The sequence below is a fragment of the Pinus tabuliformis genome, chromosome 3_1 (assembly GCF_031772625.1).
Source record: "Pinus tabuliformis cultivar Carrire ecotype Pingquan chromosome 3_1, CPIR1, whole genome shotgun sequence".
Taxonomy (NCBI): Eukaryota; Viridiplantae; Streptophyta; class Pinopsida; order Pinales; family Pinaceae; genus Pinus; species Pinus tabuliformis.
This window is the reverse complement of record NC_142301.1, coordinates 40,937,846-41,009,934: the sequence shown is the minus strand read 5'-3', so window position 1 is coordinate 41,009,934 and position 72,089 is coordinate 40,937,846.

Genomic DNA, 72,089 nt, shown 5'->3' with positions numbered 1-72,089 from the left:
CCGTAACCGTACATTTGGCCATCCTTCTCTGTTACTCATTGAGAGACTGGGTTTTATCTCCAGTAATCGGTGTTTATCAGACGAGGTAATTTCACTTTGTTTTCTGATTATCATATTTAGTGTATTTTTTTCTTTTTAGGTACCTGAGTCCTATCGTTTTTGAGACTTAAAGAATATCACCTTAAAATTTATCTGATAAAATTTACCAGTCATTGTGGCTACATCCGGCCCTCACCGTCAATCTAGACAATTGTTAGGACTTCCTCCACTCACTGTGGAGGATCCGCTGAGATCCACTGACTCGGATTCCTCATCTTCGAGGAATCAGTCTCCTAAATTGCACATGGGATCGTTCTGGACAACCGACGATTCTAGTTTGACGGAGGATTTCTTCACGGAAGGATTTCTTCCTCATTTTAACACTCCGCTTACAAATCTATCGGATCCTATCATTTCTCCCGTGGTACCTGTACTTCACTCTTCAGTGGGAGGAACTCTCCCATCTATTCAGTCGACACCTCAAGGGTTGTGGAATTATAGAGACATTGTGAGTCCTCTACCACTCCCCCAGTCGACGGCCATCACAACACCGGTAATGTGGAACCCCACAATCCCATTCGTCCTAGGTACTGCAACTCACATAACACCCTCTATAAGTGGAACCCAACAGATGCCAGGTTCCACTCCTATGGTGCGCCAAAGCATACCTTCGACTAGTGCCACATATAGTGCTCCATATAACACTTAATGTGGCACTATGGACGCGGTTCTAGTTTACCAACACCAAGGTCGGCCGCCAATGTATGGTTCTAACCCCCAGATTTAGATATCTGGGGCGGTTCCCAATATGGACATGCCGGCATGGAATCTCTCAGTTCCCCTGCTGTTCTCAGGGATGCATGGACAGTCGCTAATTGACATGAGTGTACCCTCTGTCAATCAAAGCCATATGGTTAGTTCTGTGTTGGTTGGGAATTCACAAGGGATCCCCACCCAATCCATGGGGGCACCCTACTCACAAACTCATATGAGTCAAGGGGGCACCGCTTATACTGGGGGCAACTTCATACCCCCGTATCAAAATCCTCATGGGAATCCACTTTACAACACCGTACCGTAAAGCAACTGCTACACCACGCAACCCATGTACACCATGGGGAACCAAACGATGGGAGGAGCGCAGAGCTCCTCAGGTCATCCGTCATCACAATGGTCCGAGTCGGGGGTACCCAACAATTTGCCTTTTTTTGCAACATTGGATATCCCCAACTTAAACAAGTTGACTAACGACCCCATCTACCACAACCTACAATGGCTGCCGATCCCGCATAAAATACTGACAGATATTCCTAAGTTCGACAGAAAACAAGGGGAGGATCTGGGCACTCACATCACCACCTACCATCTATGGTGTGTTTCTAACTCCATGGTGGATGACAGTGTCCGGTTGCGTCTTTTTCCCCGCACCCTCACTGGCAATGCTGCAAAGTGGTATATTGAGTTACCACATGCGTCAGTGAATACCTTTGATGCTTTAGCGATGGAGTTCCTAAAGAACTTTCAATTACCTATCCGTTATGAGACAGGGACGGAGCTCCTTACTTCGTTTCGTCAGGATACCGCCACCCACATCTCCGATCATATCCATGAATGGAGACGTAGGCGGAGGTTAGTCAAAGCTCCCATCCCTGATTTTCTCTTAACATACTGGTTCTATAAGTCATTGCTCCCGCAAATCACTAGAGATGTCGCTCTAGGTGGTGCGGTCACAGAGGACCAATCCATACGTCGTGCCTAGCACTTGGATTTAATCTATTCACAGTTTGGCACTTTGTATGACATTATCCCCTATGATCCCGGTAACCCCAATCCTCCCATCACTCAGTGCCCTGGAGCACATGCCGACGGGATCATTGGCACAACCTCCGCGGGCGCTGTAAAACAACTCAGTGGGTTCGTTGCCAAGCTGGCACTAGACCCCTCTACCAAAATGACTGCTTTTCCTGCAACTGCGATTAACTCTGTGCAATCTACATAGAAATCGAGTAGCAAGAACAAGAAGAAACATAGCCGCTCCTTCTGAGGAGCAGTCATCTAAGCAGCCCAACCCGAAATAGAAGGCTGTTGTGTCTACTGATGCGGAAAAGGATAAAGGCACCAATTATTCGTGCAAACTCTATCTTGAAGATCACGTAACTTGGCGTTGTTCGCGTCTTCAAGAATGCACGAATTACCTTACCAAGAAAGATTCTGGTAAGACACCTGCGGTCCTTAGAAATCCTTTTCCTAATCAACAGTAGCAACATCTCGTTGCCAACCAACCGCCACCCACATCAGGGGGCAGTGACGGTTCGCAACAACCTTCAGCTGGTGAAGGAAGTTCTACCGTTTACACATTTGAAATGGTAGAACTAACCACAAGAGCCAAATCTTATGAAGCTCTTGTCGCTCCGACAGCAGAACCATCCATAGGTCAAAACCCATCGTCGCCCAACGATTTGTGAATCGAAAGGCCAGTTGAGGACTTTGTAATTCGACCCCCCAAGGGGGGCACTTCGACGCACAACACATCTGCACGTGCCGCCCAACACTACAACATCGTAGAGGATTTGGCACAAGCACCGTCGGCCATGTCGGTGCTCAAAGTATTACAAACATGCCCCAGCCAAAGTAAAGCTTTGCTTTTGGCTATCGGGGGTATTGACCCTGCGGATTCCATGCTTGCTATTTTCGACATGGACAAGTGTAAACCTCCCCTTTCCCACCATCTTGCATTTTAGGTGCATGTCACTTCGAAAGGTAAAGGTTTACACCGAACTGTCATAGACGAAGGTGCTTCAACCTGCGTCATGTCGACTTCATGTTGGCTCGCCTTGGGTTCTCCAACCCTCTCCCCACCATCGAACTCCCTTAAATCTTTTGACGGCCACACCTTTGTCCCAAAAGGATACTTAGCCAGTTTCCCATCACTTTGGCTGGGAAAACAGTAACGGTGGATGTAGAAGTCGTAGACCGAAAACTCGACTATAATCTGTTTCTAGGTCACAGTTGGACATATGCCATGACGACCGTCGTATCCACTGTCTTTCGTATCATCCTATTTCCATTGGATGGAAAGGTCATTACAGTGGATCAATTGTCTTTCTGCACCTCTGATTATTCACCATTACCAAACGGCTCCGTACCCCTAGTAGGAGGTGTAACTGACAGTTTTGTCAGTATTGGTACCAGTCTGTTGAAGGCTTCCTCCCTGATGGGTTGTTTTCCTCTACGACCGCCACAGGTTCCACAATCAGTCAACATGCTTTCATCAATTCCTCATGAACTGACCGATCCCTGGATCCCAATGGCACCTTCAAACCTTGACACATTCAGAGACCAGATGTCGTTGTCATTAGTTGAATCAGCCTACCAAGGCATTCAATCTGCATCCACATCTCCGGTCAAGTTGGCTATCACCGACGGTACCACCCGCCTTCCCATAACCTCTCTTCCTTTAGATCCATGCGATCAATTCCCCTCAACGGATGAAGCCGTTAGAGAAATCATGAGTTTTGGAGAGCAACATTGGGAGGATTGGCATATTTGGGGTCCGACATCTGATTCAGACATGATGCCTCTTCAAGTCTTGTCCTCTGACACAAACGAAATCATTTCTCCACGCTATACAAGCATCCAAAATTTTGGGTTGGAAGAAAATATGGACGACACTTCCAGGTCAATGCCCATAGATATTTCAGTCACAACAGGCGCCATGGAAGATACCCAAATGAGCACAGATTGCAGTCCTGAGGAAATTGCAAGCTCCACTTGCCTACATGAGGAATTCCATGAAGATTTTTTTTGGTCTCAGGAGGAAATGCCCGACTTTAACCTGTCGTTTGTCGCGCACGAGATCCAACTTTACGACGAGGCAAAATAGAATGGGTGGCCACTTCCTTCCCTCGATATAGTAGTTGAACCCATGCTTGGCCCTATGGCCAAATAAGAACACCTACTATACCTCAAACAATTGGATAAAACCCGTAGAGCTTCCGATTTAGCACTCGCAGCTCACAAGGAGCGGGTACAAGCCAAATTTTCATAAGCGGTTAGGTTTTCTTCTTTCCAAGAGGGTGACTTCATATCACTCTATCATCCAAAAGATAATCTCTTGGAGGCATGCATGCTTTGACCCATTTGGCTAGGTCCCTATGTCATAACTAAAGTCCTCCCCTCAAGGGCATATGAACTACAGGACTGGGATGGAAACTGACTCAAGGAGCCCAAATACGGGCTCTATCTGAAAAAGTATTCTGCCTAGTGTCATGCTGGGTAGGTGCTTTGTAATTTTATGTATTCATAAGTTTTGCATCCATTTTTTTGATCTGATTAGATTGTTTTGTTATTTAGTGGAGTACTTGTCTCATGCATTCTGTTCGCAATGCTGATTTCGTCGTTGCCCCTAGCATACGTAGGATACACGGATGGTGCCAGTCATCACACACGGGACATTGCATCAGTTTCTTGGGTCATCTATACACCCGAGTCGGAACTATTTTTCTCTAGAGGGTATTTCTTGGTACTGCCACCAACAATATTGCCGAGTACATGTCCGTGGTTTCGCTTCTCACGAAAGCATCATCAAGGGGCATCTCCAATTTGGTGGTCAGGTTAGACTCCCAGCTAGTCGTTATGCAATTGACCAACCATTATCACGTCCGTAATCCAACCTTGTTACGTAACTATCTAAGGGTATGCCTCTTGGAACTCTGATTTGACACAATCACATATGAGCATGTTCCTCGAGAATTAAATACTGTCACTGACTCGTTAGCTAACTATGTATTAGACTGGCATTTGTCTCATTTGTTATAGCAGCATGCATGAGAAGTAAAAACATTTACTAAAGTTAAAATTTTTTCATAAAAAACATTTTAAAACACATTTACACCACCAACATACCAAAAATATCTGTATATATATATATATAGATCGAAATCCAGTTTTTTACATCAAAAATATTCCAAAACTTGGATGAGTTAAGTACAAAATGGCTCAAAGACCAGCTACAAATGCTCATATGGCTACGCCAGAACACCTTCTAAAATGAGCCTATTGCTCCAGAAAAGCTAAAACAACTCTAGCTACCCTCTGAAGAGGAACCAGAAACCACTCAGGTACACCAACGGTGTGTCGCTGCATATGAGCAAGAATCTCCCTCATAGGAAGGGGGGGGGACACCCATAGTCAAACCCTCTAGGTTCCTCAGAACCTCGCGGAGACTGTCGGCATCACCCCCTCCAACATGTAGTTGGCCACCTCGTCGCACATAGCGAGGTTTGCCTGCAGGTCGTACTGGCGCCACATCTGTGTTAAGCATAAAAGTTTCATGTCAGTTCTTATCTCATCGTTAAAAAACATTACATATACATTCAAAAGTACAAAAATACTTAAGTACTATCACAACTTATTCTCACCTTGAGGACCCCAGTTGGTCCCGGGCAGTAGCATCAAGTTTGGGTCGCTGGTAAAGTCCATGCCTTCATAGGCATAGTCGTCAACAATCACAATCTGGCTGCAAAGCCACTGGAAGAAGTCTTCATCAAAGAAGTTTCAGAGAGGTCCTCCTCCTGTGCAATGATCAAGTGATGACCAAAGACCCTGCCTCAGCTCCCTCGGATCAAAGGGACCTAAGCTCACCCGTGGGCCCATGATAGGTACCCTCTCAAGGAAAAATGAGACTATGATAGTACCGTACCCAAAACTGTGTTGGGTACGGGTCTTGCATGCTGTCAATTCTTTCTTCAACTGGCGAAGCACTGCTTCACACCAATTGAACATCTGAGGCTGGACACGGTCAATGGCAAGCAATAGTTGGGCCTTTGTTTCTACGTGGGGACTTTTTGACCCCGCCAATCGCACAATCAACCATAAAACCACCCTCATAGACCGAGATCGAATCCTCTCTAACGGGACTCTGTTGCTGACTAGTCCACTCCTAGGGATGTAGTAGATATCTACCAGCTCTGAAGTAGATCGTGGATCTGACCTGCCACCGGTAAGGTTTGCATGTGCCCCATGGCACGACAAACTAGTCAAAAAGTAAATGTCATCTCGGTCAATTGCCAACTCTTGATCTCCAATCCTGAACACTTACTCGTGTTCATCCCAGCGCTGTATGATCCATCTCAGTAGCTCCTCCTATCCTTTCATCAGCTCTAGCCTTGCATATTTCAACAAACCGCAGTGGCGCAATGAAAGTATGCAAGCTGGATCATTTAACATTAACAATTCCTCATTCTCATGGGCCTGTTCTCTACATAGGTGAGTCATTTCAGCTCAAAAACTGCACAAAATAACCCTAAAACCAGTTAAAATGGGGCAAAATCACTTAAGGAATCTATCCATGAGGGTTTCAAATGCGCCCTACTACCCTAACGCCCCTCCCAGTGCTGCACAGGGAGGATTAACGCCCTCCAATGGCTCATACAGAGAGTTTAATGCTCCCTACTGGCCTGCTGGAGGGCGTTAGTGCGCAAACATGGCTCTAGGGCACCTCAGATCTGCAAATTTCCACCCACAAAACTGATAAAAAAAGGTTTAATAAAGCATAGAGCAAGGTTTTAGCTCTCACTTGGGACTGACGACACGTCGAATGGTTGCCCGGATCTCCTGCAATGGTCCACAGAAAATCTGCTCCTCTTTAGCTCCAACTAGCTCTCACAAACTTCAAAATAGTGAAAATGATGCATGTGAAAGCTCAAAGCTTTTCTTTATATAACTTTGAGAGACATGACTTTTGGAAAATCATTAAAGAGGAAATAGTCCATTCTACATGATTTTTTATCATGCATGAACCCAGATAATAGGAATTGTTGCTTTTTTACTGCTTTTGATGAAAGTACTTCAGGAATGAAAAGCAGTAAAAGCTGCATGCAAGTGTTTCTAGAGCACTATTAGGGATATTTTATTGCTTTTTAAAAAATATAAACATCCCCGAGCTTTTGTTGATGTGCTCATTAAATCTATGCAACAATAGGTAGAGCACTGTTAGGGATATTTTATTGCTCTTTAAAAAATATAAACATCCCTGAGCTTTTGTCATTGCGCTCGTTAAATCTATGCAACGATAGATAGAGCACTTTTGGAGACATTTTATCGCTCTTTAAAAAATATAAAAATCTCTGAGTTTTTGTAGTAGAGCTCGTTAAACATATATACCACAATCCATAAAGCACTTTTAGGGATATTTTATCGCTCTTTAAACAATATAAACATCCCTGAGTTTTTCATCATTTGCACTCGTTAAATATATGCAAATGATGCTCTGAGCACCTCTTTTTTGATCTTGTTCCAGCTCATAAACTGAAAAAGACCAACGGAGCATCCTTTTTAGGCACTTTTTTCTTGCTCTTTAAATTGAAAAAATCTCGAGCTGTGTCTTGCTGCTCGTTAAACATGCTAAATATGACCCGAGCATTCTTTTAGGTACTTTTTTCAAGCTCGTTAAAAAATGAAAATTCCGGAGTTTTTGTTACTGAGCTTGTTAAAAAATGAAAAATCCCGAGTTTTTGTTACTGAACTTGTTAAAAAATGAAAAATCCCGAGTTTTTGTTACTGAGCTTGTTAAAAAATGAAAAATCCCGAGTTTTTGTTACTGAGCTCATTAAAGTGTCACGAAAAAACACGAGTTTAGTCCGCCACCTTGTACTCATAACAAAATGAGGTCGACATCTATTGGAAAAAGGTTTCTCTTTATCCAGGTCCAATAGATTAAATACAGAAAAGTAACCGATACAGGTATACCATTAACCTTTTGTCGCACCCAGTTAACAACTATGACAAAGGGACCACCATGGAATCTCTCTTTACGATCTTTTCAGACTCTCTAAAGATGAAAAGATCACCGAGTTGTCTAGTCTCTTTAAATACATAGACAAGATATAGAGTCATTCTTTTTACGATACTTTTCAGACTCTTTAAAGATGAAAAAATCGACGAGTTGGCCTGTTTGGACTTATTAAACTAATCAGATAGGGAAAATAGTCGTTCTTTTTGCGCTCCTTTTTCGGACTCTTTAAACATGAAAAGATCGATGAGTTTACCCATTTGGACTCATTAAAAATCAGATGGGGAAAGTGGAAATACAACCGTATCCTGAAGCGTGGTTTGGCAGCAAAAGTTCCCTTGAACATGGCACTCCCTCAGATAAACCGTCATTTTGATAGCCTCTCAATATGAACCCTACCAACCTATGAGTTTTTAGCCTATATACCCTAATGCCATTGCATCTCCGTATCTTAAACACTCTGTAGTGTTCATGAGTCTAGTGCTGTCTGGTTAAAACTGTTGTCGTGCCTTCTATTGTTCAAGGGTCCCTACTTGTTTCCTCGATCAACTGACCCTACATATCCTTTCATCATGCCCTCCATTGTTTAGACCCAAAAGCTCAAAAGATTCTTCAAAAACAAAATCATCCTTGTCCAGTTTCGTGTTGACTGATGTAGGACACGTCATTGCCTACCTTTCGACAGGTTCCTTCCTATCGACTTCAACACTCTATCTAGGAAGGTAACCCAGAAACACATTCAGTGCCTTGGTGCTTGCAGACATTAGTGGTAGGTTACCTTGTGCTTGATCATGGGTTTTCATTATTGGCTCCTGGTTAAGTGATTCTACGAGTGTTCGACGACAAAAAATCTTTCACACTTGCTAGTTTGCACTGTGCATCTTGGAGACCATCACCATTATCGGTGGCCTTCCTCGCATCTATTAATAGTGTCCATTATTGGCTGGTAATCAGATGATTTCATGCATGTTCGAAGTCGACTCATTTTATCACATGTACCGATCTATGCTGTTCGGTGAAGCGGGAATCAAGACCTTGGGTCATTCAACCTTGTTTCCTCTCCCAAGCTGCGATATTGTTCTTTGAAGACAACCATTTCAGGATAATCTATTATGACACTGGATCCGCCCTGTGCCATATTGGTGGCTAGCATTGTTATATATTTGAGGAGAAAGTTACTCTAACATAGCTACTGAGCATGGGAATTCCTGACTCAGGACATGATTTTAGTAGTTCATATATATGTAATTTTGTTGTATCAGGTTTTCCTTACCGCCCGAAACTTCTCTCTCTCTCTACAAAGATTTTGACGGGAAACTATAGTATTTTCATAAAGTATTTCGGCCATCATCTCTGCCTTTGATCTCATACTTTAGGGGGCATCTGTTATAGGAAAAATTGACCTCCTAATCAACTCAGAGGAGAAAGACAAGATGACTGAAAGAATGACCACAATTGCAGGCCCAGAGTCCACACTAACGCTCTCTGTACACTGACAACCTGCTTTATAAAGCTTGTTTACAAGCACAAAGGAGCGTTAGTCAACCTGCTAAATCTTGTAGTTAGACCAGGGGGAGCGTTAGTGAACTTAAGTGATGTTCAAGTGGTTATGCCAACGAATCTGCCATTAAATATCTAGATATTATTTCTGTAAATTTGTGCAAGAAAAGCAGGGAAACTCCAAAAATCAAGATATTTGGAGAAATTCTATTTTGAGAACAGAGGCAAATGGGAAAATGCTGGTAAACAAGGAAGGTTCATGGTTTTTACCCAAATGAACTACAGGTGGAGCTGGGTAGCCCTAAATCGATTACTATATAAGCAACGAGAGGGCCATTGCAAAAGGGTCAGAGCATTTAGAAGGATAGTACATGGTGTTGTTGTGATATTGTCATATTCTTGAAGGAGCTAGCTGAAAGAAGGAGAGAGAGAGAGGAAGAAGGGATAAGGAAGGCTGATACAACAGGGTTGTTGTAATCACTCTTCTATTCTGAATATAGGACTGCGGTTGTGTTCCCTACTTGAAGTGTCGGTGATATTGTGCATTTATTTGTTCATTCTGATGCTTGTTGTGTTGAGTAGATAAGTTACACATTTATACATGTTTGTTACGGATTCTTACATTAATTGTCAGAAGTATATGCTGTGATTGGTTTGCTTCGTTCTTTTGTGCAGGAATCGTCTTGGAGCCGGTCAGGAGGAGTTCTTCTTACCGCATAGAGATCCCCAAGCGAATCTAGAAAGAACCAAAGGTGATCCTTTCTCCATATCCTGTCAATATATGTCAGATAGATGAACATGTGTGTAACAGGTACCTTTTGCAGATAACCTTACGGTCTGTCGGAAGTCCTGGGAAGACTTTCGAGGGTAGTTTTCATCCCGTGCATTTTACCCCATAGCACCTTGGCTGTCGGATAACCTCGCGATCCACTCATACAATTCAGAAGATAATGATGCGAAGAAGATCTCGTGGATTTCCGTATATACGTAGCCATCCAACCACCTCTTCTCGTATATTTGTGTAGTTTTGTTTTCCTGTGTCACGAACTCGTGAAGCTTCTTGTCCAACCACTCTTCAATTTCTTTCTTTTTAGGGTTCCAATGGCACGACATCATACATCCCTTAGGCAAATCCCAGTCCCAGCAACAGAACCATTTGTTGGCTACTTGGGGCCTGACCCAGGTTTAGCAATGAGTTTAGCCAAGCAAATCTCGGTACTACCGGCCCTTTTGGCAACAGTCCGTGGTGCATGGACTGAGGTCTCACCCGAGGTAGTATGGGAGGGTGCTGGAACCAGGTTTTCGCACCCTAGGGATGTCTAGATGAAGTCTGGGAAGTTCACGAACCGATCTTGCGCACTGGTGTTGTTCCGTGCAGCCGTCTGTCCTTCACGACTTATGCCACTGCTTCCGTGTAGCTCTGCAAAGGGCGTGAAGAGATGCGTTCTAGATCCTTTATCCTTACTGTGCCTTTATTATAGATCTTAACTTAATTATGTGGGCCTAATATTCTTATTAATCATTCAACATTTATAACCAGTGCGCGCAATCATAAACTGTAAAGAGATGCATAAATATCACAGAAATAATAAACACATAGTATTCTAGAATCAACTTATCTTTTATTAATCTTCTGCTCAAGTACAATCCCAACTCCGCCCTGCGCACTCAGCTGCAGGGGTCCGCGTACATAGCTGTGGACTCTACCAGGCCTCTGCACACTCAGCTACAGAGCCTCTTACTACTACTACAACTCAAGACTCAGACTTACAGACTCAGAGCAAATTCCTTATTCAAAAACCCATAATAATTTCTCAAAGCTAAAACTAAGACTCTCTTTCCACTTAGAGCCTCACTCTATTTATACAATCCCATGGTCCGTGGACCATGGGTAGGCCGACTCATTCTCTATTAATTTACATTATTTTAGGGCAGACAACCCTAGACTCTCGCGCTCCGCGTCCACATTTTGCGGGGTCTTTACATTACATTGACCAAAACTTGGGCTTTAAGCCCCAAAACTTGCTGTGGGGGGATCCGCTGCCCAACACTTCCGTGCATTGAATAAGATTATGGTAAAGAACTGTTTCCCACTGCCTAGAATAGATTATTTACTTGCTCAATTGAAAGATGCAAAGTATTTTACTAAGTTGGACTTAACAAGTTGCTACCATCAAATTATAATTACTAACGGAGACATTTGGAAGACAACATTCAAAACAAAACAAGGTTTGTTTGAATGGCTAGTTATGCCTTTTGATTTATGTAATGCTCCTGCTACCTTCATGAGTGTGATGAATGATGTGTTGAGGCCATTTCTTGATGAGTTTGATATAGTCCACTAAGATGACATCTTAATTTTAAGTAAATCTCATGATGAACACCTCATGCTTGTGAGAAAAGTACTTGATGTCTTAAAGAAATAACAATTGTATCAAAAGATGTCAAAGTGTGAAAAAACTTCTTTAGTTTACTTGGGTCATATTGTTGGAGGAGGTGAGTTGAAAATAGATCCCTCCAAGGTTTATGTCATTTTGAAATGGCCTAGGCCCAAGACAGTTACCGAGGTAAGAAGCGTTTTAGGAGCAGCTCAATATTGGAGGAAATTCATTGCTAACTTTTTTTCTATATCAACTCCTTTGCATGCATTGACAAGTGTTAAAAAGGCCTTTGATGTATTGAAGGAAAAGATTAGTTCAACTCCAGTACCTGCACTTTCAGACTTGAGACAGTCATTGAGATACATACTGATGCTAGTGACTACGCCATGGGTGCAATTCTCATGCAACATGGTAAGGCTATCTGTTTTCATTCGTAAACTTTCAATGGTGCAATGATTAATTATCCTGCTTATGACAAGGAATTGTATGCATTGGTGCAAATTGTGAAAAAGTGGAAACACTATTTGATGGGTAAGGAAACAATCATTCACACTGATCATCAACCATTGCAATACTTGCAATCTCAATCTAAGTTGCAACAATCAAGGCACTTCCCCAACAAACATCTATTCATTCCCCAGTGGAGTCGCCAATTTGTTTATGGGAAAACTAGTATTCCTAAATAATGCTAGCCCTCTAGGTTTGGCAGCTACCCTAGAAACAACAGTTTAAAGCAATTCAATGATTTCTTCTATGTGTAACAGATAAGAGAAAAATAATGGAACCAACCTGGAACTTCCGCTTAATCCCTTGCTTGATCTCTCTCCCCTTTGACAGATCCTGCAACTCCTCCCCGTACTTAACATGCTTGGAGAGTACCTACACAAGTACAGCAACAAAGAACCGTCAAAGCATCGTGATCTATTACAACATAAACATTATAGAATCAGATATATAATGAACAAATGATAGCATTCACAAATGATAACATTCACAATTGCACAATCATATGGGAGAAAATTTGAAGAGCTTTATTAATAGAAAGGAGAATTACAACTCAGTTGTCTGATCCAGCATCCTCCTCGTAGCTTCAATCCTTCTTCACCTTATGAAATAGCAAGATCATTCCAACAAGAATACAATGCTCTCTCCTCAATTACAAACTATCAACACTTGCAATTTACCACTTTTCAACCTGAGATCTCTTGGATGAGGGATCCATTTATAGATGTGTGCAAGGGTGTGAGTCATCCATGGGGTTTGATTAGTGTCATTCGACTTGTTACAATTGATTCCACAAGAGAAGTGATTGGATATTTCTTAGATCCCTTATTCATCCTTGGGCGAATTTAGAGAGGCAAGTGGCAGAGGAGAAGTTTCTAGAAGATTCCATGAGCAACCACTTAGCAAACTGTCTCGGACATTTGTCCATCCTTGCCCATCGCACCCTGTAGAAGGCCTAAATAGTATGCATCTCACCCTGGTAGCGTACTGTTACACTAAAATTTTTCACCATGACTATTTGCAGTCAGTATGGCTCCATCAATAACCATACTGTCCTCCTTGGCAAGTCTTATACCTCTGCTCCTCATGTCAAACTCCAAAAAGAGAGAAAGCCTTTAAAAATCAATATAACTCTGGTTCCGCACTTTCTCTTACTCTTACCCGCGTGTACGCACCTCAAGTTCATAATACCTGCGTACTTGTACGCTCTGTCTGTAAAGGGGTGGGTGCGTACCCCTGTAAAAGTCAAAAGGCGCAAGTTTTACTTCAAAAGACTTACTTGTGGTCGATTCTAGAGCATTCTAGAAGATGGTTTGATGTGGATTGAGCGCCTCCAGATGGTTCATGCATCCCAATGAAAGAGGAACTTATACCATGAAGAGGGGAGCTATCCCTTTGAAAGAGGGGCTTATCCCATTGATGGTGGACCTGTTTAACTTCCTCCAAAGCATTATAAATACATGCATTGGGCCAGAGGGAGAGGAGGTTGAAAGCTGAACATTCCTAAGAGTAGATGCTGCTGAAATTAGGACTCCCTTATAGAGCTTGAGGGGAGAGATTCCAATCCTTTCTTAGCTTCATTTGGAAGTGGGTGAGCTGATCAAAGTAGAGGAGAACTCTTGCTGGACCCTGGGAGGGACCTGCACAACACCAAAGCACTGGTTGTAATGGTTTCTTTTGTTTCCAATTAATACAATTAAGTTCATTTTTCTCAACAAGTTGTTATATAATTTGTTTCATAAACTCCTTGGTCTTTATGATGAATATGTTTTATTATATGAGTTATTCAGGTGCTATGTAATCATTTGCTTGTTAGTGAATGCGGGCTTCAAGGAGAAGGAGCTCATCTGGATTGAAGAGGCTTGGCTGCTACAAACAAGCGTTGGACTAAAGGTAATGTTATATACCTAGGGGGGATAATATGGGGTACCAAGGGAGGTACCCAAGGTAATAATGTAATAATGGGATGGGCCATAGTAATAAATAAGGTGGTTAACCCATGTCATGTAAGGGACCACAAGTAGTTAATAATAATGTAATGGGCCCATAGTATTAGTTGATGGTATGAGGAAACCATGGTAATGATGCATGGTATTGTATGTATGAGGCCTATATAGAGGCTAGAGACTCCACATGGAGAGATATGAAGTGAAGTATTATTGTATGAACAGGCATATGGCTTGTGGAGTGTTCTCCTTCCTTAAGGAGTGAATGTATGGTGTTGCCCTACCATAAGGGTTTTGATAATAAAGAAGAATTTCTATCTATTTTGATCTTGTTATTATTGGGTTATTCTCTATTCTCATATATCTTTTGGATTAGATCTACAACAATTGGTGTCAGAGCTCTTTCTTGGGCAAACCGTGGAGAATGTTTTTTTTTTTCATTTTTGCACGGTTTCTGGGGTGGCGAATTTGCAGATCAGATCTGTACGTTTTGGTGCAAGATCTGTAGAATCTAATTGCAGATCTGTATTCCTTGTGAAAAAATAGCCGATTTCAAAAAAAAAATCGGTTGAATCGGAGTCCGGATGAAGGAGATATCGCTGATCTAAAAATCAGTGGGGTTGCAGAGAATTTTTAGGGCCAGCGAATTTGCGGCGCAGATCTGGACGTCCTGGTGCCAGATCTGTAAGATCTAATTATAGATCTGGAATCCTTGTGACAAAACACCTGATTTCAAAAAAAAAAATCAGGCGAATCGGAGTCCGGATGAGGAAGATATCGCTGATTTAAAATCAACTCTTTTTTCAGAAATTTTGGGTGACGGCGGGAAAGTTGCAGCGCAGATCTGGAATTCTAGTGCCTGGATCAAAATTTCTATCACATGGACAGATGCAGAAGGGTTGTTCCATTTCCAAAAACAGGTCATAATAAGAATTCTGAGCAATATTGACTAAATTACAACAATTTCAACTTTTCGCCAAGTAAGTGAAATTTTTCAAAACTCTTCATGGCTTCTAGCAAGGATCTATATTTTACAGGAAAAGATGATGGTCCTACTATTGAAGAATTCATACAAAGAATAAAGTCCAAATATTGGATATGTTGGAAAGGTATGGTACGGCTTAATTTGACAGAAGAGGCTGACAGATGGTGGAGATCACTTGGCATCAAACAGTCCGACGACTTGTCGGATAAAGAATTTGAAAAATTACTTTTAGACAGATGGTCTCATGCCAGAAAACAAGATAAGGAGAAACATGTGGGTCTATTTCCTACTGGTATATCCTTATTGCAGGTTCATGGATTGATTCAGAAAGAGAAGATCATTGTTTCTATCAATCCTAGTTGTAAACATAATTTTATCAGTGTTAAGTTGGCAAAAAAATTGCAAGTTCCTGCCAAAAACATTAAAAACACACAGGTGGAGGATGAGGATGTTCAAGTGTATAAGGATTTGAAGATTTCTATGGATAAGTATGTGTTGCATGGTGATTTTTATACTTCAGAGATGGATAATATGGATGTTGTTTTGGGATATCCTTGGATGGAATCCGTGGGTACTATTAATATTAATGTGCAGAAGAAATTCCTGAAGCTCTGGTATAAAAAGAAGAAAATTACAGTGCATGATATTTCCATTAAGACCCAAGCAGAGACTATGGAGGCAGAAGCACAAAGCTCTAATGACACTTACACATCTGATGATGAGCCAGTGATGATCGACAATCAAACACAAACAGAGGCGGAAGCAGAAAAGGTAACAGGTGCTGACACATCTGATAAGGGTTCAGTAGTTGAAGTCATATTGAAAAATAAGACACCACAACAGGCACCACAGCAGGGTGAAGTCAAGCAAAAGCCATCGTGGGTTAAAACTTCAACATATCATCACCCACATCACCCCGCAAGACAACCATCATGGAAACCAAGTAGTCACATGATGGATAGAAAGGAGAGACAATCCACCTACTACACATCAACACAGAAGAGCTGCCACGGTCAACTTCCATCTCAAGCGAGCGAGGCACTAGCGAGATCTAGGGTTCACCTTTCTCTTGGATGGCTAGATGCACGTGCATGGTATCAGTGGACTACTCTTTTGAGTAGATCTTATTATTTGTGTTCTTCCCATGTTTCGGGGACGAAACATGCTTAGGGGGGTGGAATGTTATATACCTAGGGGGGATAATATGGGGTACCAAGGGAGGTACCCAAGGTAATAATGTAATAATGGGATGGGCCATAGTAATAAATAAGGTGGTTAACCCATGTCATGTAAGGGACCACAAGTAGTTAATAATAATGTAATGGGCCCATGGTATTAGTTGATGGTATGAGGAAACCATGGTAATGATGCATGGTATTGTATGTATGAGGCCTATATAGAGGCTAGAGACTCCACATGGAGAGATATGAAGTGAAGTATTATTGTATGAACAGGCATATGGCTTGTGGAGTGTTCTCCTTCCTTAAGGAGTGAATGTATGGTGTTGCCCTACCATAAGGGTTTTGATAATAAAGAAGAATTTCTATCTATTTTGATCTTGTTATTATTGGGTTATTCTCTATTCTCATTATTATTGGGTTATTCTCTATTCTCAAAATAGATAGAAATTCTTCTTTATTATCAAAACCCTTATGGTAGGGCAACACCATACATTCACTCCTTAAGGAAGGAGAACACTCCACAAGCCATATGCCTGTTCATACAATAATACTTCACTTCATATCTCTCCATGTGGAGTCTCTAGCCTTTATATAGGCCTCATACATACAATACCATGCATCATTACCATGGTTTCCTCATACCATCAACAAATACCATGGGCCCATTACATTATTATTAACTACTTGTGGTCCCTTACATGACATGGGTTAACCACCTTATTTATTACTATGGCCCATCCCATTATTACATTATTACCTTGGGTACCTCCCTTGGTACCCCATATTATCCCCCCTAGGTATATAACAGGTAAGCCTTAAACACCTGGTTGCTTTTATTTTAATGCATATTTAGGGAAAGATAGTGCTTGATTGTTTTGTTTGTCACTAGAAAAGCCTTGTTTTCTAGGGAGGTCGGTTTTGTCCACAAAATTGACTCTTTCCGTATGACAAAATGGCGACTCCACTGGGGAATCCATGGATTTGATTGATTTCTCTTTTGATTGATACTTTGATTTGAGAAACGTTGATTTCTTTCTAGTTTTTGACTGATTGACTGTGAATTTGGGTGGAATAGCTTAAGATTGAGTTAGTTTTTTTTATTTTTCTTGTTTTTAAGAGCAGTACGCACCCTCTGCGTTAAGCACAATGCGTACATGTACGCACCCTCTGCGTTAAGCACAGTGCGTACATGTACGCACTTCTGCTTTGTACACAGAGCGTGGCCGCACCTGTGCAAACAGGCTGCCTGCGTACCCTGTCAAAACTTTAGAAAATTTCAATTTTTTCTTTTTTACCTATTAGATCTTGTTTATAGTTTGTTTATTGCTGCCCAGATCCACTGGTTACCTGTCAGAAGTTCTCATCTAGGCTTGTTTCATTAGCATCAAGGGTTTTAGTGAAGTTCATAGAAATTCTAGCCCTAGGTCTGATTTTTGTATTGGTCTTGTAGTGACTCTGGCTTTAGAAGTTCTAAAAACTTTGGATATCCCTGGTCTTTTCAGTCTTCTTAGGAGTTAGACCATTCGTAAAATCCACCTTCGTATGAGAAACCTACCGTTGTGTTGTCTCTTTGCGGAATTTCGAGAAGGCTTGTTTGTAAGCTGTGAATTTCATTCTTAAGAAAAAGAACAAGAGTTTTTATTTTTGTTTTTGACTGATTTATGATTCTGCGTGAATTAGTCCTTGGTTGAATTGTAACTGAGTAAAACAACCTGGAATTATATTTTGTAGGCTTTTACCTCATTAGATTTGCTTTTAGGTAAATTTATCTTAGATTTGCTTTTAGGTAAATTTCTCTTAGATTTTCATAGATCTTAAAATTGATTTTTGTTAAGTAGTTTTACATGCTTTGTTAAAATAGGAAAAATACAAAATCTCTTTTGAAGAAAGTTTGTTTTAGTAGCGTTTGAAGTCTTTGAAAAGAGAAAGGAAGTTTTCGTGAAATAATTAGTGGTCTTGTGTTGTGTGCTTTGGAAAAGATAAAGAGATTTTTCTTTGATTTTCATTGTTAAGAAAGTTGTCTTTATAAATTTTGCATTCTCCAACTCTCTTAGCTAGGGAATTCATTGAAAAGAAAAGATTGTTTTTTCATCCTAGGTGCATCTTTTTAGTGGATTTGAGTCGAGTCTACACATCATAAGTTTCATCTCCGCTACCTTTTGTCCTAAAAAAAAGCCATAAAAATTAACGCTTAAAGTAAAATTCACTTAGTAACTTTTTATTTACTAGGGCTCTGATACACCAACATAGATCAGGCTAGTGTCTTGGAGTAGGAGAGTAATTAACTCTCCAAGACAGTAAAAACAAACAAGTAGCTTATCTTGCGGTAGGATAAATCCAACTGTTACATTTATGCTCTGGGAAAGCTCCTCTTAAAGGAGAAGCACGAGATCGTGTCCGAACCAGTGAGGGAATCAATCCTCCCTCATTGGGAACGATGCCAGATATGCACGTATTACAAACGGTAAACCTCGGATTAACCATTGTCGAGGAGCCTGGGGTCACTTGTCGGTAAACCTTGGATTATTGTCAAGGAGCTGGTAAGGGGATTGAGCTTGTTACTCTGCCCTTGCGTGCGTATCGGATCATAGACTGTTCCCCCAGGTATATTTGTTGCTGTTGGTGACCTTAGTGACTATTATCTTTAGGATTCTTCCTAAGGTGACGGTGGAGGGAAGATCCCACTGTACCTGGAGCAGACGTCGGCTAGACTCACTTGGATTTTCTCGGGGGTTCACTTCACTCGAGACGGTTAAAGTGGAGGAACTTGGTCCAGTCTATTCATTAAGCAGGTTGCCGGGGTAACTGTTCCACCCGCCATTTCTGTACTAAATTCTGCGATGTTGGATTTCATCACCAACTAGTGTTTTCGGTCTGGAAAGTTACTGTTTGTGTGTGGTTTGACGCCCTAGATTCTTTAGGCGTGTGATTCGAAATTTGTTTGGTTCTTTAGAGACTTTAGGTGGTTTTCTTTGAGATTTTACTTTGTTTGCGTGTGCAGTAGTTAAAAGTTTTTAGCTGTGGCTGAATTACCAAGACAGTCCCGTAGACTTCGGGGCCAGTCTCCTGAGGTTGTAACCGTGACTAATTTGTTGAGGAAGTCCCGTAGACTTCGGGGCCAACCTCCTGAAGAAGTCTCGGGCCATTACGAAGGCTTGAAAGTCCTCGTAACTCCTAGTGGCAGTAAAGTAGGGTCACCTGAAGAAGGAGAGTATTCGTTGGTTGTTCATCCTGATTACCAAACTCTAGAAACAGGCTATAATCTTGAAGCTATTTCGGTTTCCGAACTTGCTGGTAATTTTTCATCTACTAGTGATATAGGCGAAGAACCTGAGATATCTGAACCTGTTACTCCAACATCGGGGTTAGTCTCTTCAACTTCTAGTGCTCCTAATTCACCTAGGGTAGAAAGAGTAATCACCGAAAATCTTCCTTCTGGTTTGATAGCTATTGAAGAACTTGCTCCGGAAGAAGAAATAGGCATCCCTATCCCTGAAAATCAACCTACTATTGATCTAAGGGAGCGTGAATCAATTTTTTACAGTCCACCTAGAAGTACTACTTGGTATCTTTCTCTAACTAATTATTTGGGCAACTCAGGGTTAAGTTTTTCACCACCTCATGCTTCTTATCCACCTAGGGGTATTTATACTCCCGTAAATATGTCAGGTCAGTCGTCCATGTTTACTCAATCGTCTGAATCTTTTTTGTACGGCGGTCCTTCTGTTCCCTCTGGGTATCAGTCTCTTTCTGGTACTTTTTCGGGAGCATCTCCTCAACCCATTGAACAAAGGATATTCACTGGAAGCAATGGTGCAAAGCCGTTGAGCGTAGAAGACATTCTTATGATGTCAGGTTCTATTCCCAATTCTCAACCTCAAGGTGGCCAGTTACCGCCTGGGGGGCAGCCTCAATTAATGCCTGGGGGGCACCCTCAAGGTACACAATTTGCATCTGGGGGGCAACCTCAAGGACAGTATGTGCCTACGGTACATTACGTTCCTCAAGGTCAACCCCAGACTCAATATGTACCCCAAGGTCAACCCCAGTATCAATTTATACCTCAAGGTCAACCCCAGTATCAGTACATGCCTCAAGGGTATCTACCCCAAGGTCAGTACTCAAATCAAGGTTTCCAACCACCCCAAGGTCAATCTTATGTTCAAGGTACGGGAAATGTACCTTTCAATTATCAATCCTACCCTCAACCCGGTTTTGGATCTCAATATTCTCAACCTGTTATGGGTCAGTACCCCGGAATCAACATAGTGTGGGATCCATCGCAAGTTCAACAGGTGTTGCAGCCAAATGTACAGTTTTCATCTCAAACTGGACAACCCTTAGTTTCTGGTTCACCCCAGCAACCAGTCTAGTCTAATATTCAAACTTCTGTACCTTCGGTAGTTTCTCAGTCTGGGCCTATTGCGCCTCGTACTCCATCTCAAACGACTGCTGCAACTGCTGCAACATCTGCTCCATCTACCCCACTTACTTCTAGAGTATCGACAGCTCCGGTTTCTACTATTCCTGTATCTACTCCTCAGACATCTTTACCATCGCCTGGATCCACGATTCAAACTACGGTTCAGATGCCTGTAGGACAACTTGGTTTAAGTACGGTTGTCACAAGTCAACCACAATTCACTTATCAACCGTACCAGGGACAGTACCAATTCGGTCCTGCTGTCCAGTAGCCAGTTTACCAGTATCAACCGTATCCTGGGTACACTTATCAACAACCACAACAACCCCAGTACGGTCCGGTTAATCCTGGTTTTCCAGGAGGTTACAATATCCCGAACGCGATTCCTATTCCTAGTTATCCCGGATATCCTCCTCCTGGAGTTGGTCTCATGACCCAGAGTTTTAGAGATCCTAATCGGCAGCTACCATTTATCGCAAATTTTGATTTACCAGACTTGTCGCGCCTAACGAACGATCCAATAAATTATCTTCCGTTTTTGCCGCCAATGCCGAATAAGTTGCCCAGTGACATTCCCAAGTTTGAGGGTAAATCTGGAGAGGACCCGTCGAATCATGTGATGACTTACCACCTCTGGTGTGCCTCTAATTCCATCTCGGATGATTCGATCCGCTTACGTCTTTTCCAGCGCACTCTCATTGGTCTTGCGGCCAAGTGGTACATTGAGTTACCACGGGCCTCTTTTTATAATTTTAGCCAGTTAGCTACCTCGTTTTTAACTCATTTTCAGTTGCCGGTCAGATATGATAATGGCACGAAGTTACTAACTTCGCTAAAGCAATCGACGTCCACTTATATTTCCGATCATATTCATGAATGGAGACGTCGAAGGCGGTTAGTGAAAGTTTTTATCCCGGACCAGATCTTAGCTGAATGGTTTGTTAAATCATTGTTACCGAAGATTACTGAAGACGTAGCTAAGGCTGGAGTAGTAACTGAGGAGCAAGTGATTGCTCAAGCATAGTACCTTGATTTAGTTTATACTTAGTCAGGTACGTTACACGAAAAAATCCCGGATTTTCCCAAGTCAAATCAAATTGCTGCAGCTCCTTCGGGATCTCATGTCGCTGATGGTATGATTGGTACGGTTAACACTAAAAGTGAGAAGAAGTCTTCCAAGAATTCTTCTCCTATCATAACCTTGCCTGATTCCCCGACAGGAGATTCTTCTGCTGAGGTTTCTGCCGATATTCATGTTGTGGAGTCATCTACAGCTAAATCAAAATCCGGTGGGAAGAAGAAAGGGAAGAAGAAGAATAAAGCAGACAAAACTCCAAAGGAGAAAACTGAAAAGGCAGAATCCAATGATGAAAAGCACAAACCTCGTTATCCATGTCTCATTTGTGAAGAGGAACACTTTACAAGAGACTGCCCTCATCGAGCAGAGGTTGCAAAAATCGTCAAAGGTTCCCAAATTCCTGCTGTCTTGAAGGATCCATTTCCAAAAGATAGCAAAATGATAGGTTCTTCCTCGAGTGCCGATGAAGAACCCATATTGATGATGTCCCATGTAAGGATTGCGACTCGATCGCAAGATTATGGTAGTAAAAGTCCTGTTGATGGCAAAGAAGCAGAATCTTCTCATTCTAATCCATCAACCTCAGCTCCCGGTTCCGATCCACTACAGATCGAGAAGCCTAACCCAGACTTAGTAATCAAACCGCCCGCCAAGGGTGTACTTCGAAGGTCTGCTTTCAATCCACATGCGAGAGCGGCCCAGAATTATAACATTGTTGAGGACTTAGCTGTTTCACCCTCAGCAATGTCGGCTTTGGAAGTGCTACAATCGTGCCCAACACAACGCAAATTACTTTTGTCGGCTATAGGAGCTGTTGATGTTCAGGACCCGAACCTAATAATCTTTGATCTAGAAAATAGTACACCGCATTTGCCTCATCAAATGGCTTTCCAGATCCCAGTGATAGTAAAAAACATGCCTATTCATCGGACTGTAATTGATGAGGGAGCTTCAACGTGTATTATGTCGATACAGTGTTGGAGATCGCTTGGTTCTCCTTCACTAAACCAATCCCTGACAATTCTTAAGGCCTTTGATGGCCGTGGGTTTCATCCTTTTGGCATTCTACAGGATTTGCCTATAGGGGTTGAAGGAAAAACCGTTAGTCTAGATGTGGAGGTGGTTGATGCCCCTCTAGACTACAACCTTCTCTTGGGTCGAAGTTGGTCTTACGCTATGACAGCGGTCGTTTCATCGGTCTTCCGAGTAATAAAGTTCCCACATAATGGAAAGATCGTAACAATAGACCAGCTGGCTTACTTTTCATCCGACCCATCCTCTTCAGAGAGTATTCAGCATGTCGGTAAAACGACTATCCCATATAAGGATGTTGGAGTAGGATTAGTTAAAGATGCCAGTTTACTGGGAAATTTTCCTTTTCCTCCACTCAACGCATCATCTTCATTTGCAACCATTCATATGATTACATCAGACACTATTCTTTATGATGATCCTTGGATCGTTCCTTCTGAATCTGAAATAGACTCAATTGGTAATTTTATGCCTTTGAGTCCATATGAAATTGCCTATGAAGCCATGCAGTCTTTTACCGACCCGTGTTCAACCAAAATCGACCTAATGAATGTGGTCCGTGAGGAATCACTTTTCACATCAACCTCGGAGTTAATAGCATTTCCCGAAGTTGTTTCATCTGACGAGCAACTTCGTGAAGTCCTGTATATAGATAATTTACCATGGGAGGATTTCCATCATAGATCTTCGTTTTTACCTGAGGATGATCGTTTTGAAAATGATTTCTCATCAATTTTTACAGCTGAATATGTCAAGGAAGCTCAGAATCCCATGAAACATCCTAATTCAGAGCTGAATTTAGGGAACATCTCTCGAACTATTCCCATTGACATTTCAGTTAAGCCCGGAATTGTTGAAAACATTCATATAGGTGCCTCGTGTACGGATGACGAAATTCAGACATACAAGGCCCTATTTCAAGAATTCCGCGACGTGTTTGCCTGGTCCTATGAGGAAATGCCAGGAATTGATCTCGCGATTGTTGTTCATGAGATCAAGACTTACCCGGACGCTAAACCCGTCCGACAATGTTTGCGTCAGATTCACCCACGAAAAGCTGCTGCAATTAAAGCAGAAGTTGAAAAACTGTTGAAAGCAGGTTTCATTTATCCGATCCCGTTAACGGATTGGGTATCGAATATTGTTCCGGTTAACAAAAAACATGGAACAATAAGAAAATGCATCGATTATAGGAACATTAGTCGAGCTTGTCCAAAGGACAACTACCCAACACCCTATATCGATCAAATAACTGATGATTGTGCCGGCAACGAAATATTTTCCTTTATGGACAGTTTTTCCGGATACAATCAAATCAACATTCTACCTGCCGATCAACCAAAAACGGCTTTCATTTGTCCATGGGGACATTTGCTTATTGCAAATTGCCTTTTGGGCTAAAGAATGCTGGAGCAACTTTTCAAAGGGCAATGTCTTATGCGTTTCATGACATCAAACACATTGTGCAACCGTATCTCGATGATTTGCCTGCTCATTCATTACATCGAGCTAATCACCTTGTCCATTTACGAGCAATCTTCATGAGGTGTAGGCATTATCGTATTCGGTTGAACCCACACAAATGTGTCTTCTTTATAGAAACGGGTCGATTACTGGGATTTGTAGTTTCGAAAGCCGGCATTCGCGTCGATCCCTCGAAGGTAGAAGCTATCATCAAATTGCCTCCTCCTTCGAGTCTTCGCCAACTCCAAAGTTTGCAGGGGAAAGCAAACTTTTTACGAAGATTCATTCCTAACTACACCGAGGTTACAAAGGGTTTTACCCGGTTGTTGAAACAGAACACTCAATTCTCTTGGGATGAGATAGCTCAGAAATATTTTGATGCACTCAAACACGCATTGACCCATGCACCGTTGTTGCATCCTCCCAACTACAACCAGGATTACTTTTTGTACCTCGCCGCCACTCATTCCACCATTGGGATGGTCTTAGTTCAGGAAGACGAATTCGGAACGGAACATGTGATATATTACCTTAGTCGGACGTTAAATCCAACTGAGCTAAAATACTCACATGTGGAGAAATTGGCATTGGCAGCCGTTCAAGCTGTCCAACGTTTTCGTCACTACATTTTACTCCATAAAACTACAGTCATTTCGGATTGCAACCCTATGATCTACATTTTGACTAAACAATTGCTAGGGGGAAAGTACTCTAAATGGATTGTTATCCTGTAGGAGTTCGACTTGGAGTTTGAGAAATCTAAGTCCAAGAAATCTTTAGTTTTTGCAGAGTTAATGTGTGACTTCCCGCGTGCTGACACGGAAACTGTGGCAGAGGAGCCCATTGCGGACGAATCTTTGTTTCTAATCAGCACTTTAGATCCGTGGTATGGGGATATCATCGTCTATCTCCAGACCCAATCCTTTCGGCCCGAAGCTTCAAAGTCAGAACGTCGGAAAATTCATTTCCAGTCCCAACAATACAAAATTATTGGAGATACTCTTTATCGCCGTGGGGCGGACTCTATTTTTCGACGTTGCTTAACTCACGAAGAGGCTGAAAGGGTTCTAAATGACTGTCACTCTGGAGCATGTGGCGGTCATATGTCTGGGTATGCCACAGCCCAAAAGATATTGCGTGCTGGCTACTTCTGGCCGTCCTTGTTTAAAGATTGTATTACTGTGGTCCGAAAATGCCACAACTGTCAAGTGTTTGATCGAAAGATGCGCGCTCCATCTGCTCCTCTCCACCCTATAAATGCCGTTGGTCCTTTTGCCAAATGGGGTATCGATTTTATTACATGTAATCCTCACTCGGCCGGGGGGCATGTGTATATCATCCTTGCGGTAGATTATTTTACTAAGTGGGCCGAGGCGATGCCTACATTCGAGGTAGACGGCAAGACAGCTGCAATTTTCGTGTTCAATCATATAATTGCTAGGTTTGGTGTCCCACAAGCGATAATCACTGACCATGGGCGCCATTTTCGAAACGTTATGATGACAGAACTTACAGGCCAGCTTGGTTTGCGTCACGATAGTTCAACTCCTTATTACCCACAAGCGAATGGTCTGGTTGAGTCTATCAACAAAGTTTTAGTTATCATGATCCGACGAATCATTGGTATTCATCGGTCGAATTGGCACAACATGTTATTTTCAGCGCTTTGGGCGTACCGAACCTCAGTGAAAACATCATCAGGGTTCACTCCTTTCCAACTAGTTTATGGTTTGGAAGCTGTGCTACCCATTGAGTGCGAAATCCCGTCACTGCAAATGGCCATCGAGTTACTTCCAGCTACTTCCGAAGAGGAAAAGCGTTTATTATACTTAGCTCAATTAGATGAGAATCGACGTGATGCTGCATTGGCGATCGAGACTCACGCAAAACGTATGAAAGCTCAGTATGATCGAAATGTGACCCCTCGAAATTTTTCGGAAGGAGACCTAGTGTTATTATATGATCAAGCTAATGATAAATTAGGTGTTGGAAAATTCATTCCTATGTGGCATGGGCCCTATATTGTCAAGCGAAAGCTAGCAAAAGGGGCCTATGAGTTGGTAGACTTTGACGGGGACTCTTTGGGTAAACCCAGAAATGGACTTTACCTAAAGAGGTATTATGCTTAAAAGATGGGTATGGAGATTTTTAGTTAGGTTAGTTTTTCTTTCTAGTTGGTGTGTTTGTTAGTTTAGACAGTGTGCTTAGCCTAGAGAGTGTGTTTTTTCGTCGTTATTCTAGCTTATCTTGGTTTTACTCTTGATGATGCAGATGTCGATGCCTCTCCAAACATACATTGGTTTCGCTGATGGTGCTTGTCGTAGTACACGGAATATCTCTTCCGCAACTTGGGTTATCTATTCGCCCTCTGACGAGTTAGTATCTATGCATGGGGTGAGCCTCGGTCAAACAATGAACAACATTGCCGAATACAGTGCAGTGATTGAGTTATTGTCTGAATCTATTTCATTTGGGATTCGGAGTTTGATAGTGAGGTTAGATTCTGAACTCGTTGTATTACAACTTAATAGAGTGTATGCCATTAGAAATCCAATGTTATTAAGGTTATTTTTGAGAGTGCGTCTCTTGGAACGTGAGTTTGATTACATTGAATATCAACATATTCCAAGGTCTTTAAATACATTAGCAGATGCAATTGCTTCTCGAATATTAAATAGACATTTGCAATAATCATACATGTAAATTTAAAACCATTCCATAACATGATTTACAAGATAAGCCGGTAATAATGATATATATATATATATATATATAGGAGTGTGTCAAAAAATACATCGTCTTCGATCATAGGTTGAAAAACACCTTATGATCGGCAAAAATGATAAGTAAAAAAAACCAAAATGTCACATGTGTCTACAAAACGACCATCCAATCACTGGTGATGATCTCTATATGACACCACTGCACGGGCCACTCTACACAAGAACCTCCTAAAAGGTCCTGGGACCCCGACTACATATCGCTGAAGCCTGATTGGAATATCATCTATGGTAGTCTCCGGTATATCTGCTGTAAGACGCTCTAGGTCACTTTCCAACTTAGCCAAAGTCTCTGTGGCCTCGTCCTGTGGGGCCGGTGCGGCTGCAACTGGTAGTCTCCTCTCGTAAGGCCGGAGATTGGCTGGACGTCGTGGGCCTACATCTGCATTTTGAAAATTATTACTATCAGTTTTGAGACGATATTAAAACAAAAAAAATAGATAGTTTCAAAAACTTGTGAAAAATGAATTACCTGTATCATCCCATTGTTCTCCCAGTGGAAGAACCATGTCCGAATCTCCATGAAAATCAACTTCGGCATAAGGAAAATCCTGTATAGAAAAGACCTGGTCTCCAGTGAAAGTACTCCGGAGTAAATCGGACAACCTTCGTTCCCTCATCAGGATGACGGGCCATAATCGCAACCCATCGCATCAATTTGGGCTCTCGAGGAAGCCCAGCCTCAACAGTGAGCTGCTGTGGGATCAGCATTGGAACCCTCTCTAAGCCAAAACTTACAACTAAAGCCCCATACCCAAAGTTCTTTAGCTCTCCGTTTTTGGCTCTAGTTAGTTGGCCTTTTACATTGGCCAACACAACATCACACCAGTTGAAAATGGTACCTCGATAGCAATCAATAGCCATTTGCATCTGGGATCCAGTAGCAATGTGTAAAGCGGTAGCCCCGCAAAGTCTGGTAACTGTAAAGGCAATCACCTTAAGTTTAGGACGGGATATAGTTTTGATCTCTATCCCCTTCTCCTGAGACTGAGTGTTACACCACTCTAGTCGGAGACTAGCGATAGACTGGCCACCTGGCCTAGTCTCGAATAGAGTCAAGTGTTCGCCTCTCTTGGGAAAACCAGTGAGAAAGTAGATATCTGCGGGCTCCATCTCGAGCTGGTTCCCTCCAATATAAAAACACTGGTCCTGAACGTTCCATCTTTCTACCAGCCACTTTAGAAAGATCACTTGGGCCCTCATGCCAGGTATGGCCCAGTATTTATAAAGGCCGCATGCCTTCAAAGCATCAATTGACGGTTGATGATTAATGGCGGCCAAATCAACATCTCTCTCGCGCCAATCGAGCATGGTGAACAATCTACATGCCAGAACACATCCATTAGATTCCATAAAATCAAAAAAATTTGGTCCATTTTGGAGAATTTGGGGTTTAAAAACTTGTTGCGCGGAGTACGCACCCCGCCTTTAGGAACAGAGCGTGGGTACGCAGGTTCCCTGAAGGCAAGGTGCGTACCCCCGACATGTTTCCAACTGAGAAAATGTCGGGGTACGCGGGTCCCTAGTGTGCTCCCTGCGTACCCCGAGAGGCGGTTTTTGAAACCCCAAAACCTCCAAAAAATGAAATCTGGGGCCTAAAAAAGAATTCTAAATGGATGAAAGTGAAGAGGAGGATGTTTTAGAATACCTGGAAGAGACGGCGTTTGATTTCGACGGTCGGATTCTCCGCAATGTCCACGGGAAGTTTCTTGCCAAAAGCCCTTTTTCTCTCCTCAACAGTAAAATGGTAAAAATGAATTGGTAAAAGTCCTTTTTATAGGTTTTTTGGGTAAATAAATGGTAAATTTGTTTATTTTTCACCATGAAAAGGTATTTTTCAAAGTATTTTTATCTATCTTCAACAGGTATGAGTAATGTGTTGGTTTTTGTGCAGGATAAAGGATTTTTAGGGAAAATTGTCATTTTTTACAAACAAAAACATCAGAGTCATATTTAAGCCATTTTCTGACTCCTAAAACATGAAAAGATTGCCAAGCGTTTCTTTTACACTCGTTAAAACGGAATTAAAAGACGGTCCTCTTACAACCCTTTTCTGACCGTAAAAACATGAAAAGATTGCCGGCTTTTTGTCGTTTCAAATTCGATATTGGAAATAAAACTACGTGTCCTTGGTCGCTTTCTACTTTTCAGATCAGAGACACTAATCATGAAAGTACTCCTTGGTCGTAAAGATCAGGCGGTTCTCTCAAGTATTATTTTATACTTTTTCGGGCTTGGGAGACACAAATTTACGAAAAAGGTCAACCCTGGAGTCTTCTTAAGTTTTTCAGACTCTCTAAAATTGAAAAACATCGAGTTTCTCCTATACTGGACTCGTTAAAATTTCACAGTAAAGGACCTATTCGATTACAAACATGAACGGACCACTCCTTCTTAGGGTTCGAATCTAAACTAAGTTGGACTCATCCGAAGGATGAGCTTATAATCAAGAAAATTTTATCCTCCTCAAGCTTGTAAAAAAATAAAGAGGTACTTGCCAGAAATGGTGGGGGAAAAGAGAGAAAAATGAGCCTATTTGTTATCCTTTGTCTCGGAAAAACCTTATCACCACTCTTGAACATGACACTTTTCATTCACCTGGGTTGGGAAATCCTTTGCTTAACAGTTGATCAAACCACATTGAAAGTCTTCAGCCGGTTTCTGGGTATTAACTTTGGGTCAATTGTCACCAAGCCATCTGTTGTGTCGTTATGTGTTCAAGAGGTCACTGCAAATAAACCATTCATCTGCAAAATATCTGTCATCCATCTTGACCATCCCTGAGTCAGTCCTTACAGCTACATTTCTTCAACTTGATCTATGATTTCGTGTTGTGGGCTTGCCTGCAACGGATCGCTTTCTATCGACATTAGCACATTATCTAGAAAGATGATCTAGGAATCATCAGTACCTTGAGATCTGCATGCCTCAATGGCAGGTTTCTTGCCTTTGACGACAGGTTACATCAATGACTTTCGATCAAGGGATTCTGTGACATGTTCGACATCAACACATCTATTCACATCTCATGGATTGTATTGGGTACTTTGAGAACCATTGACATCACTGGTGGTCTCTCTCACACTTGTTAACAGTTTACATTATTGACTGGTAATCAAGTGGTTTCTACCATGTTCGACATCAACTCATTTATTCGCATGGATAGAATCGTACTATTTCGGGAAGTAGAAATGAAGACCCTGGATCTAGTTTCCGCCATCCAGGCTGCGAGGAGTTTTGTATTCATTATATAGTAGACTAATTATAAACAGATGGCTGCGTCCATACTGTGTCTACATGTGTCTATGATTATGATGTACTGCGAAATCATTCCTATATCAGAGCAGTAGTTAGTTTGTTAGTTAAGTTTTTGATTTGAGTATGGGAATGCCTACCTCAGCGATGATATGATCTCATATATGTATTTTGTGTTGAATATTTGCAGATTCCAACTGGGCCCTCCACAAGATAATCCTCGAAAAGATAAAGTGTTTCACCCTTCCTAGATGATATGAAACCCTAATCTACTACAGACTTCGCACTTTAGGGGGCAATCTGTTACACTAAAATTTGTCACCATGACTATTTGCAGTCAGTATGGCTCCATCAATAACCATACTGTCCTCCTTGGCAAGTCTTATACCTCTGCTCCTCATGTCAAACTCCAAAAAAGAGAGAAAGCCTTTAAAAATCAATATAACTCTGGTTTCGCACTTTCTCTTACTCTTACCCGTGTGTACGCACCTCAAATTCATAATACCTGCGTACTTGTACGCTCTGTCTGTAAAGGGGTGGGTGCGTACCCCTGTAAAAGTCAAAAGGCACAAGTTTTACTTCAAAAAACTTACTTGTGGTCAATTCTAGAGCATTCTAGAAGATGGTTTGACGTGGATTGAGCGCCTCCAGATGGTTCATGCATCCCAATGAAAGAGGAACTTATCCCATGAAGAGGGGAGCTATCCATTTGAAAGAGGGGCTTATCCCATTGATGGTGGACCTGTTTAACTTCCTCCAAAGCATTATAAATACAGGCATTGGGCCAGAGGGAGAGGAGGTTGAAAGCTGAACATTCCTAAGAGTAGATGCCGCTGAAATTAGGACTCCCTTATAGAGCTTGAGGGGAGAGATTCCAATCCTTTCTTAGCTTCATTTGGAAGTGGGTGAGCTGATCAAAGTAGAGGAGAACTCTTGCTGGACCCTGGGAGGGACCTGCACAACACCAAGGCACTGGTTGTAATGGTTTCTTTTGTTTCCAATTAATACAATTAAGTTCATTTTTCTCAACAAGTTGTTATATATAATTTGTTTCATAAACTCCTTGGTCTTTATGATGAATATGTTTTATTATATGAGTTATTCAGGTGCTATGTAATCGTTTGCTTGTTAGTGAATGCAGGCTTCAAGGAGAAGGAGCTCATCTGGATCGAAGAGGCTTGGCTGCTACAAACAAGCGTTGGACTAAAGGTAAGCCTTAAACACCTGGTTGCTTTTATTTTAATGCATATTTAGGGAAAGATAGTTCTTGATTGTTTTGTTTGTCACTAGAAAAGCCTTGTTTTCTAAGGAGGTCGGTTTTGTCCGCAAAATTGACTCTTTCCGCATGACACGTACCACTCAGTATGCATCACATTTTGCCAGTGGAGCAGTGAGTATGGTTCAATTTAGGCAATTTCTGGATGGTTTCTCAGATGGAACTTTTGGGGAATGATTCAGATGACTATGTTCCTTTAGGGTATGAAAAAACTGTTTTAGGGGTTGATGAGCCCTAATACATTGAAATATAAGTTTGGGGTTGATGTGCCCAAATATGTCTATAACAATTGCCCTCTAAAGCATGAGGTCGTAAATATTCATGTCGGGTGAAATGCTCTATCATGAGGATCCGAAGTTTCGAACTGGAAAGTGACCTGCATCAGTTACAATACAATATATTATCATAATATGATTTTCATGATCTAGCTGAGGGAGGCATTCCCATGCTCAGCTTTATAAATTTCATTTCATGTACATAGATCAGATAGTCGTCTGCAGATACAGACTGGTGATTCTTCAGATATAGAGTCATCATCCATGATTAGGATGACCATCTATGCAGAGCCTTTGTACATTTGATGTTTTTATATCCCTGAATATATCGCAGACTGGATGGATGAAACTAGATCCGGGTCTTCAAAACTCGTTCAATCTTTGCTCGATGTACAAGTCAAACCATGTGAAGAGATGTTCTGAAGTCGAACATGGAAAGACATCACCTGATTACCAGCCAATGATGTGAGCTGTTAACAGACGCGAGAGGAATCACCGATAATGATAATGATCCTCAAGGTACTACAGTACAATTCACATGGTGTGAATATATGATCCGATGTCTAACACCACACAAAATCTTTCAGTCGAAGGCCATTGATGCCAACCTGTCGTCGGAAGTGAGAAACTTGCCATTGATGTATGCAAGCTTCAAAGCACTGAAAGGGTTGTTTCTAAGTCAACTTCTTGGATAATGAGCTGATGTCGACAAGAAGTGACTCGTCGTAGGAGGGCCTTGATGTATCCCACATCTATGACACGAAATGAAGCAAATGATTTCTGGAGGTGAAAACAAACTTACGACACAAGGTTCTGGAATGGTGGTCATGAAAAAATGAAGGTTGGAGGTATTACAGTGTATGAGACATTAACTAGATGGTGATTTATCAACTGGATGACTTCTCTTGAACATGTCGGTGACACTGAGATGAATTGGTAGCGTTAACCCCAAAAGATGGATGGTATGAAAGACCAATGGTATTGTTACACAGTAATTTGTCACTGTCTTCCTACCAGTCTTCCTACTGTGTCATGAGTCCAAATTAATTATGCTCATGCTCTCTAATGCTGCCAAATGACCCACTTTGCCAAGGTTTTTGCTATCATCGCGACTGTTGTCAAAATAAACGCGTTGATGGGCGCTCCATAACAGACCGAATGCACTGCCAGCGCGGAAGTACACGTGATTCCCGCGCTGGTCGAATTTCATGAGACAACGCATCTGTTATTTATATCTGATCGCGTTGATATGACTTTCTTTGTTATTTAGCAGCGATGTCAGCGCTCCAGTGCAGTTATGAACCCGCGCTGATCCAGTTTGGGCGAGTTTGTTCTAACAGCCGGCCTTCCAAATGACTCCAGACCTGGTTGTTGGCCTTGTAAATGTCGCCCTCCCTTCTCTAGCATGTCTATTTCGCCATTTGAGCCACCTTCCTTGGAGATAAGCTCATCCTCCCACCATTCATGGAGACTCCTTCTCCTATTTAAGCCTCTACCATTGCCATGAGCAGCTAGTTTGGAATTCATAGTGCTTGGAGTGTTGCTGCTAGTGTGTAAACTTGTGTGAGAGAGAGCTTTTGTCTTGGGAGATCTACCTTCAAGGGTGAATGCTTGAGAGACTTGCTGGCTGGACCCTCTTGAGAAGGATTTGACGTCAGAACTATGGTTGTATTCTTCTTTGTTTATTAATAATGGACGACTATCATTATGGTTCCACTCTTATTGTATTTATGATGGTGTTTGAGTTATATCCTTTGTGACTGATATATAGTTACATCTACTGGATTTTATGCTTGTGTTTGTATCGTTCTTTGCATGTGCAGGTGTCCATGCACGAGGATCGTGAGGATTGTGACCAGCCGGAGCAAAGGAACGGGGGTTTCAACTCTCCTACAAGTATTAGCGTTGGAATCCAGGTAGGCCTTCATCGTTGGTATTTTATTTGTAATTAGGAACCTGCGTGTTAGCGTTGTTTGATTGTCGCTAGACCTTGTTTGGACTAGTAGGGATCGCCTCTGTCCGCAGAGGGGATTTACCTCCACAACAATTTGGCGACTCTACTGGGGAATTCATAGTGTTTGGAGTGTTGCTGCTAGTGTGTAAGCTTGATAGGTAGCTGGTATGACAAGTGTGGGATAGCTAGAGAGCTTAAGGAAGGTTGTGAAGTGTTTCTTTCTTGTGTAAACTTGTGTGAGAGAGAGCTTTTGTCTTGGGAGATTTACCTTCAAGGGTGAATGCTTGAGAGACTTGTTGGCTGGACCCTCTTGAAAAGGATTTGACGTCAGAACTATGGTTGTATTCTTCTTTGTTTATTAATAATAGACGACTATCATTATGGTTCCACTCTTATTGTCTTTATGATGATGTTTGAGTTATATCCTTTCTGACTGATATATAGTTACATCTACTGGATTTTATGCTTGTGTTTGTATCGTTCTTTGCATGTGTAGGTGTCTGTGCACGAGGATCGTGAGGATTGTGACCAACCGGAGCAAAGGAATGGGAGCTTCAACTCTTCTACAAGTATTAGCATTGGAATCCAGATAGGCCTTCATCATTGGTCTTTTATTTGTAATTAGGAACCTGCGTGTTAGCGTTGTTTGATTGTTGCTAGACCTTGTTTGGACTAGTAGGGATCGCCTCTGTCCACAGAGGGGATTTACCTCCACAACAGGTATGATGACCGGTGAATGGAATAACCCAACCCAACTCAATAATGGAGATGAAGTAAAAGTGTCATGTTCAAGAGCGACTTGCTACCATAAATTCTTCAAGTTTTCTCCATTTTTCCCCATTCATTGCTGATCAGTACCTCTTTATTTTTGTCAAACTTGAGAAGGATAACATATGCTTGTTCTATAATTTGCCCTCTGGGCAAACCTGTCGCTATTTAATATTTTAACGAGTCTAGCGACAGTGAAACTCGGTCTCGTCTAGATAGACAAGTTTGTCGCTATTGTTTTAACGAGTTTAACGACAAGGATAACTTGGTCCTTTTCATGTTTAGAGAGTTTGAAAAGGGACGAAAAGAAAACTCCATAAGTTCTTTTTCGTAAAATAATCCCTCAGGTCCGAAAAAGGATAAAATAATACAAGAGGGATGACATTTCCAATACTTTAACGAGCTGGAAAGGACAAGCACTCGACAATCTTTTCATGTTTAACGAGTCTGAAAAGGGTTTAAATAGGACTCTATTTTGAGGAATGAGTGGTGTCTAGGGTAGCAACTGGTTCCGATGATGTTGGAACTTCTCAAAACATGTTGATTTATGTGAAGAGGCTGGCTAATAAGACCACTTATTGCAACTGTTCCTCAAAAAAGGTAAAACAACCAAGTGAAAGTGTATGATCGGCCAAAGAGATGGTGGTGATGAGATGAAAATAGCTAAGGCTCAAAAAATGCTGACAGAATGGCAATCACAAGGGTTAAAAATTGAAAATGGGTTCATTTTTAGACAAGCTTGAACCATGGGAAACTATGCTTGGATTCAGTTTCATGTTTACACAAGCTTGAAACGAACAAACTATGCTTGGCTTCAGTTTATTTTTTACACAAGATTAAAACGAAAAAAAAAAATGCTTGAATTGGTTTACATGCCCCGAGCATGATGAAAAGGAGAGTCTTCTGTAACCAGATGGAAGTCACTGCGGTGAAGTAGGACGGTTATCCAACACCTATTTGGCTTTGTTCAGATAGACAAAGATGAATGGTGTGATAGACCAATCACATAACCTACAGGGAAACTTAACTTTACCATTAGGTTCCTATAACCAGATGGAAGTCACTGCGGTGAAGCAGGACGGTTATCCAACACCTATTTGGCTTCGTTAAGATAGAAAAAGATGAATGGTGTGATAGACCAATCATATAACCTACAGGGAAACTTAACTTTACTACTAGGTGCATGCCACCCAAGCTTCATTATATTCACCTAAGTTGACTACTCATGGCTATCAAGTGGGTGGAATGAAGGTTCTTTTATGAGATCAAGTGAAAGACTCGACTGGGATTTTACGAGATCTAATCAGAGACTCGACTTTGAACTTGGGACCTTGTTTCATTTTTTGACCCTTGGTTTCATTTTTTAACGAGGTTGACACAAGACAATGAACTATCCTCGGATGCCTGTTTCATTTTTTTAACGAGGTTGACATAGTAAAAGAACTATCCTCAAAGACTCTTCACAACTCATAAGTAGTCATGAAGGAGAGATCTAGTTCCAATGCCCCCAATACATGATGTACAACATCACTGAATTGATCATCAGTTGATGTAGGTGTGGAATAGGTTGCCACATAATTAACCCTTGGTGGGGATGATACCATTGGTATAAATGGACCATTTAGGGATGATGGTTGACTAGGAGCTATATTTGGACCGAGAAATGAAAGTTGGTCAACGGTGACAATTTTTCCTTCATGCGGGAAACAAATCACTTGAAACGGTGTTGAAACAATAGCTCCCATGTGGTAAACATAGTCACGACCAAGAAATAAATTGTAATCTAAAGGTCCTGTGATCCGAATTGGATCCATGAAGAATAATCAAAAGGAATCATGGTTGTATCAGAGCGGGACAGACATCAAAGAATTCAAAACAACGATCAAAAACACCTCTAAACCAGTGGCAGTGGCAGCCAGCGTGGAACGACGAGGACCCTGATCAAAGCGTGCTGACCAAGGCCCATGGAGACTGTGCGGGAGGAAAAATTAGCCCCTGGGAGGCCCAGATCGGGAAACAGAGGAGGTTTTTGATGCACGATTAGCACTAATCATGCATCGCTGGGCGAAAACCCTCAAAATGGGAAGCCCCGAGCGCTTGGTTGCATGGAGAGCCAGGGAACCGAAGGACAAAAGGTGAAAAGGATAAAAACTAAAAGGCGGGACCCGCCCCGAAACCAACGGTATTGATTGGGGGCTCCTTGAACGGTAAGCGGTTTTGGATGAAATCAAAATGATTCCACTCAGCACCCGATGCGTGGCAAGCGGAGGAGAGAGAAAACCGCCGCTCGTTGCGCGCTAACGATCGAGCAAGTCAACCGCGCGAAATGAGCGAACGACGTTGGATTTGGGGGATCCAGATTTGACGGTTGACATCGCACCCGATGGTGGGACCAGATTTGACGAGGGAATAAGCCGCGATTTAGAAGGATTTTAGGTCCGCTTTGACCGCCACGGTGGAGGAAGACTCATTCCATGATGTAACCGAAGAATTGAACCGATGAAGCAGGCTGGCGCAGTTTACAGGAGGACATGTGGCCACTCCCTATGAGCCTGATGATGACGCTGAATGGGGAACTCCAAGCGGAGTTGCAGTAGGTGATTCGATAGAGGTGGAAGAGGAACTGAACAGACATGGGAATGAATGGCCTTAAAGCCAGGCACAGGTAACGCAGAAACACCACTAGAACCCTGAGAGGAGGACAGGAACACAGAGAGGAAGATAGAAGACAAAGACTTGAAGAAAACAGTGAAGCAAAAGCAGAAAGAAGACAGAGGGCCGAGCTGGCCAGAGGCAGCATCGAGCACCAGAGATCTTGAGAGATTCAAGCCATCCAGGAGAGGATGTGTCAGACCAGAGAGGTCGAAGAGCTGGTAGGAAAAGAGTCTGAGCACTCTAGTGGCTTGGGGAATCCAAGAACCACCCTGCCAAGAAAATTTGTTTCAGGAGAATTATATTTAGCTCTTGCATTGTAATTCTCTGCTTAAGACACAATAAAATAAGGCCACCACTGAGAGCTGGACTGGAGATGTAGCCCTGGAGGATAGGGTGAACTCCTTATTAATTTCTTGTGTTCTTGTATTTGCTCACTGTATTTCTCTGTTGTCTTTCCATTTTAAGTGTCTGTGTATTTGAAATCTGATCGATCCGTTGCTTAAATAACATAGACACACACTAGCACATGAGTTTGTAATACCTTTATTCAATAAATCTTTAACTGAGGTCACTCATAGGGTGATTATCAGATCATCCTGGGACTACCATCACGTTCAAATAAACAATTTTTCCTCCCAAAGTGATAGGTAACTGAGGAAGGATCCCTAACGGTCGACTGGTTCCTCTGTTAAAGCCTAATAGATTCTGTGTAACAGGCACAAGTGGTGGCGAACCAAGTGCTTGCCAAGCAGTTGAGGAAAGGATACTCACTGATGCACCTTCGTCTATAATAGTGCCAGATACAATCATTTTACAAACTTGTACTATGATCTGGAAAGGCACATAAGAAGGAAGGCGGGATCCTGGTAGTCGATTCCAATCAAAGGAAGTGACTAGACTACTTGGAGGGGGTACCGAAGAAACGAGAGAATTAACCCCTTGAGTTACGAGAACTGGAGGATTTTCCTCCTGTCTTGATGGAACAGGTGGACTTCCCCTAAGCTCATTTGAATATGAGGTAACAAAAAGAACTTAAGCGGTATCATTTTCACTCTCTTCAAGAAAGGTACGATTATCTGAAGGTGAAATTGGGTCCTCGACCTGTTGATTTGTATCAGGTATAGACTCATACGATTCACTTTAAGAGAGAGTGGTTTTGGTCGACGGTTGATTTTGGTCAGTCGGTTTATCAACTAGTGAAGGATTTAGGGAGAGTTCCCTGTAACCAAATGGAAGTTGTTGCGGAGAAGCAGGACGGTTATCCAACATTCTTTTGGCTTCATCCAAATAGGGACAAAGGTGAAAGGGGTGATTACCTTCACATAACCTACATGGAAGCTTGACTTTTCCCTTCTGTCCATGAACTTTACTATCACTAGTTGATGGTGTGTTACTAACATGATCTCCAGAGGTTGATGACATGGGATGGTGTGAATAGGAAGACCATTCTTTCAAGATCCGAGGAAAGTAAGGAAAATTTCGATGAAAACGGTCTTCTGTACAAATTATGCATGGATATTTGACTTTGTGAGGCTTAATGGATGGATTTTCATAAGATGTTACATTCAGAGCAATGGTTGCTTGGTTGCCCCCTTGCTAAATTGGCTTCTTCTTCTTCTTCTTCTTCTTAACCACCTGGTTACTAGTATCAATACTTTCACCAAGTGAAGAGGAAGAGGGGGAGGGAGAAACAAACGAGGAAGAAGGAAAAGGGTCAACTTCAGGATCAACTGGAGGTTGATTTTGTCCAGTTGGAGGTGTACTCGATTTCAGAGAAATCTTGACATTTTGAACCAAGGAGGTTGAAAACAACCATACTGGTAGGCCAATGGTAAATCCCGAAAGGGACAATGTAGCCATATAAGGAGCACCAATATTTCCGAAAGAAGGAAAAGGACTAGGATTCCCATCAAAAGGGATTCCTTGATTAGTGGACTCCGAATTTGTCACCATATGTTTCAACCTAAGATCAATTAAGGAATAGGGATGTTATTCCCGATCAATTAATTTTAACAACACTTTAGACACAACTTTGCTTTTTCAATTTTAAAGAGTCAAGAAAAAGCTAAAGATGACTCTAGTCGCCTTCGATTTTTAATGAGCCTGAAAAGACAAGTGCTCAGATGGACCTTTTCTTTTAAAGAGTCGAAAATGAACGAAAGTGACTACTCTAGAAAATCTAGACAGAGGGATTACCAAACCAATATCAAAACTGCATTATACACCTTGGTGATAAATTAAAAAGAAATTACCAAGGACTCATGTACGACAATCAATCTTCTCGAATGCTGTGTTCAATGCATTGCGATCAATAAGGTGGCAGACTCAGTTTCCTATGGATAAAGGATTTAAGCCTATTGTGGTCTCCCAATATATACGCGATGGTATGGGGAGCATAAGTCCGTGCTAGCACTTGTCGTATCAAGGAGGAGGAATCACCCAACATTCAATGAAAATGATAGCCACTAATTTTAATGACACTGAAACACATCACTAGCCTAGACCTCTAGATATGTTGCGTTAAGTTCCAAAGCATTGTTAGGTTCATTGAAATCCATTTTAAAGTTGATCTTGTTTAGAGTTTGCCTTTCAGTGGTTCACCACGTGATGATGATCTGAAATTCCTAAGATGCAATCTACAATGATAAACAATCTTTGTTTATTTGAGCAATGAAAATCCTAGCTACTAGGGAAAGAAGATAACAGTGCTTTTAAGCAAAGAGCAAAGAGCACACACTAGTGCATTTCCCTAAATCATCTTTTCACACACAAATAAAAAAATGCTAAATGCAAATGCATGTATTTTTTTTCGCTCTCCTTAATGTGAAAGATGCCAAAAGGAAAGCTAAATGCAACAAAGATCTGAAATACTTCACTCAAAATGACATTTTCGACAATTTCTTTTTCAAAAAGAGAAAGGAAGACTCAAAAAACGACACTTTCAATTTTGAACAAAAATGCTTTCGACACTTTGAATGTAAACAAATCAAATCAAATGCATCAAGAAAAGTTCAATCGATTATCAAGGGAAGGAAGAATTTACGACACTTCTCTTTTCGACAAAAAACGACAATTACGACACTTTTTGTACCAAAGCGACAAATCGACTAAAACAACTTTTTGACAAAGGATTGTAAATGATGAACAAATACACAAAAAAATTCACTAATCCTAATGTAATTGAGGCTGATCTAAGTGATGCAAGTAAGCTTCAGTAAAGAGGCACTGTTCATATGCAACAAAACAACCAAACAAAACTGAAAACAAGGTCAGAACCCTCAATTTCTAGATGGAAAAGAGTTCAGTCAATCATCACACCTAGGCTTCACATAAATTGAGATGCATCGCACTTACTACACTCGGGAGGTTCTATGCATACTGAGTCACAGTGGAAGACAGTGCGATGGTCTAGGGAGTGCAACTGAAATGGGTTTTGTCTCAAATGTGGAGCTGTTTTCAATGAATTAAGCTGGGTTTTGATGAACAATGATGAGCAAAGTATGATGGAATGTTTTGAGAGGTTACTGAGCTATCAAAAGGGCATCTAGATGTGCTTGCAAGTCAAATGTTTAGTTCATAAACTAAACCAAAGATCGATTAAAGCAACATTCATCTACTATGCAATTGCAGAGCAGTTCGAAGGCTACCTGGCTGACTTCAGACTCTGTCTATAGTTTATCAAATTGAACATAAAGCAAACAATAACAACAAGCAAACATCCATTCATTCCCCAGTGGAGTCGCCAATTTGTTTCTAGGAAAACTAGTATTCCTAAAGAATGCTAGCCCTCTAGGTTTGGCAGCTACCCTAGAAACAACAGTTTAAAGCAATTCAATGATTTATTCTATGTGTAACAGATAAGAGAAAGATAATGGAACCAACGTGGAACTTCTGCTTAATCCATTGCTTGATCTCTCTCCCCTTTGACAGATCCTGCAACTCCTCCCCGTGCTTAACACGCTTGGAGAGTACCTGCACAAGTATAGCAACAAAGAACCGTCAAAGCATTGTGATCTATTACAACATAAACATTACATAATTAGATATATAATGAACAAATGATAACATTCACAATTGCACAATCATATGGGAGAAAATTTGAAGAGCTTTATTAATAGAAAGGAGAATTACAACCTAGTTGTCTGATCCAACATCCTCCTCGAAGCTTCAATCCTTCTTCACCTCATGAAATAGCAATATCATTCCAACAAGAATACAATTCTCTCTCCTCAATTACAAAATATCAGCACTTACTTGCAATTTACCACATTTCAGCCTGAGATCTCTTGGATAAGGGATCCATTTATAGATGTGTGCAAGGGCGTGAGTCATCTATGGGGTTTGATTAGTGTCATTCCACTTGTTACAATTGATTCCACAAGAGAAGGGATTGGAGATTTCTTAGATCCCTTATTCATCCTTGGGCGAATTCCGAGAGGCAAGTGGCATAGGAGAAGTTTCTAGAAGATTTCATGAGCAACCACTTAGCAAACTGTCCCAAGCATTTGTCCATCCTCGCCCATCGCACCTATAGAAGGCCTAAATAGTATGCATCGCACCTTGGTAGTGTACCACTCAGTATGCATCGCATTTTGCCAGTAGAGCATTCAGTATGGTTCAATTTAGGCAATTTCTGGATGGTTTCTCAGATGGAACTTTTGGGGAATGATGTCTTTAGATGACTATGTTCCTTTAGGGTATGAAACAACTCTTTTAGGGGTTGATGAGCCCTAATACATCGACATATAAGTTTGGGGTTGATGTGCCCAAATATGTCTATAACAAAAAGGCCAAGGAGGCTCATGTCAAGTTGACTTCTATTGAGCAAGAGATTGAGAATGATAGGGAAACATGGCTTGAGAGGGTTAACATACATCTCAAAGGGTTGATTGAGAAGGCCAACAAGGATAAGAAGATGCTCCATCACATGGCCTACCACTACATGACCCGTAACAAAATCTGTAACATGAGGATCAAGAAGCTTAAAGCTAGGTTGAGGAAGGCTTTAAAGAGAAAAAAGGAGCAAGATAAGTTGAAGATATTAGCTGAAGCCTCACTAGCCCATCAAAGTAGTTGATGGTGGTGTCCTCTGCCAAATCTAGGCAAGTTTTGATTTTTTTTTATTTTTTTTCAAATTTTGAAATTTTCAAACACAGGAAATTGGCCTAGAAGTGTAGCACCACCGATGCTGCACTTTTCCCTGAAGCACTTTTTGGAGGAAAAGTTTATATATTTGGATTCATCATGATGAGAGCATTCATCCCATAAAATTTAAGAAATTTTGGAGCAAAACTAGGTGACCAAAAGGTCCAAAAACTACCAAAAAATGGCCTCTCTGCCTCTTTTTGGAGACACAGAAGTAGTCTTGGGAGATTCCAGTTTTGAGGGGGCAAATGACCTCCAAATGAAAATATTAAAGTTTTTCCAGAAACTAGACTAGAAGACCTTTCCAATGAGTCATCTTGGGCTAAATTTGGTTAAGGGGAAGGCCTTCAAAAGTGGGTGGAAAGCGGCGCTGCGCTTTTGGCTAATGGCACTGCGCTTTTGACCAGTTTGCCAGAAAATCAAATTTTCACCTACTCTCACTACAAGTTGACTTTATCTCTCTTCATGGATGATTTTATGATTGTAATTAATGACTTGGAATGTAAATGTAATAGTGAAATGATCTTAGAGGGTAGATTCATGAGTTTAAGGTGTTTTTGGGGTCAATGAATCAATTTCCATGCTTATAGAGGCAAGTTCCATTGCCTATATTCCTGGTCCCTGTTTGGAAATGGTTGTAACAGCTCCTTTTCTCTTGGTTTCGACCCCTGATGGCTTGCATAGGTGGTTTTATGTCTATATTATGTATTTTTTCTATCATTAGCAAAGGTTCGATTCACTTGTATGCTCTAAACAATATTATACATCATTGTAAGCAGTTTGGCAAGGAAATTAATAGGAGTTGCAGCTATTTTTATGGGATACCTGTGGTATGGTGTTTTTGCATAGTTTCTTCTTTGTTTTCAGTTTTTACACATGTTTTATGTGTGCCATCATCTATTTCACTGCTTCTAACTCAATGATTTCAAGATAGATAGGTAGAATTCATTGTTTACAGTGCTCTACCTTGGGAAACCATTCAATATTCTATGTTTTCTGTTGTTTGAGAAGGATACATGATCTATACATGCCCTCCTCAGCTCCTCATCAGTCTTAGACATCTCACCTCACTCAATTTCAAGTGTAAAAGTCTATACCTACCTTGCCCCATAGAACACCCTGTATTCTGACCTAATTTCCCAGACCCAAATTGCCTAGCTCCATTTGATCCAGCAAAATCCCAACAAAATCAATCAAGACCGTAGAGCTACTATACCTAGCATAAAATCTTGTTCATGATCCAGTCATTTTGACTGAGATTCATAAGGAGAGAGCCCTCTCCTGACCTGGTAGGGCTAACTACCAGGTTAAGCATGGTTTGTGGTTACCCTAGAATTGCCTTCCTTCAGCTTGAGGTCAATCTAGGCTCTAACACCGTATTCCTTAGTCAATTCATTTCGAAGTTTTCCACCTTCAGCTAATGCTTGGAACCCTTACTAGGGGCTGTCAACTCCTTACAATAATTCGTTAGGGGGAAACTTTGACGGTTACGGAGGTTTTTCAGCTGGAGTTGGTCAAACTCCGAGTTTCGATGGACCACAAGGTTCACCTTTTGGTTCAGTAGGTTCTACCAGTTACTTCGAGCAACCTGGTAACTTTCAAAATCCAGGTCATTCTTTTTATACTTTTGGGAACCCCGCCCAATCTAGGTGGAATCCCCAAGGTCCTCCACAACTTCCTTTTCTGGCCATGCTTAATATGCCAGAATTGACTAAGTTGACAAATGATCCAATCAGATACAATCCGGCTTGGCCTCCGGTCCCAACCAAACTTCCATCGGATATTCCAAAATTTAAAGAGAAGAGTGGTGAAGACCCGGGCGACCATGTAACCACGTTCCATTTATGGTGTTCATCTAACTCCCTGATCGATGATTCGATTAGGTTGAGACTATTTTAGTGCACTTTAAGTGGGAATGCGGCTAAGTGGTATATAGAGCTGCTAGAGGGCACCTTTATGTCTTACGCCGATTTGGCTAACATTTTTTTAAACCATTTTCAGTTTCCTGTCCGTTACGAAGCCGAAACTGAACATCTGGAGAATTTTCATTGGGACATGGCCACTCACATTTCGGATCATATCCAGGAATGGAGATGGAGAAAGAGGCCCATTAAAGCCAAAATTCCACCTGAATTCCATCTCGAATGGTTTTTAAAATCATAACAACCCAAGATCTCCAAGGATGTTTCTATGTCCGAAGTTTATTCTGAAGAGCAGGCTATCTTTCACGCCCAACAGTTAGAATTGATATATTCTCAATCTGAGACTCTTTAGAAAATCTTGCCTAATGCTCCTAGATCCACGGTTGATATAGCCAAACTGAAGCCAAGCCCTCATGATGATGGTATTGTTAGATCGATTGATGCAAATGCAGTGAATATTTTGAACCAATTGTAGCAATTGTCTCTACAAACTGCTTCTTCCAATCAGGCTACACCATTTACTGCTACACCTTCTCAACCTTCTTCCGTAAACATTATTCAGGTTCTAACCCCAAAAGAAATCAAAATTCCGATGGGAAGAAGAAGGGACGAGGTAAAAAGAAGAATTAGGATGGGAAGGGTAATGCGAACAAGCCCGACAATAGTGCTGGTGAGGGTGGAAAAGAGTCTAAGAAGAAAGTTAAATTTCCATGCAAGTTATGCAGTGGAGATCATTTGACTCATCTCTGCCCGAAAATTCAAGATGCTCAGCGCTTGTTAGTGCAGCAAGGGTCTTCTAGCTCCCAAGCTGTCTTAACTAACCCTTTTCCCTAAGGGCAGCAGTTGCTTGTTGGCACGAACTCAAACCCTGGAACCTCTGCAGGGGGTAACCTGGAGGGGGATAATTCCTCAAAAGTTTCCATGATGAGTTCTCAGGTCAATGTGGCTACACGGTCACAGGATTAAGGTGAAGCAGAAACATCTAAGGATAAATTTGTTCCTGGAACTATGGATCCACTTCATATTGAGCGACCCTCTGTCGAGTCTATACCTCGGATACCGAAAGGTTCCACCAAGCACGTGACTATCAACCCTAATGCTAGGGTAGCCCAGAACTACTCCATTATCGAGGATCTGGCTCAAAGTCCTTGTGCTATGTCTGCTTTAGAGGTACTCTAGTTGTGTCTTGCTCAACAAAGTGCTTTGCTTTCAGCGATCGGGACAGTGGATCCAAACAATTCTTTAGTGCTCACTTTTGATATGCTCAATGTCAAAAAGAGACTTCCTCATCATATGGATTTTCAAATAAAGTTTACTTACCAGAAAACTAATATTTTTCGAACAATTATAGATGAGGGAGCTTCCACGTGCGTAATGTCAATGTCATGTTAGAAGGCCGCTGGATCGCCTTCAGCTATTCCTTCACCCACTCTCTTGACTGCATTTGACGGGCATTCTCATAGGCCACACGGGATTATCCCGACCTTTCCTATATGTGTTGGAGGAAATCTTGTTAATATCGAAGTAGAAATCATTGATTCCAACCTAGATTACAATCTCCTCTTAGGACAGAATTGGATTTATGAAATGGATGTCGTAGTTTCGACTCTGTTTCGAGTCCTTTGTTTTCCTCATGAGGGGAAAATTCTTAAGGTTGATCAATTGGATTATTCTCCAATTGACCCTCGTGCAACTTCGGATTCTACTGTTCCGTTGGTGGATAACCCCCATCAACCTATCGAAAATCTAGGAGTTGGGATGTATTCTTCATTGATGGGTACATTTGATCTTCCCACTCCTATAGCTAGAATCAATGCCATTTCATCCTCCAAAGAGTCTTCACAGGAAGAGTTCTTGCGGACTCGTTATTTTTTAGACCCTTGGACCTTGCCTTCACCTACAACCACATTAGATGAAAGACAAGTTGGTGGAATGGCATTCCCTATGTTTGCAGCAGAGCTTAGATATCAATTTATCATTAACTCTGCAGATGACCATCCTACTCCTTTTTCAGAGGAAGAGTTAGATGGTGATGTGGCCCCAGCTTGGACCCTTGACTCTACTTCCGCTATGGATTGCTTAGATACGGTTTTACCATCCGAGGAAGAAATATTAGAAGCAATGACGGGTGCAGATCAACCTTGGGAAGATTTACACCATCGTTCATATTTTCTTCACCCATTACAGGAAGTTGAATCTAGGTTCTCCAATATACTTACTAGCGATGTTTGTACGGTTTCAAACCCTTTGGCTCCAAAACACATTCGTGCCAAAGGTAATATTTCGGTCATTTCAAAAACCGTACCGATAAACATCTCTAGGAACCCTAATGTGATAGAAAATGCCTTCATCGGAGCAGAGTGTTCCCCTGAAGAGATTCAAATTTACATCGACCTCTTTAAAGAGTTTCAGGATGTATTCGCTTGGTCTTATGAAGAAATTCCTAGTATTGATCCATCCATCATTCAGCATAAGATCAAGACGTATGAAAATGCTAAGCCGATCTGTCAGAAGCTTCAGCCAGTCAATCCTAGGAAAGCAACAACTATTAAAGATGAAGTAGAAAAGTTTCTCAAGGCGGGTTTTATATACCCCGTTTCTTTAACAGATTGGGTTTCTAATTCAGTCCCAGTTGATAAAGAAAGGAACAATTCGAGTGTGTATTAACTTTAGGGATTTGAACAAAGCTTATCCGAAAGATAATTACCCCACACCGTTTATTGATTAGATAGTTGATGAATGTGCGGGTAATGAGATTTTCTCCTTCATGGACGGATTCTCCGGTTATAATCAAATATCTGTCCGTCTAGAAGACCAGCATAAGACAACTTTCATATGTCCCTGGGGTGCCTTTGCATAAAAAAAGATGCATTTTGGTCTTACAAATGTTGGAGCCACATTTCAGCAGGCCATGTCTTATGCTTTCCACGACATCAAGCATGTCATCGAAGCATACTTGGATGATTTAGCTGCTCGTTCTCGAAAGAGAATCGATCATCCTAGTCACCTTTGATTAGTTTTTGAGAGATGTCGATTTTATAAGATCCTGTTAAATCCAAATAAGTGTGTTTTCACGGTTACATCTAGTCGGTTGTTAGGGTTCATTGTATCAACTAAAGGGATTCAAGTTGATCCCTTCAAGGTAGAGGCAATAGTTCAGTTGCCTCCCCCATCTTCCATCTGACAACTTCAAAGTCTTCAGGGGAAGGCAAATTTCTTGAGACGGTTTATAGCAAACTATGCTGAGATAACTAAAGGATTTATGCGTTTGCTGAGGAAAGGAGTCCCATTTTTATGGGACGACTTTGCACAACGATCTTTTGATGCCTTGAAGCAGGCGTTAATCTCTGCCTCGCTTTTGAGTCCACCAGATTATGGTAGAGATTTCCTTTTATATCTTGCAGCCGCAGAATCAACCATAGGTATGGTTCTCGTTTAGGAAGATGATGCTCTTGTAGAGCATGTGATTTACTACTTGAGTCGAGGCTTGGTAAGCGCTGAACTACGCTATTCTTGGGTTGAGAAATTGGCCTTGGCAGTTGTCCATGCTGTCCAGCAGCTTTGCCATTATATTATGCTACGCAAAATTTTTGTCTTAGCGGGGGTCAATCTTTTCCAATTTTTCCTTAGTAGCAAGTGATTGGGGGCAAATACAATCGATGGATTGTTATTTTACAAGAATTCGATCTCGAATTCTTGTCGGCCAAGTCTAAGAAATCATTGGTTTTTGCAGAATTAATTTCCGAGCTGCCTTATGGAGAAGATACTGTTTATGAGGAGAGTTTCCCAGATGAACATGTATTCCTCATCTCTTCACAAGACCCCTAGTATGGAGATATCATCATCTATCTCCAGACTTCGAATTTCCCTCTTGCTTCCTCCAAGGATGAACGTCAAAAATTACGTCACCTGGCTAAGAACTATGTCATCATTGGTGATACATTATATTGTCGAGGGGTTGATTCAATCCTTAGGTGTTGTTTAACTTTAGAGGAAGTAGAATTTGTGCTTAATGATTGCCACAGTGGAGCTTGTGGTGGTCATCTATCTAGGCTTGTAACAACCCAAAAAATCTTTCATGCCGACTACTTTTGGCCTTCGCTTTTCAAAGATTGTATTGAAGCGGTCAAACATTGCCACCCTTGTCAAGTCTATACTCGAAAGATGCGTGCGCATCCAGCTCTTCTTTTCCCTGTTGTCACTGTCGGTCCTTTTACAAAGTTGGGTATTGACTTTACTACTTGTAATCTGCCTTCAGTAGCGAATCACAAGTACATTATAGTGGCCATAGACTACTTTACGAAGTGGGATGAGGCCATGCCCACTTATAAAAATGATAGTGAAACAACGACATTGTTCCTCTTCAATCAAATTATTTCTCATTTTGGTATCCCGAGAGAGATTGTCACTAATCATGGCAGTCATTTCTAGAACCAACTGATGTCCGAATTGGCTCTTAAATTGGGCTTCCGACAGGAGCATTCATCTTCGTATTATACTCAGGCCAATGGGCAAGTCGAAGCCATGAATAAGTCCCTCAAGACAATCCTGTAAAGGAAAATTGATAAAAATTGCTCCAATTGGCATCTCATGTTGTATCCGGCTCTCTGGGCATACCGAACCTCGGTGAAGACTGCTGCCAGTTTTACACCTTTTTAGTTAGTTTACGGGCTGGAATCTATTTTTCTTGTTGAGTGCGAAATTCCATCCCTTAAGCTGGCTATTGAGATCCTTCCCAAGACCTATAGTCTCGAAGCGCGCCTCTTTCATTTGGAACATCTTGATGAGCAGCGTCGAGATGCCGCCATAATCAATGAGGCTCATAAGAAAAGGGTTAAAACTTAGTACGATAAAGTTGTTCATCCTCAAGTCGTTTCTAAAGGCGACCTTGTCTTGGTCTATAACCAAGATAAAGATGCCTTGGGGGCAGGCAAACTCAATTCTATATAGTATGGTCCCTTTATAGTGAAACGAGTTTTAGGAAAAGGGGCTTATGAATTAGTCGATTTTGAAGGGAACAAGTTGGTAGAGCCCCGAAATGGGCTCTACCTCAAGAAGTACTTTGCTTAGGTTACGGCCGAGCAATGGCTTATTTATATATTTTATATTTTTGTACATATTCTATCGGGAGTTTTTGTGATATCGACACTTTTTTGATCTGCTTTGGCAGGTGTTGATGGATGACTTGGTCTATTTCGGATTCGCCGATGGTGCTAGTTGGCACACTCGGAACCTCACTAACGCAACTTGGGTGATTTATTATCCAATTGGTTAGTTGATGGTGTCAAGGGGAGTATGTATTGGTTCTGCGTCAAATAATATTGCCAAATATATTGCCGTCATTAATTTACTATCCGAAGCTATTTCTTATGGAATTGATTCATTGGTAGTGTATCTTGACTCACAACTGGTAGTGTCACAATTGAATAACATTTATCGGGTTCGGGATCCTTATTTATATCGCCAATTTTTGAGAGTGAGGGTGTTGCAAAGATCATTTGTTTTTATTACTTATTCGCACATTCCACGATCTGACAATTTATCAGCGGATTCTATCACTAATCAAGCATTAGATTGGCATATCATTCATTCATCAAGATAAAAACAAACATCAAAAATCTGGAACTATCTATATATATCTATATATATATATATATATATATCATAAAATCGCCCGTGTTTACATAAAGTGTTTCAAAAATAATATACAAAATAGGGACTAAATGCCCATAATCATGTCCAGTCTATTTATGACCCGGCTCAGGATGAGCGGCTAAGAAGGTGACCACTGCGTTGGCCACATGCCGAATAATGGGAACCCAGTCTTGTGGTGCTCCTACCACACGGTGCTGCATCTGCTCAGGTAGGTCTTCTATGGCCACCATCGGTACCAGGTGAGTCAATCTCACCAGGTTTCTCTAGACTGCGTATAAGACCCTCTCTGTCTCTGCAGCCACCTCTTCAGCACCTCTTCCGCGACGCTTGTGCCGTAGAAATATGTCTGGTCGTACCGGACCCACATCTGGAATATGATCATTATGTCAGTATTTTAATCCCATCAAAAATATCTTTAAGTTCATTTTCATATTTAAAAAACATAAAAAAGTCTTAAAATTGATAAAACTTAAAAAATGGTTACCTATCTCTCCACATGCTGCATTTAGTGGCTGCACCAAATCTGGATCTCCTCTAAAATCCATGCCAGCATAGGGATAGTCGTCCACAACGATGATTTGTTGTTCCCACCAAGAGAAGAACTCATCATCGAATTCAGTTCTCGGTACGTCCCTGCCTCCAAGGCGTTTCATCAGGTTGGCCCACCTTCCCATTCGAGGATCTCGGGGGCTACTGATAGAAACTGATACTCTGGGACGTAGCGCAGGAACCTTCTCGAAGAAGGAGCACAAAATGGTCCCATATCCAAAATTTTTGGTCTGTCTTTTCTGAATGGAGGACAACCGGCTCTTCATATTGGTAAGAAGAGGTGTACACCAATCAAAGACTGCCTTGTGTCCGGCTAGTCAAATGTACAAATTCTCCTCTCTGGGAGAGACCAATGATAAAGTAAATATCCTCTACCTCTATCCTCAAAGGCATTTGATCAATCATAAATGCATCATCTCCGATACTCCAATAGTGGATTAACATTTCAAGCAAGCAGGTGTTGGCCTTCATATTTGGCATTTTGAAAAATTTCAATAAGCAACATCCCCTCAATGCATCTAAGGCTTGCTGATCATTCATAACTTCATTATCAATGGTAGTATGCTCCCTCTCTCTCCATCTGATTCTCATCCTGAAATAAAATTAAGTTTCAACTGTTAGAATTTTGTGTTTAAATTTCAAACCGCGTATACGCTGGTCCCTTTCATACACAGTCGTGTGTAGGGCCTGCATGTACGCGGGTTTATAATATCCAACCCGCGTATATGCCGCGTTGAAATTTTTAAGATAAATTCCTACGGTCAAATCTCAATTAAAATTTCTAAAAACAATCATAAATTAATGCAAGCTAGAATTGGGGGTTACCTGATGATTTTGATCCAATTTGAACGGTCCAATTCTTTGGGGGGAAGTTTGCTCTTTTTTCTCCATAGCTTTTCTAAAAATTTTTGTTTTCCCACCCCGGTTTTCAGTTTCTCCTTATTTCTCCCATATAGTTAAATGCCCTTTCCCATAACCATACATTTAACAAACTGAAAAAAATAAATTTGCTGAAAACACAAATTCTGGAAATTTTACAGAATGCTGGAAATTGCAGAAATAAAAATCAGCAGTAATAAACAGCCATTAAAACACATTTAAACACTGAGATTTTTGGTCAATGTGACCTTGGAAAAACCCCCTACAACTCTTGGGGAAAACCAGATTGAGAGCTCTTCTTTATTTCTGAAAATTTCTTTTTACAGTGAGAAATTTTCAGCAAAAAATCAGCAAGCAAATTTACAACTTATCTCTTTTCCCATGCTTCACATCAAACTGGAAATTACAGCAAACAGGACAGCAATAAATGCTGTATGGTCTCCTCGATTTTCGTGCCCACTTTCAACATTAAATGCTGCTATATGGCCCTCGTTTTGCGTGTAGAAAAACCAACAAACTACTCCTCGATTTTTGTGCAAACCTCTCCTCGAAAATCATGCCAAAATATACCTTTCACTGTGTGTTGAATCAGCTGTACAAATCTGCTCAACTGCTGCCTTGGAATGTGTGCCAAGCTGCTGTCTCCTTCTCCTCCCTACTTAGAAATCTCTCTTGCTCTCTTGCTTTCCTTCTCCCAATCTGCTCATGAAAGAATTGAATCGAATATGATCTTTTCCTCCTTTTCCTCCCTTAATATAACTCCAAATGACTTTTGGGTGACCCAAGTGACTTTTGGGTGATCTCTAAATACAATGGCTGAATAGATTTAGATCAATGGCTGAGATTAAATGCTCATTTAAATCTCACTTTTTATTTTTTAATTCACCCCACTTTAATAAAGACCCACTTAGTCATTTATTTCTAAAGTCACTTTTCCTTTCTAATTTTTCATTGACTTTATAAAAGTCACTTTAAAATTAGACTTAGTAACTTATCACTTAAAGTCACTTTTAAATTAGATTTAACTTTATAAAATTATAAAGTCACTTTAGGAGAAAAATTAAATTCTTTTGGACACTTTTCCCTAGGCCAAAGATCAAAGCCTAAGGGAACCACCTATCCTCCGGTACCAAATTTCAACACTCCCTCTTACCAAGGAAGGTGTTTCTCACCACACCCATCTTGTCTCTGAAGTAGACATGCTTGCCCCGTGGTAAGGCTTTGGTAAGGATATCTGCAACCTGCTCATCAGTGGAAATATACTCAAGCTTCACAACTCCCTTCTGAACATAGTCTCTGATGAAATGATATCTGATCCCGATATGCTTTGACCTGTCATGAAATACTGGATTCTCCGTGAGTTTAATGCAACTCTGATTCTCACAGTAAATCACTGAAGGTCTCAACGGCTAACCAAATAAGCCAAACAACATCTTGCGAAGCCAGATAGCCTCACAACTAGCTAGACTGGCTGCCATATACTCTGCTTTCGCTGAACTCAGTGCTACTGACTGCTGCTTCCGGCTAAACCATGACACTACTGCTGAACCCAACCCAAAACAACACCCTGAAGTGCTCTTCTTATCAGAAGTACAACCTGCCCAATCAGAATCAGTGTATCTTGCCAATCTCACTCCATCTCCCTGCCTGTAGTCCAGACCATAATCCACTGTCCCCTGCAAGTACCGCAAAATGTGTTTTGCAGCCACCTAGTGAACCTTCCTAGGCTCACACATAAACTGACTCATCGTGTTGACTGCAAAACATATATCTGGTCTAGTGTTGACCAAATACATCAAGGAACCAATCAGCTGCCTGTACAATGTGGGATCCACCAACTCGGAATCCGAAGCATGAAGCTTCTTCCAGTTGGTGATCATTGGTGTCGACATGGGTCTACAATCCTCCATGTGGAATCTGCTAAGGATGTCCACAATATACTTCCCCTGCCCCAGGAAGAAATGCCCCTCCTCCTGCCACACCTCCAAACCCAAAAAGTAACGCATCAAGCCGATGTCCTTCATCTCAAACTCCGTCACAAGATCTCTCTTGCAGTGCTCTATGAGTCTCTCTGCACCTGTAATGATCAAGTCATCCACATACAGCACCAGAATGAGAGGCTCCTCAACAATCACAATAAATTAAAGGTTCAGATCTGCCTCACTCTTTGTGAAACCTATCCCCAGCAAATATGTATCTATCCTGGAGTACCAAGCTCTGGGAGCTTGCTTCAGGCCATAAAGGGCCTTCTTCAGTCTGCACACATTGGACTCCTTCCCATGCACCTCAAAGCCCTGTGGCTGCTCAATGTACACCTCCTCCTGTATGAAGCCATTGAGAAATGCGGTCTTCACATCCATCTGGTGGATCTTCCAACCCATCTCTGCTGCTATCTATATAATGGATCGGATCGAAGTATATCGAGCCACGGGAGCGAAGGTCTCCTCATAATCAACTCCCTCTACCTGGGAGAACCCTCTAGCCACAAACCTCGCTTTGAATTTCTCAATGTTGCCATCTGCAGCATGCTTTACCTTGTAAAGCCATCTGGAAGTAACCACGGATTTTCCCTCAGGCCTCGCACCACCTCCCAAACATCATTATTCATGATAGAAGAATACTCCTCCTGCATGGCCTCTCTCCAGACCCGCTAGCTAGCTGCCTCCTCATAGCTAGAAGGCTCAGAGTCAAGGATGCTGGTAACCATCGCCATATAGCTACAAAACCTCTCAGGTGGTCTACTCTCTCTGACCGGCCTCTTCGGCTCAGCAACAGATGTGGCATCTCTCAAGGTGTCCTGAAGCCACTTGGGCTTTCTCTTCCCTGAGCATGCTTCTCCCATAGGAGAATGAAACTCCTCCTCCTCATCACCATCAGTAGCCTGAACTCATGACTGTCTGTCTGCTGTCCTCCTGCCTGCACCTGAACCTGTAGAAGTTGAGGCACCGTGTGAACTGTCCATCAATGGACTCCCTAGTGAACTGCTATGTGAACTGATCTGCATGCTGCTCGGAGCACCACCCCTCTGGCTCCGCGAGCCACTGCTCACTGACGGACTTGACATCCTCATAGATCTACCTCCGGATCCTACTGATCCCTGCCCACTGGATCCCTGCGACTGACTCAACTGCTGCTGAGGGTCTGGCTGATCCAGATACTCTAACTCCCGTGACCTCCTAAAGGCCCTGTCCTCCTCGAACTTCACATCCCGTCTGACAACAACTCTCCTTTGTGTAGGAATGTAAATCCGAAAGGCCTTTGAGGTCTCACTGTAGCCCACAAAGATACCCTTCTCTGCGGTGGGCTCTAGTTTGGTCCTCTTCTCCTTGGGTATATAGGAGTATGTAATGCATCCAAAGATATGAAGATGACCAATATCAGGCTTCTTCCCAGAGAAAGCCTCCTCCAGAGTCATGTGCCCCAAGGCACGATGCAGACTCCTGTTCTGCAAGTAAACAGTTGTGTTGCAGGTCTCTGCCCACAAGAACAATGGCAACCCCTGATCATGTAACATGGCTTTGGCAGCCCCTATGATGGATCTGTTCTTCCTCTCCGCAACCCCGTTCTGCTGGGGGTTGTAAGGAACAATGAACTCCCTCCTAATGCCTGACTCCGCAAAATAGTCAACAAACTCTCCAAGGGTGTACTCTCTTCCATTGTCCGACCTCAAGGACTTGATCTTTCGACCTGTCTGAGTCTCCACAAGAGCTTTGAACTCCTGAAACTGCTTGAAGACCTCACTCTTGGTCTTCAAAAAATAAATCCAGGTCCTCCTGGAGTGATCATCAATGAATAAAACATAGTACTCATATCCACTCAAGGAAACATGAGACATCCGACCGCTCACATCGGAATGAATCAAATCAAGTATCCCCGTCGCTCTACTGTCACTGCTGGGAAAAGGGGATTTGGCAAATTTGCCCATCGCACAACCTCTGCAAGTATCAAAGTGATCATTATTGAAATCTGGCACACCTGTAGTGATCTCCCGCAATGTCCTCAAGGCTCCATGATACATATGTCCCATCCTGCGGTGCCAAATCTCACACAGCTCAGAACTGTTAGCTCTGTTGTCGGTACTACTGCTCAATGCCAACAGGGGCTGGAATGCAAACTTGTACACCTTTGCATGGCGTACACCTATCACTCTAGCTGAATCAGCTGGAGTGCCCCTAGGATACATCAACCCCTGTCCTCCCCTGAACAGTACCTCATATCCTCCATCTTCCAAAGCTGAGACGGATATGAGGTTCTTCCTCATCCCTGGCACATAAAGAACCTCTGACACCTTCAAGGGAGGTTTGGGCTCTCTCTGAAATGTCACTATCCCCACCCCGACTGCTCTAACAACTCTGTCAACACCGAGTACTACCTCAATATCAGTGCCACTCTCTGAAAGCTCTGAGAAGTACTCACAGACTCCTGTCATATGACGTGAAGCCCCACTGTCCACATACCAGATACCTGAAGATGCTCCGCTAATCGAGGGAAAAGCATGCTCCCTCTGAACCTGTGTGGCGGGTGATCCTGCACTAGAGGACTCACACGTAGTGAACGCAAACACTCGGTCAAAACGACCAGCAAAGTCCTCAATCTCTACCGAAGCTGCCACGTCCTGGTTCTTCCCCTTCTTCTTCTTCTTCTCCGGACACACAACTGCATAGTGTCCCATCTTTTGACAATTCCAACACTTCACCTTGGAATAGTCCTTCTGTGTGTTCCCCTGTTTACCTTTACCTTTGCCTTTGCCCCCACCACTGCTTGTGGAAGCCTACTTCTTCCCTTTGCCTTTCTTGCCTCCTGCCACCAGTGCTACATCCTCATCCTGCTCAACTGGCTTGGCTGCCCCAAGCTGACCTTTCCTGATATCTGTCTGAATGCAATCATCCCAAAACCTCTCCCATGTGGGAAGGGTCTCACGTGCACAAACCCCATCAGCAAAGTTCAACCATGAACGGGGGAGGCCATTCACTGCAATCCGCACCAACTCAGTGGGTGGAATGGCCTCTCCAATCGCTGCCAACTCATCTCTCACATTAGTAATCTTTGTGAGATATCCAGCTGCACTATCATTACCCATCTTAATGTTCTTCAACTTCTCCTTCAGGACCATCTTCCGGTTCTCATTAGTACTCTGGTAGAGATTGGACAACGCTGTCCACATCTCATGGGCATTGCTCTTTCCTCTTACATGAGGAATGCAATGGTCTTTGATTCCGTCTAGAATCGGCCTCTTACCCTTGTTGTTCTTTTTATTATAAGTTGTCAACTGAGTAGCATCAGTAAGCATAACAACAGGGTTCTGTGTGGTATGCACCATGATATCCCAGACTTCTGCCTCCTCAAAGATACTCTGCATTCTCTCCTTCCAAATGCTGTAATTTATATGCCCATCCAGCCTATCCTCCACCCTCAATCCCAATGACATCCTGTTGTCCTAAAACTGAAAAATAACACTGCTGTAGTAAAGATAAAACTGCTGTTTATGAAAAAATCAGCTTGCTGGAATTTTCTGAGTGAAAAATCAGCAACTATAATTTTTCCCTTTGCTATCCCAAACTGCCATTCAACACTCAAGCTCTGATACCATGTAGAAATTTCTGTTTTCCCACCTCGGTTTTCAGTTTCTCCTTATTTCTCCCATATAGTTAAATGCCATTTCCCATAACCATACATTTAACAAGCTGAAAAAAATAAATTTGCTGAAAACACAAATTCTGGAAATTTTACAGAATGCTGGAAATTGCAGAAATAAAAATCAGCAGTAATAAACAGCCATTAAAACACATTTAAACACTGAGATTTTTGGTTAATGTGATCCTGGAAAAACCCCCTACAACTCTTGGGGAAAACCAGTTTGAGAGCTCTTCTTTATTTCTGAAAATTGCCTTTTACAGTGAGAAATTTTCAGCAAAAAATCAGCAAGCAAATTTACAACTTATCTCTTTTCCCATGCTTCACAGCAAACTGGAAATTACAGCAAACAGGACAGCAATAAATGCTGTACGGTCTCCTCGATTTTCGTGTCCACTTTCAGCATTAAATGCTGCTGTATGGCCCTCGTTTTTCGTGCAAAAAAACCAGCAAACTGCTCCTCAATTTTTGTGCAAGCCTCTCCTTGAAAATCGTGCCAAAATCTGTCTTTCACTGTGTGCTGAATCAGCTGTACAAATCTGCTCAACTGCTGCCTTGGAATGTGTGCCAAGTTGTTGTCTCCTTCTCCTCCCTGCTTAGAAATCTCTCTTGCTCTCTTGCTTTCCTTCTCCCAATCTGCTCATGAAAGAATTGAATCGAATGTGATCTTTTCCTCCTTTTCCTCCCTTAATATAACTCCAAATGACTTTTGGGTGACCCAAGTGACTTTTGGGTGATCTCTAAATCCAATGGCTGAATAGATTTAGATCAATGGCTGATATTAAATGCTCATTTAAATCTCACTTTTTATTTTTTAATTCACCCCACTTTAATAAAGACCCACTTAGTCATTTATTTCTAAAGTCACTTTTCCTTTCTAATTTTTCATTAACTTTATAAAAGTCACTTTTAAATTAGACTTAGTAACTTATCACTTAAAGTCACTTTTAAATTAGATTTAACTTTATAAAATTATAAAGTCACTTTAGGAGAAAAATTAAATTCTTTTGGACACTTTTCCCTAGGCCAAAGATCAAAGCCTAAGGGAACCACCTATCCTCCGGTACCAAATTTCAACACTCCCTCTTACCGAGGAAGGTGTTCCTCACCACACCCATCTTGTGTTTGAAGTAGACATGCTTGCCCCGTGGTAAGGCTTTGGTAAGGATATCTGCAACCTGCTCATCAGTGGAAATATACTCAAGCTTCACAACTCCCTTCTGAACATAGTCTCTGATGAAATGATATCTGATCCCGATATGCTTTGACCTGTCATGAAATACTGGATTCTCCGTGAGTTTAATGCAACTATGATTATCACAGTAAATCACTGAAGGTCTCAACGGCTGACCAAATAAGCCAAACAACATCTTGCGAAGCCAGATAGCCTCACAACTAGCTAGAATGGCTGCCATATACTCTGCTTCCGCTGAACTCAGTGTTGTGGAGGTAAATCCTCTCTACGGACAGAGACGATCCCTACTACCCCAGACCGGGTCTAGCAACAATCACACAATGCTACCACGCAAGTTCCTAACTGCAAATACAAAGTAGATGGTGAGAACCTACTTGGATTCCAATGCTAGTGTTCGTCGAAGAGATGTCGCCCTTGTTCCTTTGCCTTGGCCGGTCACGATCCGCACGATCTCCGCGATAGGATACCTGCACACGCAAAGAACAACACGAAAACAAGCGTAAAATCTAGTAGATGCAATTATATATCGGTCAGAAAAGACATAACTCAACATCAAACATGAGACAATGAGAGTGGAACCATAATGATAGTCATCTATTATTAATAAATAACAAAGAAGAATACAACCATTGTTCTGACGTCAGATCCTCCTTTGGCTGGGTAGTCAGCTACACAAGTCTTGCAAAGCTTGTTGGGATGAGGGACAAGCCTCTCTCTCTTTGGGTGACAAGAATCTCCTTACTTAGATTTGGCCTTATGGGTGCAAAGAAGGCTCTTGCAGCTTCAAACTCTTGAACTCCTGGAATTATGAGTATTATGACTGTAACTAGCTTGCTCAAGGCATAGAGGCAAGATTTTATAGATAGAGAGGGAAAGAGATAGGATCAACCACATTATTCATGGGATTGGATTTATCACTTGGAAACTTCCATGAAAAGTGGCAAACAACTTTCCCTTCTATGGAGATTCGAAGCCAAACCATCCTAGCTCAACATAGATTCAGTTGGTGAATGGGTTGAAGAGAACCTTCGGGAGTTTGGTCGTTGAAAACTTTACTCAATTCGGTTGGCGCGAGTGCGACTCTGGGACAAAGCGCCAATGGTGTGCCCTTTATAGAGTATTTCCCTCATTGGCGCGGGCAGTGAACTGTGAACCCACGCCAATGTAAAAAGAGCTGTTTTCATGAGGATTTTGCAGGAGATGTCTTGAGGGCAAATGAAGCTCATACTAAGAGGAATATGATGCAAGTGGTTTCAGGTCATGTCACTTCTCACAAGTCCCAGAATGATTCCTTCAGTATGCGGGTGAGGGATAACAAGGACGGTGACAAACGGTGACAAATTGCTGTGTAACAGATGCCCCCTAAAGCATGAGGCCCGAGAGAGAGAGGGGTGAAATGCTTTACAAGAACATGCGTGACTGAAAACACGGCTGCCGGAGAACCTGCGTAAAGAAGTACAACTGATATCTCAAGTACATGATATATGTGTGGTATGGGCGCAGCCATCCGTAACAGAGTACATAATAATCTAGATCCAAGGTATGGACGCAGCCATCCGGAGAGGATCAATGAATAGACTCAGGCATGGTCGCAGCCATCCAGTAAATGAGTCATGTAATCATAATAATCCACAAATCGCAGCCTGGATCTCAATAGACAAAATCCAGGGTCTTGCGCTCCGTCTCGACCCGTACAGAGTACAAGTTCAAGCATGCGAATGTATGAGTTGAAGTCGAACATGCATGAACATCGTCTGATTACCAGTCAATAATGAAAACTGTTAACAGACGTGAGAGGTACCATCAATAATGACAATGGCCCTCAAGGTACTATAGGTACAATCTACGGCGTGTGAATGAATGAGCTGGCGTCGAACACCCGTAGAATCATTCGATCGGAGGCCAATGATGAAAACCTCTCGTCGAACATGAAGAACCTGCCATTGAGGCATGCAGGCTCCAAGGCACCAAAGGGAGTCTCTAGATCAGCTTCCTGGATAATGAGCTGAAGTCGACAGGAAGTGACCTTGATCAAAGGTGGGCCATAATGTTTCCCACATCATTGACACGAGACAGAGGAAAGATGTTGTGGTGATGTAAAATTATGTGAGGTATCAGAGGGAGGTCGTAATTCTGCAGAGGTCAACTTCTCTTGAACATATCGGTGGCACGACAGTGGACTTGGCAGTATTTTACATCAAATGAGCAGAGGTCATGGTGACAAGGCAATGAGCAGATGAGAGGTCAAATAGGATAACCCAAACCCATGAAGGCTAGTGTAAAACAAGATGAGATGTCCCCACCCCGACACGAATGCAGACAAGTGCTATGTTGAAGAGCGACATACTACCGACACGATGACAATCATGGATCCATTTTCCCCACCATTTTTGGCAAGTACCCCAGTTATTTTTAACAAGCTTTATGGGGATAGCATGTGCTTGTGAGCGTCATTACGACGGAATCCAATGTCATTAAGTTTTAACGAGCCTGACAAAGGAAAAGCTCAACGTCTTTTCCTATTTAGAGAGTCTGAAAAGACAGCAAAAAGAAAACTCCAGGGGGGTCCTTTTTCGTAAAGTTGTGTCTCTCGAGCCCGAAAAAGTATAAAACAATGCTCGAAAGAACCGCCCGACCGTTATGATCGAGGAGTACTTTTCAATTATAGTGACATTGATCCAAAAAAGTAGAAAAGCGATCAACATCACGTCGTTTCGTAACCATTTACGAACCGGAAACGACAAGGGTCCGACGATATTTTCGTTTTTACATGGCCGGGAAAAGGGTTTAAAGACGACCGCCTCTTATTTCCATTTAACGAGTCAAGAGGAAACTCGGCATTCTTTTCACTTTTAATGAGTTAGAAAAGAGCTGAAAGATAACTCCATCATGACTTTTTCGTGTATTTACTGAGTCCAAAAAAGCATAAAACACAACTCACTTCACCGTCGAAGCTGCAAAAAGGACCTGTCATAGCACCAGAAACAAGCGTAAAACCTGTTTTTGACCAAAAGAACATTAAAATATTCAAAAATCAACTTTTTAAACCTTATTACAAGTCAAAAAGTCTATAAATGTGGTGAAAATATAAAAACAAAATTACTTTTACCTTTTTACCTTGTGCATAGTGGTAGTGGTCCATTTGGAGTGCAAACTTCGAGCAGCGATTACCAGCAATCCGGGCAGCCATTTGAGATTCTGCCAGTTCCAGGTAAGAGGCGCTCTCTTAAGCTTCATTTTCATTCCTGTTTTTATGCATTTGGTTCCTGATTTGAGCCTCCACAAGGGGGATTTCAAAATTTAGGGTTGCGCCCCATTGGCGCGGGTATCCGGCATGGGTCCGCGCCAATGGGGTGATTTACCCAAAGGTGCCGCGCCATTGGCGTGACTGTTTTAGAAACAGTCGCGCCAACCGCGCGACCTAGGTTTTTACTTAGATTTTCCCATCAATTTTGAAATTTGTCCGGTGTATATGCTTACCAAGGCTTCATTAATGATTTATTCATCCTTGTGGGTGCAGGAAACATGCAAAAATGCCGGTGGAATGGAAAGAACGAGAGCACGATGCCATAGATGCCTTAGCCATCGCAGATGAGGGATGTATAAATGCGCTGAGAGACTGTGGTCTCAAGAAATTCTTTCTCACCTCCTATCTACGAGCTCAACCAGAGCTATTACAGTTCATAGTGGATGCTTGGGACGTCGATGACCAAGTATTTCGACTACGGGATCAGACCTTAGAGCTGGATGTATCTGACGTGTACTTCATTACTAGGCTGTCACGGAGAGGGGCAATCCCCATTCTGACCGGAAGCAGGCCTTCCGCAGAGACAATAGGTGAAGTAAAGGCTCGTGTGTGCCCAGAGGCACAATTTGGGAAGAACAACGCTAAGGTGGATATCGCCACCATCCATGATTTGGTTCTTAAAGTGATATTGTTCACCATCACACGTGCAGCTAGGGCACAGGCGCCCCATGAGGCCAGCAAGAACCATCTGTTACTGGCGACAGAGTGTCTTAGCCCCACCATTTTTGACTGGGCTACAGCAGTGACTACAAATATAAAGAGGCAGCTTACAAAGTGTAAGCGCGGGGGGGTTGAAACAGTTTGGATATGGTTCGATTGTGGTATCGTTCTTCCTGGAACGATTACCTTTATTTCAGTACCAGGGAGGTGTGGTAGTGGACCCATTACCACGAGAGCCTAGGATGGCTCGCTGGGCAGCATTGATGCTTAGAGGAGGAGGGGGCCAGCAGATGTCTTCGCGGCCCGAGTTCTTCATATGGCTTCACCGCCAGTTGATCGTGGTGGAAGACTGGCCATACACGAGAACCAACTTCATGGGAGACCCAGACCTCCCACTGCCCGAGGGGGAGGAATGGGAAGAGGAGCTAGGTATGATCTTCTCTTTTTGATGGTTTTTATGTTTGTTTTTTTTTTTGTCAATGCATGTTCTGATGACAGTGATATACATATGCAGATGTGGGCCCAGAGCGTCCAGCCGTTTTGTCTCCTATAGCGAGGAGGGGCCAACCTGCAGCTGACCCTCAGGCAGGAGGTGCCGTGGGGAAAGAACTGGTGCAGAATCTCGAGGGACTTACCCAAAGGATTCCAGGCTATGCTAGATTGGCGGATGTGCCATTCGCATATCAGAGGCACACGGTGGGGGTGCCGTCCCGCATCCATCGTCTGTTGAGACGCTTGGTGCGTGCGGTGACGTGCTACCATGAGCACCACCATGAGTAGACTCCTAGGTTTCTTTCATGCATATTTTTTGAGGGACATGTTGTCCGAGGATGTATCAGAACACGTATTATTTTTTGGGTTTTGTAACGCACACGGTGCAAACATTATGACACACATATATATATACATATGCCTATGGTTTATTATTGTGCTTTTATGTGCTTGCTTGTATGATGTTTTGATTATAAATTACGCAAATGTCTATCTAATACATGGTTGGCCAATGCATCAGATAATGTGTTTAATCGTCGAGGAATATGTTGATATGTGATAAAATCAAAATTTCTTTCTAACAATTTAACACGTAAGTACAGCCTTAAAATGTGACGGTCTCTGACGGAATATCGCCCATTGAGCTGGTGGACGACAAGCTGAGAGTCTAGGTTAACAAGCAATGTACGAATACCGAGATTGATTGCTTCAGCTAATAACTCAATAACAACGCTATATTCAGTGACATTGTTTATAGTATAGCCTAAACAGACACCTTGAAGATCTATCAACTCACCGTGAGGATCGTAGATCACCCACGCCGCAGAGGACAAATTACGAGTACTGCGACAGGCACCATCAGCGAAACCAATGTAAGGTGCACTCGACATCTGCATAAGAAGCAAAAAGGCACAATAAGGGGCAATCAAGCTTTCACACCAAATCGAAAACACGAAAACTCACACACACATACACGCATATCCAAATCGAAGCGCATGAATTATGCATAGTACTTTTTCAAGTATAGCCCATTACGGGGCTTATCAAGAGGATTACCTTCGTAGTCAATTAGTTCGTAGGCCCCTTTTTGCAACACTCTCTTTACAATGTAAGGGCCTAGCCACATGGGCTCGAGTTTGCCTGCCCCCAGCTTATTATTGGCTTGGTCGTATAGCAGGACAAGGTCTCCCTCAACAAAGGAACGAGGACGAATGGTATGGTCAAAATGAGTTTTGACTCTCTTCTTTTGAGCTTCAATAGCTAGAGAGGCTAAACGACGGGTCTCGTCTAACCGTTCTAGATAAAGGAGCCGTTCCTCCACCAGAGCGGTGTTGGGAAGCAACTCGACGGCTATTTTCAACGAAGGAATTTCACATTCTATGGGAAGGGTAGCCTCCAGTCCATAAACTAGCTGAAATGGAGTGAACCCGGTGGCATCCTTCACAGAGGTTCGGTAGGCCCACAAGGCAGGAAACAACATCAGATGCCAATTAGACTTATGCATGTCGACAGTGCGTTGAAGCATTGTTACCAAAATCTTGTTAACAGCTTCAACCTGACCGTTAGATTGAGGATAGTACGGGGTTGAACTATCGTGTCGTAAGCCTAGTTGGGTTGTCAACTCGGTCATCATGTGATTACGGAAATGCTTCCCGTGATCCGTGACGATGGCTTGTGGAACTCTGAACCACGTAATAACATGATTGAACAAAAACTGCGCCGCTGTATGACCATCTTCATTTAATGTGGGCATCGCCTCGACCCATTTTGTGAAGTAATCGACGACAACGATAATAAACCCATGCCCCCCGGCCGAGCGAGGCTTACAGGTTGTATAATCAATGCCCCATTTTGCAAAAGGGCCTACGGTCACAACAGAGTGCAGCGGGGCCGATGGCGCACGCATCTTCCGCTGGTATATCTGGCATGCATGACACAAGCGGATAGCAAGGATGCAATCTTTAAAAATGGAGGGCCAGAAATAACCAGCGCGAAGGATTTTTTGAGCTGTGGCATATCCGGACATGTGACCACCACAGGCGCCAGAGTGGCAGTCATTCAAGACTCTCTCAGCCTCCTCGAGGGTGAGACATCGGCGGAGAACGGAGTCAACGCCGAGGCGGTACAGGGTGTCTCCTATGATCCGATAGGGTTGAGATTGATGGCGGATCCGCCGCCGAGCATCCTTGGATAGAGCGGGGCGGAACGAGGAGGTCTGTAAATACACAATAATATCCCCGTACCAAGGATCGAGGGTGCTGATTAGAAAAAGAGTTTCGTCCGGAATATGATCTTCTGAAAGAGAAGGTGCAGAAGGGGATGGCAAAGAACAGAGCAATTCAGCGAAGACCAGAGACTTCTTAGACTTGGCAGCAGTGAATTCCAAGTCAAACTCTTGGAGGATTACGATCCATTTAGAGTATTTGCCCCCTAACAACTGACGCGACAATATGTACGTCATCGGGTTGCAGTCTGAAATCACGGTCGTAGAGCGCAATGTTGAAATTTGGTACCGGAGGACAGGTGGTTCCCTTAGGCTTTGATCTTTGGCCTAGGGAAAAGTGTCCAAAAGAATTTAATTTTTCTCCTAAAGTGACTTTATAATTTTATAAAGTTAAATCTAATTTAAAAGTGACTTTAAGTGATAAAGTTACTAAGTCTAATTTTAAAGTAACTTTTATAAAGTCAATGAAAAATTAGAAAGGAAAAGTGACTTTGGAAATAAATGACTAAGTGGGTCTTTATTAAAGTGGGGTGAATTAAAAAATAGAAAGTGAGATTTAAATGATCATTTAATCTCAGCCATTGATCTAAATCTATTTCAGCCATTGGATTTAGAGATCACCCAAAAGTCACTTGGATCACCCAAAAGTCACTTGGAGTTATATTAAAGGAGGAAAAAGAGGAAAAGGTCATTCATTCTTTCATGAGCAGATTGGGAGAAGGAGAGCAAGAGAGCAAGAGAGATTTCTGAGCAGGGAGGAGAAGGGGACAGCAGCTTGGCACACATTCCAAGGCAGCAGTTGAGCAGATTTGTATAGCTGATTCAGCACATAGTGAAAGGCAGATTTTTGCACAAAAATTGAGGAGCAGTTTGCTGATTTTTCTGCACACAAAACGGAGGCCGTACAGCATTTATTGCTGTCCTGTTTGCTGTAATTTCCAGATTGCTGTGAGGCACGGGAAATGAGATAAGTTGTAAATTTGTTTGCTGATTTTTTGCTGAATAATTCTCACTGTAAAAAGACAATTTTCAGAAATAAAGAAGAGCTCTCAAACTGGTTTTCCCCAAGAGTTGTTGGGGGTTTTTCCAGGGTCAAGTTGACCAAAAATATCAGTGTTTTAATGTGTTTTAATGGCTGTTTTTGATTGCTGATTTTTAATTCTGCAATTTCCAGCATTCTGAAAAATTTCCAGAATTTGTGTTTTCAGCAATATTTATTTTTTTCAGTCTGTTAAATGTATGGTTATGGGAATGGGCATTTAACTACATGGGAGAAATAAGAAAAAACTGAAAACTGGGGTGGGAAAATAGAAATTTCTACATGGTATCAGAGCTTGAGTGCTGAAGGGCAGTTTGGGACAGCAAAAGAAAAAATTACAATTGCTGATTTTTCACTCAGAAAATTCCAGCAAGCTGATTTTTTCATAAACAACAGTTTTATCTTTACTACAGCAGTGCTATTTTTCAGTTTTAGGACAGCAGGATGTCATTGGGATTGAGGGTGGAGGATAGGCTGGATGGGCATATAAATTACAGCGTTTGGAAGGAGAGAATGCAGAGTATCTTTGAGCAGGCAGAAGTCTGGGATATCATGGTGCATACCGCACAGAACCCTGTTGTTGTGCCCACTGATGTTACTCAGTTGGCTGAGTATAAAAAGAAGAACAATAAGGGTAAGAGGCTGATTCTAGACGGAATCAAAGACCATTGCATTCCTCATGTGAGAGGAAAGAGCAATGCTCATGAGATGTAGACAGCATTGTCCAATCTCTACCAGAGTACTAATGAGAACCGGAAGATGGTCCTGAAGGAGAAGCTGAAGAACATTAAGATGGGTAATGATAGTGCAGCTGGATATCTCACAAAGATTACTAATGTGAGAGATGAGTTGGCAGCGATTGGAGAGGCCATTCCACCCACTGAGTTGGTGCGGATTGCAGTGAATGGCCTCCCCCGTTCATGGTTGAACTTTGCTGATGGGGTTTGTGCACGTGAGACCCTTCCCACATGGGAGAGGTTTTGGGATGATTGCATTCAGACATAGATCAGGAAAGGTCAGCTTGGGGCAACCAAGCCAGTTGAGCAAGATGAGGATGTAGCACTGGTGGAAAGAGGCAAGAAAGGCAAAGGGAAAAAGCAGGCTTCCACAAGCAGTGGTGGGGGCAAAGGCAAAGGTAAAGGTAAACAGGGGAACACACAGAAGGACTATTCCAAGGTGAAGTGTTGGAATTGTCAAAAGATGGGACACTATGCAGTTGTGTGTCCGGAGAAGAAGAAGAAGAAGGGGAAGAACCAGGACGTGGCAGCTTCAGCAGAGATTGAGGACTTTGCTGGTCGTTTTGACCGGGAGTTTGCGTTCACTACATGTGAGTCCTCTAGTGCAGGATCACCTGCCACACAGGTTCAGAGGGAGCATGCTTTTCCCTCGATTAGCGGAGCATCTATAGGTATCTGGTATGTGGACAGTGGGGCTTCACGTCACATGACAGGAGTCCGTGAGTACTTCTCAGAGCTTTCAGAGAGTGGCACTGATATTGAGGTAGTACTTGGTGATGACAGAGTTGTTAGAGCAGTCTGGATGGGGACAGTGACATTTCAGAGGGAGTCCAAACCTCTCTTGAAGGTGTCAGAGGTTCTTTATGTGCCAGGGATGAGGAAGAACCTCATATCCGTCTCAGCTTTGGAGGACAGAGGATATGAGATACTGTTCAGGGGAGGACAGGTGTTGATGTATCCCAGGGACACTCCAGCTGATTCAGCTAGAGTGATAGGTGTACGCCATGCAAAGGTGTACAAGTTTGCATTTCAGCCCCTTTTGGCATTGAGCAGTAGTACCGACAGCAGAGCTAGCAGTTCTGAGCTGTGTGAGATTTGGCACCGCAGGATGGGACATATGTATCATGGAGCCTTGAGGACATTGCGGGAGATCACTACAGGTGTGCCAGATTTCAGTACTGATCACTTTGATACTTGCAGAGGTTGTGCGATGGGCAAGTTTGCCAAATCCCCTTTTCCCAGCAGTGACAACAGAGCGACGGGGATACTTGATTTGATTCATTCCGATGTGAGCGGTCGGATGTCTCATGTTTCCTTGAGTGGATATGAGTACTATCTTTTATTCATTGATGATCACTCCAGGAGGACCTGGATTTATTTTTTGAAGACCAAGAGTGAGGTCTTCAAGCGGTTTCAGGAGTTCAGAGCTCTTGTGGAGACTCAGACAGGTCGAAAGATCAAGTCCTTGAGGTCGGACAATGGAGGAGAGTACACCCTTGGAGAGTTTGTTGACTATTGTGCGGAGGCAGGCATTAGGAGGGAGTTCACTGTTCCTTACAACCCCCAGCAGAACGGGGTTGCAGAGAGGAAGAACAGATCCATCATATGGGCTGCCAAAGCCATGTTACATGATCAGGGGTTGCCATTGTTCTTGTGGGCAGAGGCCTGCAACACAGCTGTTTACTTGCAGAACAGGAGTCCGCATCATGCCTTGGGGCACATGACTCCGGAGGAGGCTTTCTCTGGGAAGAAACCTGATATTGGTCATCTTCATATCTTTGGATGCATTACATACTCCTATATACCCAAGGATAAGAGGACCAAACTAGAGCCTACCGCAGAGAAGGGTATCTTTGTGGGCTACAGTGAGACCTCAAAGGCCTTTCGGATTTACATTCCTGCACAGAGGAGAGTTGTTGTCAGACGAGATGTGAAGTTCGAGGAGGACAGGGCCTTTAGGAGGTCACGGGAGTTAGAGTATCTGGATCAGCCAGACCCTCAGCAGCAGTTGAGTCAGTCGCAGGGATCCAATGGGCAGGGATCAGAAGGATCAGGAGGTACATCTATGAGGATGTCAGGTCCGTCAGTGAGCTGTGGCTCATCGAGCCAGAGGGGTGGTGCTCTGGGCAGCATGCAAAGCAGTTCACAGAGCAGTTCACTAGGGAGTCCACTGATGGACAGTTCACACGGTACCTCAGCTTCTACAGGTTCAGGTGCAGGCTGGAGGACAGCGGACAGACAGTCAGGAGTTCAGACTACTGATGGTGATGAGGAGGAGGAGTTTCATTCTCCTATGGGAGAAGCATGCTCAGGGAAGAGAAAGCCCAAGTGGCTTCAGGACACCTTGAGAGATGCCACATCTGTTGCTGAGCCGAAGAGGCCGGTCAGAGAGAGTAGACCACCTGAGAGGTTTTGTAGCTATATGGCGATGGTTACCAGCATCCTTGACTCTGAGCCTTCTAGCTATGAGGAGGCAGCTAGCCAACAGGTCTGGAGAGAGGCCATGTAGGAGGAGTATTCTTCTATCATGAAGAATGATGTTTGGGAGGTGGTGTCGAGGCCTGAGGGAAAATCTGTGGTTACTTCCAGATGGATTTACAAGGTAAAGCATGCTGCAGATGGCAGCATTGAGAAATTCAAAGCGAGGCTTGTGGCTAGAGGGTTCTCCCAGGTAGAGGGAGTTGATTATGAGGAGACCTTCGCTCCCGTGGCTCGATATACTTCGATCCGCTCCATTATATCGATAGCAGCAGAGATGGATTGGAAGATCCACCAGATGGATGTGAAGACCGCATTTCTCAATGGCTTCATACAGGAGGAGGTGTACATTGAGCAGCCACAGGTCTTTGAGGTGCATGGGAAGGAGTCCCATGTGTGCAGATTGAAGAAGGCCCTTTATGGCCTGAAGCAAGCTCCCAGAGCTTGGTACTCCAGGATAGATGTATACTTGCAGGGGATGGGTTTCACAAAGAGTGAGGCAGATCCGAACCTTTACTTTATTGTGATTGGTGAGGAGCCTCTCATTCTGGTGCTGTATGTGGATGACTTGATCATTACAGGTGCAGAGAGACTCATAGAGCACTGCAAGAGAGATCTTGCGGCGGAGTTTGAGATGAAGGACATCGGTTTGATGCATTACTTTTTGGGTTTGGAGGTGTGGCAGGAGGAGGGGCATTCCTGGGGCAGGGGAAGTATATTGTGGACATCCTTAGCAGATTCCACATGGAGGATTGTAGACCCATGTCGACACCGATGATCACCAACTGGAAGAAGCTTCATGCTTCGGATTCCGAGTTGGTGGATCCCACATTGTACAGGCAGCTGATTGGTTCCTTGATGTATTTGGTCAACACTAGACCAGATATCTGTTTTGCAGTCAACACGATGAGTCAGTTTATGTGTGAGCCTAGGAAGGTTCACTGGGTGGCTGCAAAACACATTTTGCGGTACTTGCAGGGGACAGTGGATTATGGTCTGGACTACAGGCAGGGAGATGGAGTGAGATTGGCATGATACACTGATTCTGATTGGGCAGGTTGTGCTTCTGATAGGAAGAGCACTTCAGGGTGCTGTTTTGGGTTGGGTTCAGCAGTAGTGTCATGGTTCAGCCGGAAGCAGCAGTCAGTAGCACTGAGTTCAGCGGAAGCAGAGTATATGGCAGCCAGTCTAGCTAGTTGTGAGGTTATCTGGCTTCGCAAGATGTTGTTTGGTTTATTTGGTCAACCGTTGAGACCTTCAGTGATTTACTGTGATAATCAGAGTTGCATTAAACTCACGGAGAATTTAGTATTTCATGACAGGTCAAAGCATATCGGGATCAGATATCATTTCATCAGAGACTATGTTCAGAAGGGAGTTGTGAAGCTTGAGTATATTTCCACTGATGAGCAGGTTGCAGATATCCTTACCAAAGCCTTACCACGGGGCAAGCATGTCTACTTCAGGGACAAGATGGGTGTGGTGAGGAACACCTTCCTCGGTAAGAGGGAGTGTTGAAATTTGGTACCGGAGGACAGGTGGTTCCCTTAGGCTTTGATCTTTGGCCTAGGGAAAAGTGTCCAAAAGAATTTAATTTTTCTCCTAAAGTGACTTTATAATTTTATAAAGTTAAATCTAATTTAAAAGTGACTTTAAGTGATAAGTTACTAAGTCTAATTTTAAAGTGACTTTTATAAAGTCAATGAAAAATTAGAAAGGAAAAGTGACTTTGGAAATAAATGACTAAGTGGGTCTTTATTAAAGTGGGTGAATTAAAAAATAGAAAGTGAGATTTAAATGAGCATTTAATTTCAGCCATTGATCTAAATCTATTTCAGCCATTGGATTTAGAGATCATCCAAAAGTCACTTGGATCACCCAAAATTCACTTGGAGTTATATTAAAGGAGGAAAATGAGGAAAAGGTCATTCATTCTTTCATGAGCAGATTGGGAGAAGGAGAGCAAGAGAGCAAGAGAGATTTCTGAGCAGGGAGGAGAAGGAGACAGCAGCTTGGCACACATTCCAAGGCAGCAGTTGAGCAGATTTGTACAGCTGATTCAGCACATAGTGAAAGGCAAATTTTTGCACAAAAATCGAGGAGCAGTTTGCTGATTTTTCTGCACACAAAACGGAGGCCGTACAACATTTATTGCTGTCCTGTTTGCTATAATTTCCAGATTGCTGTGAGGCACGGGAAAGGAGATAAGTTGTAAATTTGTTCGTTGATTTTTTGCTGAATAATTCTCACTGTAAAAAGGCAATTTTCAGAAATAAAGAAGGGCTCTCAAACTGGTTTTCCCCAAGAGTTGTAGGGGGTTTTTCCAGGGTCAAGTTGACCAAAAATATCAGTGTTTTAATGTGTTTTAATGGCTGTTTTTGATTGCTGATTTTTAATTTTGCAATTTCCAGCATTCTGAAAAATTTCCAGAATTTGTGTTTTCAGCAATATTTATTTTTTTCAGTCTGTTAAATGTATGGTTATGGGAATGGGCATTTAACTACATGGGAGAAATAAGGAGAAACTGAAAACCGGGGTGGGAAAACAGAAATTTCTACACGCAACAGGATATAGTGCCAGAAACGTTGGACGGCGCACACAGCGGCCAATGCCAACTTCTCAACGTAAGCGTAGCGAGTTTCCGTATCCAAGAGGTTGCGGCTGAGGTAATAAATAACGTGTTCATTGCCATCATCGTCATCTTGCACTAGAACCATGCCGATAGTGGTATCGGCAGCGGCCAGATATAGAGTGTAATCACGGTGGTAGTTCGGAGGTTGCAATAATGGAGCAGAGACAAGGAGACCCTTGAGTCGCTCGAAAGACTCCTGAGCAATAGCATCCCAATGGAAGGGTGTGTCTCGCTTCAACAACCGTGTAAAACC